The sequence below is a fragment of the Herpailurus yagouaroundi genome, unplaced genomic scaffold (genome assembly GCF_014898765.1).
Source record: "Herpailurus yagouaroundi ecotype Mexico unplaced genomic scaffold, PumYag 159, whole genome shotgun sequence".
NCBI lineage: Eukaryota > Metazoa > Chordata > Mammalia > Carnivora > Felidae > Herpailurus > Herpailurus yagouaroundi.
Window position 1 is genome coordinate 9,812,872 of NW_024412400.1, and position 72,089 is coordinate 9,884,960.

Sequence of the window (72,089 nt, forward strand, 5' to 3'; positions counted from 1 at the left end):
CTAGGAAAGAAGCTGACGACCGTCATTTATACTCCCTGGAAATAAATGGCAGTCACTTATCTTCCTAACTACGGCATCATAAGATGTTCTGTCCCTGCTGGGTCAGATCCAAGTATCAGGACAAAGAATTGGATGCCAAACAGCATAACCACTTCCATGGAGGAGAATTTGTCAACATCTAACAAAAGGACAGGTGTATTTACCCTCTGGCCCAGGAATTCCACTGCTGGGAATCTACCTAGAATATGCACATCCACAAATACAAAACAAACAAGGTTTGTCATTGTGACATTATTTACATTAGAAAAACAAAACAAAACAAAACAAAACAAAACTGGAAATAATCCAAATGCCTGTCTGGAGAAGACTTGACCGAGTGACCAACTGGTCCCAGGTTTCAAGCTGAATAGCCCCATGTTCTGGGAGCTCCCTCCATCCCAGCAAACATCGTACCCTGCAGTCTTTAAGCATTTGCTTATTTTCTGGACCAACAAGATGTTTCAGACTCTGCTCATAGCTCCCTGCCCCAGCCCTGACCCTGAGGAGCCCTGGTTCTTTTGAGCAGGAATTTTGTTTAGAATTAAAGATCTAGATGCTTGGGGTGCTCACTGCTTCTAGGCCCTTTCAATGCACAGAACTATCATATATAAATAGATATATATTTTTATATAACTGAGGGAGTTCCCAGCACACAAGTGTTTTAAAACTGAGACAGGTCATTCTGTCAGGTCCTTTATGGATTTTAGACATATTTATATACACACATACAAATCATGGGTTCATATTTACTCCAATTCAAATTTAACAATGAAGAGTTTCTATTAAACCTATTCTATTTTGTATTTGGACCTCTTTTCTTTTACCCTGAAAACGTTGGGCCCCTAATAATATTAGAATATGTTTAATTAATTGCTTTATTCTATAATATACAGAAAATAGTTTCAAGTATTTGCTTTTTTGCTTTATCTTACAACATACCTAAAACTGTCCACAAATTAAAACAGAATGCTCCTAATAAAACTACCAAGTGAAGTGGACTGTTTTCTTGCAGTTCTTTCTGCTCTTGGAATACATCTCACAAAGAACAGACTGTCAGAAAACCATGTCAAAGATGTCTGAAAACCCTTTTTCTTGGCATAGCTCTTACTAATTTATTATGCAGTTGGGTTCCTCGAGCCTAATTTGTTTTCAGTTTCAAAGTTTGCTTTTTTCTTCTCTAATTTTATTTTGTGAATATGTAAAATTTTTGTGCAGTTAAATCCAAATGATATAAAAAGCTATTTTCAGAGAAGCCTCATTTCTATTCCCATCCCCTCCATTATTTTCCCCATCCTACCTCTAACGGGCAACCATTTTGATTATCTTTCCAGTGTTTCTCTTTGTAAAACTAAGCAAATGGATATAGGTGTGTAAGTAATGCGCATTCTGTTTTCTCCTCTCTTTTACAGAAACCAACATCTTATATATATTGTTCTGTGCCTTCCCCCACCCCGCCCCACACTAACAATACATCCTGCAATCACTCCATTTTAGCACATGGAGGGCTTTTTCATTCTTTTTTATACTCACATAGTACATCTTGGGTGCATGTACCACAGAGTCCTGTGCTCCTGGTGATAACCTCCAGGATGGGGCTGGGAGAGAGAGAGTGAGAGAGAGAGAGAGACAGAGAGACAGAGAGACAGGGAGGAAGGAGAGAAGGACAGAAGAATGGGTGAAATATTTCTATATTATATTCTTTTATTCTCTATAATTATTAATTGCTCAATGTTTCATAATTTAAAATTAATGTATTTCTTTTTAAAAAAATACTTTAGAGATGTTTTAGGCCCATAGCAAAATTGAGCAGAAGGTACCGAGTTCTCCTGTAGCCCCTGCCCGTCACTCATGCACAGCCTCCCCTACTAACAACATCCCACACCAGAGTGGCACATTTGTCACAATGGATGAACCTATACTGATGTGTCATTATCTCCCAAGGTCCATAGTTTACATTGCGATTCACTTGTGGTGCACTGCTCTATTAATTAAAAGCACTGAAGTTGATGAGGGTCATGATGAGGTACACATCAAGACAGGTCATGGGAGTCAAGTTTGAAGCGCTTGCCACTGGCCAGACTTGAGATCATTGGAGCACAAAAAAAAAAAAAAAAGAATAATGACTGCAATTTATTATAAAACTTTGAATACACGAAGACACATGGGTCTATAGTAATCATTTTTAAAAGATAAAGGAAAAAAAGGAAAAGATTCAATTGTCATTACTGGAGATAACTAATATATCAAGTCCTTATTCTGAAAATTGATAATTAAAGGACAAAAAAAGATATGTAGCTTCATTTTCTTGTGTGTGTAGGAGCTTTAGTTCATCCCTAGCTGGTGAGAGAAAGCTCTTCCTTAACAGAAAAAAAAAAAGTCAGCTAATAAACAGAGAAGAAAAGCAAAGCATCATTTTGCAACACCCCATATAATTCTCGATTCATTTTAAGCCTGTATTTGTTTACGTAGTCCCTATGCAAACAATGTCTCCTTTGACACACAGAGGTAGTTATCCTTACAACCCCAACCCTGAAGTAAGTGTGACAAATGTAGGGTTCATTTCATAGACGAGGAGACAGAGACTCAGAAGTCAATGGGCTGTTAGTAAGAAGGTTAGAATCTGGATCAACTCCCAATACAGCATTCTTTCTTCTAGATGACACTAATTTCCCGAGCTCTGGAGGCCAGAGGTCTGAAATGAAGGTGTCGGGAGGGCCGTGGTCCCTCTGAAACCTGTAGGGAGGATCCTTCCATCCTTCTTCCAGCTACCTGTGGGGGCTGGCAGTCCTCAATGTTCCTTGACTTGTAGATACTTCACTGCAGTGCCCACCTCCCTTGTCGTATGGACAGACCATTATTTTTACACGCTCAACCCAAACAGTGAAAGGCAGTTGGAGAACACATACTCACGCTGTGCCAAGGTATCACCCCATAGATTACTTACTAATCACGAAGGGGAAATGTGCTTTTTACAAGGAAGAACTGTGGTCATTGCTAACCTAAATAGCCACTTAAATGCAGCACCCCTTATAGAACGACAACCTGAGGTTACGTGTCTCCTGAGAAGACGCAGTATGAAGGATGCAACATTACCTGTGGGTGCCAGAAATATTTAAGTTGGACCTCATCAAGCATTTGGACATAATTTGAATCTGAAAAAAAAATCTATGGAAATAGCAGTCAAGTGACCCATGAAGAAGCCAGTTAGATTAATACAGAATTTGAGACATTTTACAAGACAACTGGCCTAGACCCTTAAAAAAAACAATCGATGCCAGTAGCGCCTGGGTGGCTCAGTTGGTTAAGTGTCTGATTCTTGATTTCAGCCTAGGTCACGATCTCACAGTTCGTGAGCTCGAGCTCCACGTCAGGGGTTCTGTGCCTGACAGAGCAGAGCCTGCTTGGGATTCTCTCTCTCTCTCTCTCTCTCTCTCTCTCTCTCTCTCTCTCTGCCCCTCCCAGCTCTTTCTCTCTCTCAAAATAAAATAAACTTTAAAATCAAAGCCACTGGGAGAAGAGGATTGTCTAGATTAAAATAAACTAAACAAAGTCAATGTAATGCATGAAATTTGATTGGACTCTGGTTTTATTTTGTTTAAAAAAACACATAAAAGACATTTGGAGAACAATTGGGGAAACTTAAATTTGAGTCTAATGTTGAGCTATATATATTTATATGATGAATATAATACTAGAGATTAATATTAATTATCTAGGGAGTTATAAGGGCACTGTGTTTATGTAGCAAAATATCCTTGTTCTGAGGAAATGCTTGCTGAGGTAATAAGGGGTAATGATGTCTGCAATTTACTTTCAGGAAAAATAAAATATATACTCACAGAGATAAAGCAAATACAGTCAGTGTTGACAATTTTTCAATCTGAGTCATGGGTATAAGAGTGTTTGCAGTACCATTCTTTCCTTTTTTTATATCTTTGAATTTTTTTAATAATAAAAATTGGAATATGCAGTTGTAGAAATCAAGCATTAATCCCACATTTTCAGTAGGAACTTAATTTCAGAGGCTCCGGAGAGCCTCAGAGGCTGAGGGAAAGCTCACTTCCCAGAATGCCAGGTAGCAGACACAGGAGGAAGAGCAGACCACTGTCTCACTGACACTATTGAAATGGTGATTCAGGCAAGCTTTATGCGTCGCCGCTAACATCCTCGACATACGGTGGACAGGGAACTGAACATTCATGGAGTGACATAGGAGCATCACACAGATCACTTTAGTGGGAGATTCAGATCATCATCAGCACCTTCACTCAACAGGCAAACTTAGGATCGCTCGGGAAGACGTAGGAAGATGGCGCCACCAAGGGTCTTGGTGACCTTGAATGTATCCACACAGGCAAAGTCTTGAGTGGCAGCTAATCTGGTCTTGGCAGAATGTCTTGCGATTTCAGAACACGGATGAGAGGCTTGTAAGGAGCTGCCATGAGGCCATCTCCCACTGGCCTCCCTCTCTCCCCTGGGAGGCTGCCATGAAAGAGCTTCTCATCGCCACCCAGGTTCTGATGAGGAAGGTGGCCTTCTGCTCCATCCCTGACTCTCCCTGCCTTTGAATCCTGCATGCATCCCTGCTTGGCTGCGGTCTGCCCTTGGCTGGTCCACCAACAGGGTCCCACGATTCACCCGCAGTCACCTGCCTGTGCAGTTTCAGTGCGGTTCCTCTTGGGGACCATGGAAAGGATCATGGCATGCTGGCACGTTCAGCATACTTCCTTTCACTGCCTGTGTAAGTAATTCTGTCTAAATCTAAACTGGCTTGTACATTTACTGGTTGACTCAGTCGGGCCTTAGCCTCAGCCCTGCCGTATCTTGTATGTGAGATCTTCACAAAAGGGTCGTCTAGACGTTAAGGTGTCCCTAAGTGGTGTGCTCTAAAGCACACAACGTCACCGATGTTGTACTCTAGCCAAAATGTTCATCTCAACATGCCAGTGTCATCCCAAACGGGACTGTGCTAGGTTAAAAGGGATTTAAGGACATAACCACATGCAAGGTCAGAGCCTTGATTTGAAACCAGTTCGGATAAGCCAGCTGTAAAGGATATTTTCTTTGTCAACTGGAGAAATTTGAATATGGTTTCAACGTTAGCTAACATAAAAATTAAGCTAAGTACAAGAATCGAAACAAGTGGCCTACAAAACTAGAGTATAATCTCAGTTCAGTTAAAAATTGTGCAGAGGAAAAGATCTCGAAGAGTGTATGGGTCACTAGTTGCCACATATGATGCACAAAATAACCCCACAATGTCAGTGGTGTGCCATAATAAGCATTTATTCCATATTCTCTCATCTGCTGGTCATCTAGAATTACCTAGGGTGGCCATGGTGGGACTTCAGGCTGAGACCAGGTCTATACCTTACACCAACACCTACCTGAGGCATGTCCTACTCTTGGTGAAAGGCACGAGTGAGAATTGGAAAACCCAGCCACACGAGCACGCTTCAAGCCTCTAAGTTCATTATGTCTACTCACACCCCCTTGGCCAAAGCAAGTCACGAAACGAGGTCTGAAATGAAGGGCAGGGAAGTTTAGTCCACCTGCTATGAAGCCATGACAAGGTGTGGATATTTAATACAACTACAGGGGAGTGGAGGATCGGGAGAATAGTTTCATCCACCACAAAAGGTATGCTCTAGACCAAAGTTACAAAAGTAATCCTTAAGTGGTAGAAATGCAATGTTTTAATTTTTGTAGTTTACTTTTGAGAGAGAGACAACAAGTGAGACAGAGAGAGAGAGAGACAGAGAGAGAGAGACAGAGAGAGAGTGGGGGGGGGAGGGGCAGAGAGAGAGGGAGACACAGACTAGAAACAGGCTCCAGGCTCTGAGCTGTCAGCACAGATTCCGACGTGGGGCTTGAACCCACAAACCACGAGATCATGACCTGAGCTGAAGTCAGACATTTAACCAACTGAGCCACCCAGGTGCCCCAATTCTTTTATGCTTCCTTGTTGGCATTTTCTAATTTTCTATAATAAATGTGTATTAGATATTGAAATAAAGAAAAAGTTAATAAGTGCACAAACAGCTACTCAGATTCCTTATCCTTCTAATCCCTATCCCATATAAACTGGGAAGATTTCATTCTGTTTAATTAAACAGAACCATTTGTCTGGAGGCTGCTCTGCAGGAGGGGTACTGTGGGAGGTAGAATAAAGGAGCAGTAGGGGGGACATTTTTCTGTCCCTGAGACACCTAATGAGAGGCCCTGGTTGTCCACACTGGGAGTGGTGGTGGGAAGTAGAGACGCCATGCCCCTGGGATCCCGTCCTGGCGGCTTGTCTCAGGACCTCCAGGAAGTGCTTCTGGATTGGGGAGCTTCATGTGTGTCTCCCATACATCGGCACTTGGACCTGACCCTTTTGGGATCTGCCTCACTGGGTGCTGGCCCTGGAAGCCACCGCCCACTGCCCAGGACTTGGAGAGCAAAGCCGTGAGCGCTGAGTTGGCCTGAGGCCATCTTTTTCATCTTTTTCACTGGACACATCCCCTGAGAAGCGGGTGCTGGGGGGGACCCCAGGCAGAAACTGGGCAGTTGCTGCACTGGGCCCCTCCCTCCTCAACATGCCTCACACTCATGACTTTGTCCCTGCCGTTCCCCTGCCCGTGACCCTTCTCCTCCTTCTTCCCCCTCTTCTCTCCCTCTCCAGGTGGAAGAGTCTCAGCTACCCATCATGCCAAACTAGTCCCCTCCTTCCTCTAGACTCTCCCTGCCTCCTGCCTTGGTCCCCAAAGGGCTTTGTTCATGCCTCTGTCCCAGCCACCATGGCCTGACATCTTAGAGTTACCGGTGTGTGTGTCTCCCCTTCAAGATTCAAACCCTCCCTGCTAATCTTCTCGATTTTGGTGTAGGGCTGTGTCTACAGCAGGTGCTTAATCATCATTTGCTGAGTGAGCAGACAGCAACGTTTTCTGAATGGCCTGAGAGTAGACATGATGCCTTGCATCCCAGCGATCAGCCCCTTCTAGCTAGCTAGTCACTCTTAGAAATAGTCAGTGCTTCTCCAGGCCCAGGCCAAAGGCTTGGTTTCCCCAGTGATCCTATGAAGTGCCCCCACCGACATACCCCCAGGGACAGTCAGCTCCATACCCAACCCTCAAGCAGGACCCGTAAGCTTCTGGTCAAAGTTGGTTATGCCAAGAGTAACCTTGTTCCCAAGGAATGTGAATTTACAAATGTAAATCCCCGTGTGACACAGCCTCCCGCCTCCCATGAAGGGGATGAGCAGATCAATAAGCATTTGTGAAGCACCCACTGAATACCAGGCAGATGAGACTCATGCAGCTTTTGCCCCAAGGAAGTATGAAGTGCCGGGGGGAGGGGGAGATGAAGAGGCAGCAGTAGACACAGACAAGGAATATTTTAATAAAGTAGAGGTTGTCAGAGGACGGCCTCCTAGCTCATCCAAGACTCAGCAGGAGGAGCGAGTACGGATCAGAGTGTGGGAAGTGGCCAGGCAAAGGAGGTGTGAGGGTGCTCCCAGCACAGGGCACAGTTTGAGCAGAGGCAAATGCCGAACTACCTGAGGTTGGGGAGGGAGTTATGCCCTCTACCATTTGTAATTAATGAGATGCCCATGAGAAGTCCTTCTTTCCCAAGGTAGCACAGAGGGACACTCTTCATGCATAATTACCAAGGCACTACTGTTTGCAGAAGGAGAATGCCCTCAACGCCTTCCGGGTGTGTTACCTGTTCCACTCTCTGTCCTGCCTGTGCACAGCACTCAGGACAGGGGGAGCTGACGATGCTACTTTCTCTGATTTAAAAATAAAGAAAGAATAAATAAATAAAGAAGAAAGAAAGAAAGAAAGAAAGAAAGAAAGAAAGAAAGAAAGAAAGAAAAGCAATACATGTTTACTGTGTGACATTTTGAAAATGCAAAAAAAAAAAAAAGTATAAAGAAAAAATTCAAAGTCACCTGCACTCCACTTGACAGAGGAGAAAACTGAGGCACCGGGAAGATAGTCTGCACAGGGACACTCATTAGCAAGTGAGAGAGCCCATGTGGAAACACACGCAGCTTGGGATCCAGAACTGAACCACAGGTAACCTTTAGCTTTATAGCTGCTCCGTTTCCAAAGTATGTGCCAGGGCTCCGCAATAAACTCACAGGGGTGCCACAGGGTGTTTTAAGTACCTGACGGAAACATAGCAACATCTGCCCAACACCATAAAAACTACTACTGTTAAATTGTTTGGAGCTAACTACTTAATAAACTCAATTGTCGGGGTTTTATTCAGGGCAGGGAGCAGTGCCCAGGGGCTCCATGAGAGAACTTCGGAGGCACTAAAGTTTCCATGAATCAAGAATGTTTGTGAGCCCCAGCTAACAGTATTCTATATGAACATAAATAATTTTTTTTCATCTTACAGAAATGGATTCATAAAGTGCATGCGACTTTATAACCTTCTTTTTCCCTTTCCCAATCTTGAGAATATGTTTGCATGTAATTAAATGATTTCTTTTTGCTTAACTAATATCCAAGTTAGATACATATTTTTTCAAATTTCTCCCTTTTTATAAATAATGTTATGTGAACATTTTGTAAATGAGGACACCACATTGCTTGGCCAAAAGTTGTGTATATGTTTAAGACTTTCAATATGTGGCCACATTGCTTTCCAAAAAGGTCTCCTTTGACTGCATTTGAACCAACAGTGCATCAAAATAGCACATTTACTGTATATTATCATTTAAAGAATATTTGCTTAATAGATTAAAATGCTTTCTCATTATTATTTCAATGTATTTTCACAGTTGCTAAGGAGTTGGGAAATTTTTTCATTTGTTTATTGTCCATTCATGGTTCTTTTGTAAATTGTCTATTCACATTCTTTGCTCATTTTTCACTTGGAATGCTCATCTATTCCTTATTGATTTGCAAGAGGCGCCATCCAATTTTAATGAAAAGTTTAAATCCCCGATGCAGCTGTCAGAGATGCTGATGGTTGCAGTTCTCTGCAGTTCTAATTGTTTCAATAAGTTCCACTAATGACTCAGAGGCTAATGAAGGTGTAGATCTGATTGATGGAGCTTAGAAAAGCGATGTAATTAGAAGTTTCCTCTCCCAATCAAAAGAGCCAACTATATTTATCAGTCCAACTCGCTACTATTTTTTTTCCTATTTTGAAAAATACACTTAAATATATCCCACTGGTCTTGGCAGGGTAGCGGGGAGGACATGAGAGCCATGTCTGGCTGTTATATAACCCTCCAATTAAGTTAGGGTCTTATTTCCTCTTTTAGGTTTCATATTCTGTCTTCAAAGCGGAAGCTTCAAATCTCTTCAGTTCATTTCTGCCTCGGTTGCCTCCGGAACGAGGAGCCAGGATGTCACCTAGCAACCAGGGCTCTGCTTATAGAAACATGAGCCTCAGCCTGGCGAAGGGAGGAAAATCACCAGTTGGAATGAGAAGTTTGAGCTTTGAACTAGAGACCAGCCAGAGGCATAGCACCCAGTGAGATGCCATAGCCAGAAGCCCTCCCAGGGGAACCCCAGGTTTGCAGAGCCCTGATGCAGAGGTGGGTGAGGGATGGTTTCAGGTGCAACCAGGAGCTTTGCTCCCCATCCTGGGAGTGACAAGAAGCTGAGTGCTTTCTACTTGAGCCCAGAAAGGAGGCTCTAACTCCCCTATCTCTTATCCCCTGAGGGATCTGAGATAGGTAGCTTCGTCTTTTGGGATCCCTGGTGCTCCCAGTGGTCAATATTGCCCCAGGGTTCAATTCTTCACTCAAGAATTTGGGCATTGGGGTGCCTGGGTGGCTCAGTCAGTTAAGCACCCGAGTCTTGACTTTGGCTCAGGTCACGATCTCCCATTCGTGAGATCGAGCCCCGTGTCTGGCTTCGAACTGGGCATAGAGCCTGCTTGGGATTCTCTCTCTCCCTCTCCCTCTGCCCCTCCACTGCTTGCTCTCACTCTCTCCCTCTGTCTCATTCTCTCTCTCTCTCTCAAAAAAAAAAAAAAAAGAATTTGGGCATGAAGGCTGTTCCCTGGGTGGGGGTTTGGGGAGTGGTCAGCTTTATCACTTGGGTCTGAGTAAGAATGTATAAAAACCCTCAAGGGGCCTCCCATGCTGTGAGGTTAAGGGTTATATTAATACCTCCAGGGTGTTCTACTTTGGTCCTCAGAAGGAGAGGTGTGGCCAGAAGTAGGGAAAAGCGGACTCACTCAGTTTCTGAGGGAAGCAGAAACTTCTGGCCTCCAGTGTTGTAATCCTACTGGCAAACTGCCCCTATTTACTAGTATCTTGAAACAATCCATTCCCAAACACACACACACACACGCGCACACGCACACACACACACACACACACACACACAAACACTCACTCACTTACACACCCATCGCAGATTCCCAAGATTCCCATTCCTTCTTATTTTCCCTTCTCTTTCCCCACAGGACTTGCTCTGGCCAAGGGAATATTATTCAGCATTACTGAAAAGGAGCAGAGACCTTGAATGTTCTTCTGTGGTTTGGCTTGCTCTTCCACCCTCTGCTGCAGAAGGACAAGCCTCAGGTAGCCACTGGCCCAAGGAGAATGAGGAGACATGTGTTGCACAACCGAATTTACCTATAGCCTGAAAGGGAGCCAACCCAGCTGATCCTCAAACCCATGAACAAGAAAAATAAAAGGTTTGTGGTTGTCAGTCACTGAGCTTTGAGGACTATTTGTTAAGCAGCTTTACTGCAGCAAAACCTGACTATTATATTGTTTACTATTCCCTATCACTATTTCCTTCTAGATTTCCTGGTTCCTGTATTTTCTGAGGTCTGGTTGGTCAGCTTTCCCTTCAATTCTATGAGCTTTAGCGTATCCTTCTAATAAAGTCTTCTCTTTGCTAACGTTAGTTGGAATTGATTTCTGTGGCTTGGAATTCAGAACCCTGACTGCTAGGGCTCATCTACCAATTCCCTGCTGAATTGCATGCTCTTTGGTCTGAATTCAGAAGCTTTCTCATATGATCTGAACAGTCTATTCCAGTCTTTCTTCCTATATCGTTTTCTTTTCAGATAACCTCTGCTGCATCCAACTGAAACAACTTGTGCCCTGGACAATGTCTGGGGGACTGTGCATACATTTGCCTTGCCTAGAATATTCTCTTCCCATCTCCAGCCACTGAAGTCCTGTGCTCCTTTCAAGGCTCCACTCAAATATCATCTCCTCTATGAAGCTTTCCCTGGTTCTCCTGGGAGAGCCTCTCCCCTCTACAATACTGCAAGCAATGACCTCTCCTCAGATGGAGCTTACCTTCTTTGACAGAGCTGCTATGCTTTATTCCCCACCAGAGGGGGACTCACTGAGGCCATCTCTCAGGATAAGCAGAGAGAGTCCAGGTTCTTTTCCTTCACACTCATTCCTGCTAGTCGCTTTCCATGGTATTTCCTGACACTTGGGGATATGGCCTTGTATTATCTATTTTTGTACCCATGACACCAAGCTCAGGGCCTAGAACAAAGGTATGCTTGAAAGTACTGTCGATTGCTTGAATGCAGATATGAACCAATGCTCATCTTTTCTAGAATCTCACACCAGAGTAAGCACAAAATAGAAATATATTTTTGGCCAATGATGTGTTTCCTTTGATCCCAAGATGGGACCTGACTATCATCTATTTACCTTATCTGGAGCTAAAGTTGTATCTGGAGTGAGCCACGGGCCAAACATTATGGGAACACATCCAAATGGAGCACCCAACATTTAAAATTCACTCAGCCTGCTACAGTTGGTGGGACCATCATAGATTTAGTACATGTAACCCATGAGACTGAGGTCCAGTGCAAGGAAGTAAGAAACCAAACTTTACACAGACTATAAAGGGAAGCTGGAGAATTGGAAGCCAGATCCCCAGGCTGTTAGTCCTCTACTTTGCACTAGGAGTAGTAGACCAGAGAGGGTCCAAGCTGGGTTTTTCCATTTTCCATAGGTCTTCCTACACAGTCTGTTGATGGGGAGGGCATCACCATCACTGTACCAACCTCCACAGACACAAAGGCTGCTCTTCTGTGCCCGGAAGGATTCTTAAAATAATAGTGCTGCCTGCCTCTGTGGGCTGAAGCCAGCTGTCTTGGTACACTCAGTTCCTGAATTACAATTTCCTGTTCTTTACATGTGGCGATAATTGGTGTCACAGTAAGTGGTCAGCCATTCCTCCTTCTGTCTTTGTGGCCAAGGCTTGATTGCAGGAAAGAGATCCAGGATGGAAGGAGCCAGGTGAGTGTCATATGATAGGGCAGGCAGAACTTTTGGAGCCAGAAAGATCTGAGTTCAAATCCTGACTCTGCCAACTGGCTGGCTCTGTGGCCTCCATTTTCTCATTGGTAAAGTGGGGGTTAAAACAGCACCCATCTCAGGGATCTAATGTGAAATAAATATTGTGTCTGACATAATAATGTGGTTAGTGAGTAGTATTTTACTCTGTAGGATAAGAAAGAAGGCTGTCTTGGGCTAGACTGCCCCAAAGCAGATCCTGAGTCAAGTTTATTTGGGAGGTTATCCTGGAAAACGTCAGTATGAGAGCAGGAATGTGTCAGAAAAGGGATGGTAGAGATAGCGGGCGCTTTGATGTGTCAGTGACCCCTGTGAGCAATTGGAGTTCAGCCCCACCAGGGACCTCTGGGACATGGGGTGGAACACGCTTCAGAGTTGTCTCTCCTTCAGAGTATGAGGAAGTTGGAGTTTTATTCACCCCAATTCCCATCCATCATTAGTGGAGGGCTGCTGGAGGGTGAGGCTTAACCCCCTGGCATAGCTTGCTCCGGGAACCAGCTCAGTGGGCTTAAGTAGCTAGAGAAAGCCTTCTTCAGGCAGCAAGTTGCAGCTATGGGAAACTGGACATCATGGGGTCCACGTGCCAGGGAATGGTCAAGGTGAGGCCTCCACAGCATCTGCGACAAGGGCCCAAAACTCATCAGGAGAAGCCACATCTCTCACATCAGGTCTGAGCTTGGGCTAGAACGAGGATGGCAAATCTAAAGTCAGGAGCTGGTGCAGGTAGCCCTGGGGGGTGGGGAGTGAATCAGAAATGACATTAGGAGTTCTAGACTTTTGCCACCAACTGTTCTGGAGGCCCAAACCCTGCATTCCTGGGTGCTGGTTACACTGTGAGACTGTGAGGCAGGTCAGATTTCTCTCTGTTAGCATGGGCAACTAGGGACTACATTGAGAGACTTTCTCACTCTTTTCAAAACATAAGGGCCCCTGTTTCCCACATTTACCCTCCTCCACTCCCACAGTAGGACTGAAGCTTAAGACTTCGTACTGAGTGCTGGGTAAGGGTGTGTGTGTGTGTGTGCGCGTGAGTGCAAGTCCTGAAAGGGCTATCTAGAAGATGGCCACTTGGCTCATCAAATGCAGTGGTTTCAACCTGGGCTGAGCTGAATAGCACAGTAAGAGACAGGCAGCATGGAAGGGGTGGAAAACAGAATGAAGGAGCCCTATGCATGAGAAAACGGGCTGAATTCTGTGTGAATCCTCCCAAGGCACAGCCTGCTTTAAAGGCCACTGGATAGAAGTATCTGGAGATGCCTTATGCTGTTAGTCAAGTGCCAGAAATTCCCACCAGGTTTGGGTTTGAATGGATTATTTGAGTTCCCTGAATGCTTTTCTGATAGAATTACAAAAAGGCACTAGGCTTTGTGATTTCCAGTGTAACTATGTTGAAATGAGAAGGAAGCATCAAAGCGCCTTGCCAACGTTGTGGAAAAATCGCCCATGAACAAAACTTTCAGCAGCCAATTTCCACTGTAGCTTTCTCTGGAGTTTATAAATGTATGTACTGATAACAATTGTCATGATTATCGATGGTATTGATCACCATTGCTGTTTTAGTGAGAGCCTTCTATCTGCCGTCTATCTAGATTTTCATACCTTATTGCATTGAAGCCTCACAAGAATTCAGATAGAAGGAAATAGAGGCACCAAAAGGTTGATGGATCTGCTCAAGGTTGCACAGCAGGTAAGTGGTAGGGCTGGGATTCAGCACCAGATTTCTCCGGTTTCAAAGCCTCCTCTTTCAAGTCTTCACTCCATGTATGAGGTGAGGTATTTAGAAACTGATTTCCTTCTGGTGATAAAATGTTATTCTTGTGTAAGCACTGAGATCATTTCTTGACGTCTTCATCTATTCTTCGTCATAATCTGAATTTGCAGACCTCCCCACAGCCACATGGCCTCCATGGTTTTGACTCAGCTTCCAGGTTTGGTGATGGCTCCATGCCAGCTGTCAAGGCTGCAAATTTACAGACCAGATCCAGCATCCAGATTTGTTTAGACTGGCCTACGCGGTGTTGCAAAGGAATCTGAAGTTACGCTTACAACTTGGGAGATTTGATATCAAAATCAGGACTTCCAGCTCTTTTGGGAAAATCAAAATATCTATAACAGTGATGGCAGCTCCCTCTTCAGTTCACTACCATCCCCATCTGTCCCTACTGCCTCCCTGTCACGGGTATCAAGTGATAGGGCCACAATGCACCACACTTAGCACTGTTTTGTGGGCTTATTTGGAGAAAATTAGATTTTTCTAATTCCTTTACCCTGCCGATTGTTTTCTCACTTTCCTGGACTCTAAAGGCATTTGCATTTTTGACACTTGAAAATCAACTTCCCCGAAGACAGTTCTTTGGAGACCCTGGGAAATCCATCCTGCGTTTTATCCTGTCTTCTCTTCTGTTGCTCCTGTCCGGCTGAATGGCACAAAGACACCAACTCACCCTCAAACAAGCCTTTTTAAATTATGGCTCTAACATTTGGTATTGCTTCTCCAGCCTCCGCTTCCTTGTCTGGAAAATGACTCCAGGTCACTTCATCTGGATAGTCAACCAAAAGCCAAGCCAAATGGCTAGTCCCAAAACCCTGGGAGCCAGCCCACCAAATGAGTAATTCACTACATCATTTGATCCTTTGTAGTCTGTTTTCATTGGCCAGTTCATCTTGTCTCCATAACAGGATTTTATGGAATATTTAAATATTGTCTCCCCCAGCTCTCTGCTGCTGCAGCTGGAGACTGAGGTGCCAAGATGGAGTAGGGCGGGGGAGGTTGACAGGGAGAGAGGCCACAAAAGAAAGTCAGGCTGGAGGGGGTGGGGGCATGAGGAGAATACATTCATGAGACTGTGTACTTTATTATAAAGACTCATAAATACATTCTCTTTATGAATAAGAAAACATAAATGAAGAATATGCTCATAAAAATTCTCCTTATTAAAGAATATATTACACTTTCCTCTCCCTCCACTTCCCCTCTCTCCACCCTTAAGCTCCAGCAGCAGAAGAGGAAATGGAAGCAAGGACACACTGAATGTTCTATGTAAATGCTGTTACAAGGACAAAATGAAAACTGGTCAATTAAAACTAAATAATTCAACAAAAACAAGTAAATCTATCAAAGCTGCCATTCAGCCAATTGGGAAATAGAGTAGTACTTTTCTTGTAGGTACTTGGGGAGATTAAATGAGCTAATGATGCTGTTGCCTGTAGCACAGCACTCCACAAACAGCAGCTATCATCATGCTGACCCAGATGGTGCCACCACTCAGCCTGTCACCCAGATGTACCACCTGAGTCAACTTTAACTTCCCCTCCTGCCCACCTTCAAATCCAGTCAAAACCCAGATTCCATCTTGCATGGTGACTAACCGAGCCCCGGGTGTGGAAGGGAAGGAATTAAGGATGTCTTGAGAGTTAAACCAGGAACTGGTTCGTGATGGAGTGAACAGAAGTGTAGAGGCCCGAGAACAAGCTCCAGGCCCACAAAGGGATCAACCCCTCGAGGGAGAAAGGGTCCCTCGATGAAGGTTGATGAACCAGGGAAGCCTGAACAAGGAGGCGTAGAGGTTGTATACTGGCAGGGTCCGCCCACCCTTTGCCCAGGAAAGGCTGAAGCCAGTAGAAGGTCAAGTTCTGGGGGTGCGTGGGTGGCTCAGTCGGTGAAGCATCCGACTCTTGGTTTCGGCTCAGGTCATGATCTTACAGTTTGTGGGTTCAAGCCCCACGTTGGGCTCCACACTGACAGTGCCGGGCCTGCTTGGGATTCTCTCTCTCTCTCTCTCTCTCTCTTCCCCCGTTTCTCTCTCTCCCTCTGTTTCTCTCTCTCTCTGCTCCCCCTGTGTGCTCTTGCTCTCTCTCTCAAAAATAAATGAATAAACTTAAAAAAAAAGAAGGTCACATTCTGGTTTCCTGTTCACCCAGCCACCATCAGGTAACTTGGCTTCCTGAGGAGCGACGCCCCTAGGGACAGAATGTGCTCGTCCTGCTGGTGCGAACCTTCAGTCTGCTTGAAAGTAGCAAATTCTCTTTCTGGTTTGTTCTCATCTCTCATTCCTCGTTGGCAATGTTTATTCAGGCGCCTAATAACTTCTGGACTTCAAAGATTGAATTTCTGAGCTTACACGACTGAGGCAGTGATTCATTCTCCAAGATCAATGTCCCCTGGTGGGGGGCCTTTCTTCGAGGCCAGTGCCCAGACCCCATGGTAGCTGTGGGCTCTTCTCACGGGCAGCCTCAACCACCTCACCAAGACAGCAGCCTGGAGCAGAAGGGAGGATGCGGACTGCTGTGGAAGAGAGTCAGGTTTGAATGTCCTCACGAGGCGGCAGCAAATTGTGTTCTTGAGCAGGACTTATGGCCTTTCCTAATATTGCTGGAGAGGAAGGGGGAAAGTTCCTCCCCACATTAGCCTGAAAATCTAATTGAGGAGAATTCCGTTGCCTAGACAATGGCATATTAAATTGTTCAGCAAAAGCAAGAATTTATAAAAAATTGTCCCTGATCTATAGAACTAGGGAACATAATAAATCTCCCAGGAATTTTAGCCACGCTTAGGATAGATCATCCTCAGAAATTGCATTAGCATGCAGATGAGATGGGCAGAGGGCTGCAGGCTCCTGAAGCAAGAGAACTGTACTCCAGAGCAGCCTGGCCTTTTGTGGTAATGAGCGTGTGTCCAAAGTACATTCAAGAGAAGGAAAGAGGTGAAGGGAGAGGGTACTGATGACCCACTTTGTGCAGGCACAGGGCTGGTAACCTTCACTATGTATCGTCTGTTTGAACCATCGCCGTGTGCCCACAGAGCAGAGCATTTGCTGTTTTTCTGTTTTTTAAATCTCCATTCTGATGAGTGTCTTAGGGTGGCAAACGAGAGAGAAGCTTAATTAAAAAGCAGTCGCTACTAGGTAAATACTGCTGGATCCCACAGAACAAAAAAAAAAAAAAAAAAAAAAGGAAAAGCTAACCCAAGGCTGGAGGAAAGGCAGAAGCCAACAGCAGGTCTGTGGACTCGGCAGCAGGTTTGCTGACCGTCCCTCTGCATTACCATGACTCAGCAACCTAAGGTCTAGGCCCTTCAGTTCAAGGACAGAGAATGTGCTGGATGGAGCAAGATTGGGTTCTCCCCTGGACCTGTCAGAGCTAGCCAAGGGGTCAGGGACACGCAGTATAGACAAAACCAATGAGGACTCATCCATGTTCCTAGAGGTGCAGTGTTGGCAAAATGCCCAATGTCCCAGCAGAAGGTGCTAGGGTATGTGCAAAATCAGCATCCCTGCCTTCCTAGGCTTCTCCTAGGCATCTCTCATCCAGGAGCCTGCATATTCATCAGGGCACTCATTTGGGGGCAGCAGAGAACGTAGCCTCTGAGATATAGAAGGCCATGACTATTTGATCCCCAGTGGCCTCAGGGCACCAGCAACAAGTGTCTCTGTTCTGTTGTCACTCTGCTTTCAGGTGGTCAGTCCAGCTTGTCTGGAGCTTATCTCTTCCTGGAGTCATTTACTAAAGTCTGTAGATGATCTCCAACTTCTGAAATACTCTGATATTTTGCTGGTCTGCCCCTAAGTGCTTCATCACTGGTCACATGATCTGGCCCCAAGTCGACAGGGAGAGGTATTTTAACGGACTATATTTGCCCCTGAGTGTAAAAGCCCTGCCAGTATCCCCTGCTGGGATCAGGGGGTCCTCACTTCTTCCCACGCCACCTCAATTCAGCTGCTTCCACATGGGAAGCTCTGGTATGTTGCAGCCCATTCCCAAACCCCACTTCTGTATGAATCAGAATGAGAGAAGCCAGATTCAGAAATACACTAAATACTTTGCATACATAATCTCACTTAATTCTCAGAACAACCTGGTGAGAGGGGACTATTTTCTATTCCTCTCCTCATTTGACAAGTGAGAAAATTTAAGTGCAGAGAGATGTCACAACCGGCCCAAAAGTCACACCTAGCAAATGGCAAAGGCAGGACTTGGATCCAGGCAACTGGAGTCCAGATCTAAGTGCTTCATCTCTGTGCTCCTGCTTCTGGTTGTAAGGAACAGAAAAGAAAGTAGAAAAAAAAAAAAAAAAACAAGTAGAACTGTAGCTGGTTATTCCATTCATCTATTGCGGCTTAGGTAGCCATTCCAAACGGAATGGCTTACACTAATGGCAGTCATTTATTTTTCTCACAAATCTGCAATTTGGGTTCAGCAGAGATGGCTTGTCTCTGCTGCTCATGGAATCAACTGGGACAGCTGGGCTGAGGCAGGAAGCTCTACTTCCCATGTGGTTCAGTCATATTGCAAGTAGGATGGCGCTCGTTGGTGGTTTCTCTCCACACGGGCCTTTCTATGGGCAGCTTGGGCTTCCCCTCAACATGGGGGCTTGGTTACAAAAGCAAGCACCTCTTGAGAAAAGAGTGTAAGCTGCCAGTTTCTTAAGGTCTGAGGATGGAAAATGGCATAATGTAACTTCCACTTATGTTAATAGTCATGCGATAACTAATTAACAGACACCCCCTCCCCACCTCTTAAGAAGAAGGTCAAAGAATTTGGAGGCCATATTTTAAATCTACCGTATTTGCTTAAGCAGAGGGTGAAGTTTATTGGAAGTAGTCATGGTATCTCACGGATTCCAGAAGAAGGGCAGGAACCAACAAAAAACCCAGATACGTCAGCACTAAGAGCAAATTCCTTAGATGTTTCCAGAACTGTGCCATCAAAGTGACTCAGTCTACCTGTCCTCTAGCTTCTGTGCTTCTCACTGCAAAATCCCAAACTCTTCAAAAAGTAATCAGAGTATCACACTGGGGTCAGGTGCCGACCCCGGATTCATCACTTGTGGCCAAAGGCCTAAGCCTGCACTTCAGACATACTTTTCCAAAGGAGGGAAATGTTTAATGCCCTGTTTTACAGGTGGGTAAACTGGAGTTCAATGAGTGTAAGTCATTTACCTGTGAGTTGTAGTGAAGTCCCACTGAGCCCTGCTAAGCTTAAATTGGGTGGGCCCTATGACTTGCAGACATAAGAGAGAAAAATAAATACCTACTGTTAGAGTCCACTGACATCTGGATAGTTTGTCATATGGCATTATGGTGGCAAGAGATTACGACCAATGTTGGATCTTTCCAGCTCTTTAAACTATCCCTTGACCATCTTTATAAATGCCTACTTCAAGACCTAGACAAAATCTTGAATTTGTCTTTCTCAGATTTCAGTACTTCAATCCACATGAATTCATTTAAAGAAAGTTTTTTTTAATGAGTTAACTAAACCAAGAGATTATTTAAGAATTTCATAATAATGAGAAAGGGATGAGGTGGGCCCTTTTCTTTGCTGGCTGTATAGAACAATCAAAGCCAACTGTCTTAAAATTGGCGTATGATTCTGAACTTTAAAAGAAGCTGGAAAAAATGAAAGCCAACATTGAAGAAAGAATGCATCTAGAAGAAGCCAGAATTTATTGCTGGGATAATAAATTAGAAATTTCTGGAAGGAAAACCTATCTGAAATGACAAAAGTGACCCCAAATCCCAAGTATTTTAAATTCCAGAGCTCACAGGAAAGCTTAAGCGATTTACTGACTTTTTTGCCAGTTCCCATTTCATTGGGCAGAGATCACTGTAGTAGATAAAATTCTACAGAAATAAACCTGCCTTTGCCAAAAGAAATAGTAATATAAACTGTTATTTACATTTGCCCTTCAAAATACCTCCTGAAGGCTGAGTTCTGGTCACAGGCTTTCATTAGAATCCAAATGGATTACACTCAGATTTGTGCTTCTTATTCTAAGGCACATAAAGCTAACATTTGGGGCTCTCTTCCAGGGAAAAGAAACATCCTCCAGATCACAGTGTATTCTAACAAGCACTTTAAAAGTTTTAAAAATGTCAATTGTTGCAAACAGGGCTAGCCAATTACATTCCAACAAGCAGAAGGAATAGGAAAACAGATCAAACTCAGAGAATACATCTCAGTCACCTACTCTGTGCCAGGAGTGGTGCTCAATGTTGCACTTACAAAGCCTTTTACTAATAGCAATAACCAATACTTTTTGACTATGCAACATCCCAATGGCTGATCCATGTTCTTAGTTCCTTGCTCAACAAGTTTTAGAAAGGTATTCCTTCATCACTGAATGTACTAAATTTGCCCACAGCAGACAGCATACAAATTTTGTGTTTGTGTGTGTGTGTGTGTGTGTGTGTGTGTGTGTGTGTGTGTAATCTTTGTAGACAGTTTTAGTGCCAGGGAAGAGATAGCCTTGGACAAATCATCATTTACCAGGCTTTTACTCTACTCACAATTATATGTCATGCAGATATTTCATTATCAAGAAAATTATTATTGCTATAATTGAGATAATACTAGCTAGAACTTCTTGACTGTCTAACGTGTACTGTGTCCTGTGTACATCTCATATAATCCTCATATAACCCCAATTATTACATTAGTTTTCCAATTTCCCTAAAATTGTTCCAGTATTTTTTTTAGATCAGGAAACTGAGGCTCAGAAAAGTGACCACCTTTCAGGAGTTTCCATGACTAGTAAGTCGTAGGGCTGGAACTAGAGCCCAAATCTACTGAACCCAAGGTCCCTGCTCTAAACCACCTGCCTAAACTGCCCCAATTTTAGTTTAAAGGAATTTTTTTAAATATACAAACTTTCCCAGCAGAAGAGATAACTTGACAGCATATTAAAAGTGAGACAGCAGATGGGTCTATGGCAACTGACTGAGAGTGCTCCCAGAAAGCGAAACTTCCACCAGCAGCAGAGCAAATGCAGCCTGGCTTGCCCCTCAGAGGGAGGCCAGGAATGACTGCCACTGGTTACTCTGGAGGTCTGGGGAAAGAAAGGGCTACATGGCCCATAGGCTGCTTAAGAATCAGTTAAAGTCCACCTCTCCTTTCCCACTCCATGCAGCCAGTGCTTGCCCCTCCCACCTCCCAGAAAACTGTCATTCTGTTATCTGGGGAGGGCAAGGCAGGGTTTTTGGATTGAGGACATCAGACACAGTTCAGAGTGGGAGTACCATACCACAAACAGGGCGTTTCAATAAACAATTATATACTGGACAACTGAGCCCCAGCCCAGTCCTCAACTTTCCTCCCACAGTAGCTCTAAGAATGGGTAGCCAGGCCCATCCACTCTAGGTAGGAGGCTCCACAGCCTTCTCTGGGGACGACGACCAGCCTAAGAAGGCAGATTTGAAGACCTGACTTCAGTGATGCCCACAAGGAAACAGCCCAGGCAGACCACCCTGTGGTGAAGCCCATCGTCTCCAAGAACAGTCCACCCATGGCCTTCAAGCTTCCAATCAGCTCCTTGCTGTCCCACTCTTAACATGAACCAATGAGCAGGGATCAATAGACATTTGAGAAAAGACTTTAAATGAAATAAATAAATAAATAAATAAATTTTTATGGAGGAGATACTCTACTACCAAAGAAACTAACAACAAAATCCACCATAGAAAAATACATAATGCATATTCAAAACAAGAACAGGGTATTAGAAGAAAAGGAAGGAAGGAAGGAAGGAAGGAAGGAAGGAAGCAAGGAAAGAAAAAGTGAAAGGAAAGGAGGAAAAGAGAGGGAGAGCAGAAGGAAGGAAGAGAGAGAGAGAAAAGGAACATTTAGAGAACAAATAAAGTCCTTGAAAGTTAAAAAGCATGACAATATAAATGAAAAAATCAGTAGAAGTTCTGGAAGAAAGAAGGTGAGAAATATTCTAGAAAGTAAAGGAAAAAATCAAAGAGAAAAAAATGGGAAAAAATATTAAATGAATGAATGACAAATACAAGATGCACAGCATCCATATAACAGGAAGGCCAGGAAGAGAAAGCAAGGAAATCAGAAAACAAGAAATGCTCTACAAAATAATCTAAGACAATTGCCCAGAACCGAAGAACATAGATTTCCAGATTGACAGGTTCTATTATATTGGATCTTTAGGTACTTGAGGCATGTCATCATGAAACTTCAGAATACTGAGACTATCCTACAACCTCCCAAGAAGAAAATACAGGTCACATACAAAGAACCAGAATCAGAAGGGCTTCAGAGTAACCAAAAGCAATGTAATCAATATTATAAAGGAAAATTGTTTTTGATCTAGAACTCTACACCCAACCATAATATCAACCAGTGCCAGGGTGGAACAAAAACATTTTCAGACACACAAAGTCTCAAAAAATTTCAAAAAAAGTCCCATGCACTCTTTCTAAGAAAGCTTATGGAGGATGTGCTCCAATAAAACAAGCGAATAAACCAAGAAAGAGGAAGGCATGGGCTTTAGGAAACAAAGGATCTAACCCAGGAGCGAGGCAAAAGTGATGGTGGTAAAGGGAAATTTCAGAACAGTAAGTGTGCAGGAGACAAATACCGTATTGACTAGAGCAGTCAGAAGGCACCAGGGGAGAGATTTCCTTAAGAGAAACTGAAAGAAAATCTAGTGGATCTGCCCATTCTGAGAGGAGAATTGGACAACTGGGGGAATGATGGGGGCTGAACGAGTGAAGTAGACAGGAAACTAAGCAAACAAGCAAACACAGATAACAATTCACTAAAAAGGAGAGCACTTTGTTCAGGAAAGAGAAGTAATCATAGTATATTCCATGGCTCAGCTATGAAAAGCATTTTCATAGGATGATGGAGACCAAATGTTGAAAGAACCCAAATTATAATTGGATCATATTGGTAGGATGGGGGTCATGGGGACTCTGTGTGTGTGGTGGGGATAAAGGAGCAAAAGAGAATCAAACCCCAACCTCCCTAGTGCCAGGAAACCCCCAATTTCACACAAGCCAAGAAGCAAGATAATAGCATGTTCTTCAGAGAATGGGCCGTAGATACAAAACCATCAGCTGAAAGAATTAAACCTTTGCTGTTGTTGTTTTTCTTGAGGAAGGTGAGAAACACGAGGGCTGATTTTCACAGCCAGACCTATTTTGCTCTTTAAATCAGGAACTTATATAACACGATGTAAAAATGAATAATTAAAAAAAACAATTAAACTTCATTCACTTAAATGTTTTTCACTGCAACGAGTACTTAACAAATTAGCCTAATTAAGTCAGATCTCTCAGGATTTGTACAGCCCTTTTCATCTCTCTCCAAGTAAATGAATGTCTCATGCAAGAAGAGATAGTTTAACAAGCAGTACGCCCACTTCTGCGTTCTCCCCTGGGTTGCAGGAGCGAGGGGGCTGAGAGGTGGGATGCAGGTGCAACGTGGGCTTCGCCACTGAGCTACATTCACAGAGATTTCAAAGGCAGAAAGGAGGTAACAGACTCTCCTTCATCTGGAATGGTGCATGTGGGGACTCATCAGGCCAGAGTTGCTGCTGCAGCCTACATTGTCCCCTTCCAGTAGCCTCACTCAAGGCTGCATTGCTACTGGGAATTGGCTGCAAGTTGCAGACGTGTTAGTGGAGGGCAGCAAATTTCTGCCTCCTGGAACCCCAACTGCAGTGGCGGACCAGGAGGTGGCGGACTTGGGTCCATTAGCTCTTCCGGCAACTAATTCCATGAAACCTCGGGAGAGCCTTGATAGAGTCACAGCTTAGTGCCCTAGGGCTTCGAAGCAAAGCTGTGCTCTATTCCAGAAGTAACGGCTTTCCTTTTGAGAAGCAGCTTGTCCATTGCTACTAGGGCTGACTGTAGGAGACCAAGTGACCATGTAATCTGAACTGCTCATTGTGAACCAGATGCTGTCTGATTGTCCAAGCTGCAAAGGTGGCTTTGTGTGTGCAGCAGCGTATCGTCACCGAGTAAAAGCGACAGACCTGATATTGGGCTCGCTCAGGTCCTGAAAGCGTAAGAAAGCTGCTTCAGCAGGTGCTCAGTCTCAGATTCCTATGGTCCCTCCACTCCCTCCAGCCTCACCTATGGCTTTGTGGGAAGTCCTTGATGACCAGGTGATTGAGGAAGAAAAACCTGGGAGCTAGACTGGGAGTTATGGATGGGTCTACACAGGGTGCTGCACCTACTAGATGTAGACTACTATAGCATCGTACAGAGGGAAATCTCCCTGAGGGCAGAATTTTAAGCAATACGGTGAGTTGGTCCCTGAAAAGAAAGATGGATGGTCAGAGGTAGAACTCTATGGTGATTCAGGAAGTACTAAGGGTTTGGCTGGATGATCAGAGATTCAGGAGAACAAAAATGGAAGACTGGTAACAAAGAGATCCAAGAAAGAGATGTGCAGACAGACCTCTTGGAATGGGTACAGAGTGCAAGGATATCTCTGTCCTGGGTGAATGCTCATCACAGAGCACCTGTGGGAGAGGAGACTTTCAATAATCTGGTTAACAAAAAGAGATGCGGATGTCAGCAGCCTCTTTACCAGTCACACCTGATGGGCAAGCACAGTGGCTATGGTATCAGGGATGGAGTTCGTGCAGGTCCTCAACAACATGGGTTTGTGTCTCTTTCCCAAAATTGACCTTCACAACCTACCAATAGCAGAGACCACTACTGATGCCCCTGATATAACACCATTGCCCAGAAGAACCAGCTGGGCCATTGGGGGAAGGTGGATTACCCTGGACCTCTCCCAGCATGGCAGGAGCAGCTGGAATATTTTCCTGTCCTACCTGCAATGTTTCTGTCAGCTCCACCAACCGTAGGCTTAAAAAAGCCTTATTCATTGTCATGGTATTTGCATACACAGGTTAATACTAAATGATCTAGATCGCATGCCTATCTCCAGACAAATGACCCTTGCCCAGTGGTATAGAATGTACTAACGAAAGACAAGTGATTCACTTTGGAACAGGATGAATCAACCTGTCAGCATTAGTTAGTAAAATAATTAGATTGTTGGTTTGTACCTACTTCGGATAGCAGGGCAGGTTTGAATGGTTAAGGCTGATCACATAGCTAAAGCCTGCTTATATGACCAGCTTACTAGAAGATACCCTACCAGAAGCAGGCTTCCTGGTATTTGAGGTGCTTCATACTCCTGGAGACTTGTGCATCCTATGCGGCCCAGAAATTTGAGGACAAAGAAGTCTGTACCTGAGACCTCTGGGTTCCTTTGTATTCATATTTATTTTCTACTGCTGCTGTGATGTATGTACAGATGTCTATTATATAGCCAAATGGAGATGTAGAATAGGGAATTTGAAGTTTTGAGGGGAAATATTGGGAAGGAATATGCATATTTGGAAGCCATAAGCATACTGATGAATATTGATGTTATTTAACATGGGAGTAGATAAAAACAGAGAAGAGGCCTGAAGATTGAGCCTGGGTCCCACCAACACTGACCAGAGGAGAGATACCAATAAAGGAGGAGAAGAAGGAGTCACCTATGAGATGGGAGAAGCACCAACAATTTATGGTGGCCCAATGACAGTGAATTTAGTGTTTTAGGAAGGAAAGAGTGATCAACAGTGTCACACACTGCTGAGAGCAAGATGTGGTTTGAGAATCGATCATAGGGTCTGGCAATATGGAGACCCTCTATAACCACAACAGATGTGTTTCCAAGGAGTTGGATTAAGGAAAGAATAGACATTAATGCAGAGAAGATAGGGAACTTACACAATTCTTTTGAGGACCGTTTGAAGAAATGGCAGGAAATGAGAGGTCACAAGAGGGATCTTTTTTTAATGGGAGAAATTACAATATGTTTTTATGAGGATGAAAGCAATCAAGTAGGGAAGACAAAATGTGATAGTGCAGTATCACTTGTCTCTTGTACAGTCTGAGAGTAAGTGAGAGGGGGTGGTATCCAGGACCCAAATGGAGAGGTTGGCCTTAGCGGGGAGCATCAGCAGTTCATCCATGAGCACAGAAGGGAGGGAGGAGCGTGTGGGGGCAGGTGTGATGGGAGCCTGCAGATGGTCTTATCTGAAGTCTTCTATTTCCTCCGTGAAATAGGAAGCAACATCATCCATTAAGAGGGTGGATTAGGGAGGAGATGTTGGAGGTTTAACGAGAGAGGAGAAAGTGTGAAATAGATTGGAAATGCAAAGGCCCACTTGATAATGGTTGGCAAGAGTTTATTTAAAATGACACCAGTCAACATGGTGTTGTGGGGGGTTTTACCCCTCTTCCCTAAATATGTAGAACTACTTGGGCACAAATATAGAGCAGGTGAAGAGTCGAATTTACCTGAGGTTGAGTAGCCAGGTGAGTATATCAGAGAGAGGAAAGAGGAGCAAGGGAGATGAGGATTCATGCTGACATCACAATGGCGGCCCTGGAATCTAAGCAAGAGCAAGAGACAAGTGAGGACATGGGGAAGGTGAGGGGCAGAGCAGGGCTGAGAGGGTCAATCCTTCGATATCCCAGTAGAATCAAAAAATTGTCAGAGTTAGAGACCTGTTGGAGGGAACCCCATGGAAAGATATGAGGTAGTGTTCCACGAGTTTGGTGTTAAGATGAAGGCTCTATGGGGCGCCTGGGTGGCGCAGTCGGTTAAGCGTCCGACTTCAACCAGGTCACGATCTCGTGGTTCGTGAGTTCGAGCCCCGCGTCGGGCTCTGGGCTGATGGCTCAGAGCCTGGAGCCTGTTTCCGATTCTGTGTCTCCCTCTCTCTTTGCCCCTCCCCCGTTCATGCTCTGTCTCTCTCTGTCCCAAAAATAAATAAACTTTGAAAAAAAAAATTAAGATGAAGGCTCTGAAGATGGCAAAGCTACTAGTCATTACAAGGCCGAGGCATGGCCACGGGGGTCATGAAGTGAGGTCAAGACCAAGATCTTTGCAAGCAACGCCCTTGAGGAGCTGACATGTTGGGGTGCTGGTGGCTTATCTACAAAAACACTAAGGCCACTGAGAATGACGATCTTAGCTGTGGTGGGAAACAGTGAGGCAGGAGCCAAAACCTTCAGTGAATGATGGGCAGGGACAAGAAAATGGAGCAGCAGACTTGCTTCAAAAGAGCTAAAGAAGTCTTCCTCCCTAGGAAGGAGGAAACAGCAATGACGAACAGGGGCTGCCTGGTTCACTGCTAACCCCAGACGTAGGTAGGCTTCAGATTCAAAAAGAAAACCAACCACCACTTAAGGGGAATTCTAGAAAGTAGTGTCCTGAGGGTGAGCAAGATACAATCTTCTCAACTCCAGTAACTGACGTGGCCAAGCTATGCTGCGGGACAAATATGGCACCAGACAATGAGGGGACACACACACATACATACACACACATACACACACACCATCCCAGACCCTCCTGATGGCAGATCTTCAGCAGCATCATTGCTCCTTAATATTAAGGAGCCTATGTCCCAACATGGCACTGGGAAGTGGGAAAAGGGCCCAGGAATCAGAAGACCCATCACTTCACAGCTGTCCCTCAATGTCACCACTGTGGGGCTAGCCCAGCCGTGTTCACTCACTTCAGTCTACAGGTTGGAAAAATGAGGCTCAGAGAGTGAAGTGACTCAAAAGTCAGGGCAGAGCCAGGAATGACCCTATATCTTTTGAATCTTCCCAACCCCTGCTCTTGCCACTAACCAGTCTCTCCCATTTCCCAAAGATCAGATATACCTAGAGACTTAAAAAAAATACACATTCATGGGCCCCATACCTGGAGATAGGGCTCAGTGGATATGGGGCTTGGACCAGGAATGAGCATTTTAACAGCCACCCTAGGTCATTTTTATCATGACAGAAGTTTGGAAACACAGCAGGCCCCCACACTGCCTTCCCTATTGATTTATCTTGTGTAGCTGAGACTGTTACTTTATTTCTCAGGACTTCAATTGCCCAGACTTTGAACTGTGCACCGCAACATGATTCACTGTTCTGTGCTAGTTGCCTGAAACCTCTTCAGTACAAAGTCCTAATTGAAAAGCTGGAGACTGGGGCTTGGTCAGTTAAGCGTCCAACTCTTGGTTTCATCTCAAGTCTGGATCCCATGGTTAGTGAGTTCCAGCCCCACATTGGGCTTGTTGCTGTCAGTGCAGAGCTCACTTTGGATCCTCTGTCCACTCCTCTCTTCCCATCCCCTGCTCATGCTCTCTCTCAAAAATAAATAAACATTAAAAAGAAAGAAAGAAAAAAGAAAGAAAGAAAGAAAGAAAGAAAGAAAGAAAGAAAGAAAGAAAGAAAGATGGCGAAACAGCATGGAAGCTTTTTGGTGTCTTTCATCCCCGAAATACAGCCAGATCAATACTAAACCATCCTGCACACCTAGAAAATTGATTTGGGGATTAACACAACAATCTGCACAACCTGAACCACAGAACTCAGCAGGTATGTGGCGTGGAGAAGTGAACTGGGGGAGAAAGAAGCCATGGAGGGCAGGGAGCTGTTTTGCTTATGGAGAGAGGACTGAGACAGGGGTGGGGGGCGGGGTACGGGAAAACCACCCTGCCAAAAGCAGCTGCAGAGAAAGTGGAAAAGTGGAAACAGCCGCAGGGACAGAACTAAAAAGGGAGAAAGGAGAGGGTTTAAATTCCACTAAGACTCTATAAACAGGGGGAGCGCAGATGAAACTCCGCAGCTCGATACCTGGCGGTGCTCTGGTGGGAAGGGCGAATCCCCAGGGACAGAGTCGAGTCCAGGGGTCTTCGGGCCACATGGGGAGTGGCGGTTCCCTTGCTGGCAGAATTCCCCACAGGCAAAGGCCACAGTGGACCCAAGAGAACAACCACATTCACTGGTGCTGGAACAAGATCGTTGGGGGTGAAGCCTGGTGCCAAATGTGTGCTGTCATTTTCCATAATCCCCGAAACGCTGCTGCTGCACCATCGCGTGAACTTTTTCTGGGGCGGGCTGCCACCCAGCCGCTGTCTCTGGACATCGGCAGCAGCAAGGTCCGTGAACGTTCCTGGGTGTCACCGGCACCCCGCCATTGCTCGGTGAGAGCCCCCTGCAGAGGGCTGAATGGGTCAAAGCCGCAGTCCCTCAGAAGTAAGGGGTTGGGAAAAACAGCCGCATCTGAGATAAAATTCAGGAGGGAGGTGCTGCCTGGGGCTTGGTCACGGACAGCGTAAAAGCGGGGAGTGGACGAAAGCTGAACAGAGGACAGGCGCGCGATCGCTGATCCGGGAGAACAGAATGGGTGGCTGGGTGGCGCCATTTTAACCGCGCCCGCGCATGTGCATAGGCACCTACGAGCGCTGCAACACTCCGCCCCGGTAGTCTAGCAGCGCCATCTAGTGGAGAGCGGAGCCGTTACACTAAGCCCCGCCCAACTGGGCCAACCTTGTTCTTCAAGAACGCAAGTCTCACCGCCTGCTTAGTTTATGGACTATAAAGTGCTTCATAGTTTGACCTCTAGGGCAAAACAAAGTAATTGCAATCATATTTCAGTCTGTTCACTGGTCCATCTATTCAATTTTTTTTCATTTCTTTTCTTGAATACAGAAAGAAAAGTTTTTCTTATTTTCAATTGTTCTTTAAGAACAATATTTTAAGAAAATATTTTTTAAAATTTTTTCTACTATACTTTTGTGTAAATTTTTTCACATAATATTTTACTTCAATCATTTCATTTTATTCTATTTCAATATATTCATTTTTTCAAATTTTCAAATAATTTCCTTTTTTTTTCTTTTTTTTCTTTCCCTTTTTCTCTAATCTATCAAGCCCCTTTCAAAACCCAGACCAAAACACACCTAGGACCTAGCATCATTTATTTGATTTGTGTGTGTGTGTGGGTGTGTGTGTGTTGTTTTTAATTTGTTAATTTTAATTTTTTTTAATTTTAATTTTTTTCCTCGTACTTCATTTTCTCCCTTCAAAATGATGAAGCGAAGGAATTCACCCCAAAAGAAGGAGCAGGAAGAAATGACAGCCACAGACTTAACCAACACAGATACAAGGAAGATGTCTGAACCAGAATTTAGAATCTTGATAGTAAGAATACTAGCTGGAGCCAAAAATAGATTAGAATCCCTTTCTGCGGAGATTTTCTTTCTTTTTTTTTTTTAACATTTTTTTAAATGTTTATTTATTTTTGAGACAGAGAGACAGAGCATGAATGGGGGAGGGTCAGAGAGAGGGAGACACAGAATCTGAAGCAGGCTCCAGGCTCTGAGCTGTCAGCACAGAGCCCGATGCGGGGCTTGAACTCATGGACCGTGAGATCATGACCTGAGCTGAAGTCAGACGCTTGACCGACTGAGCCACCCAGGCGCCCCTCTGCGGAGATTTTCAAAAGAAGTAAAAGCTAGTCAGAATGAAAAATTTTAAAAATGCTATAACTGGGTTGCAATTTCTATTGGATGCCATGGCGGCAAGGATGTATGAGGCAGAGCAGAGAATCAGCGATATAGAGCACAAACTTATGGAGATTAATGAAGCAGAAAAAAAAAGAGGGAGACTGAGGCAAAAGAACATGATTTAAGAACTAGAGAAATCAGTGACTCATTAAAAAAAGAACATCAGAATCATAGGGGTCCCAGGAGATAAAGAGAGAGAAAAAGGGGTAGAAAGGTTATGTGAGCAAATCGTAGCAGGAAACTTTCTTAACCTGGGAAGAGACACAGACATCAAAATCCAGGAAGCACAGACGACTCCATTAGATTCAACAAAAACTGATCATCAACAAGGCATATCATAGTCAAATTCACAAAATACTCGGGCAACAAAAGAATCAAGAAACAGCAAGGGGAAAAAAGTCCTTAACCTACAAGGGAAGACAGATCAGGTTTGCAGGAGATCTATCCACAGGCCAGAAAGGAATGGCAGGATATATTCAATGTGCTGAATCAGAAAAATATGCAGCCAAGAATTCTTGATCCAGCAAGGCTGTCATTCAAAATAGGAGAGATTAAGTTTCCCAGACAAACAAAAAATAAAGGAGTTCATGACCCCTAAAGCAGCCCTGCAAGTAATTTTAAGGGGGACTCTCTGAGGGGAGAAAAGATGACAAAAAATAAACAAATAAATAAAGACCAAAAACAACGAAGACTAGAAAGGACCAGACAACACCACCAAAAACTCCAACTCTACAAGCAACATAATGGCAATATCTATCTTTCAGTTACTCACTCTAAACGTCAGTGGATTAATGCTCCAATCAAAAGACATAGGGTAACAGAATGGATAAGAACACAAGACCCATCTATATGCTGTTTACAAGAGACCTACTTTAGATCTAAAGACACCTTCAAATTGAAAGTAAGGGGATGGAAATCCATCTATCATGCTAATGTTCGACAAAAGAAAGCTGGAGTAGCCATACTTATATCAGGCAATCTAGACTTTAAAATAAAGACTGTAACAAGAGATGAAGAAGGGCATTATATCATAATTAAGGGGTCTATCCACCAAGAAGACCCAACAATTGTAAACATTTACACTCCAAATGTGAAAGCACCCAAATATATAAATCAATCACAAACATAAAGAATTGGTAATAATTGGTAATAATACCATAGTAGTAGGGGGCTTCAACACCCCACTTACAACAATGGAGGGATCATCTAAACAGAAAATCAATAAGGAAACATTGGCTTTGAATGACACACTGGATCAGATGGACTTAACAGATATATTCAGAACATTTCATCCTAAAGCAGTGGAATACACATTCTTCTCCAGTGCACATGGAACATTCTCCAGAATAGACCACATACTGGGACATACATCAGCCCTAAGTACAAAAAGATTGAGATCATACCGTGCATATTTTCAGACCACAATGCTATGAAACTCGAAATCAACCACAAGAAAATTTGGAAACGTAACAAATACTTGGAGACTAAAGAACATCCTACTAAAGAATGAATGGGCTAACCAAGAAGTTAAAGAGGAAATTATAAAGTATATGGAAGCCAATGAAAATGATACCACCACAGCCCAAACCTCTGGGATGCAGCAAAGGCGGTCATAAGAGGGAAGTATATAGCAATCCAGGACTTCCTAAAGAAGGAAGAAAGGTCTCAGATACACAACCTAACCTTACATCTTGAAGAACTGGAAAAAGAACAGCAAATAAAACCCAAAACCAGCAGAAGACAAGAAATAATAAAGATTAGAGCAGATATTAATGCTATCAAGACCAAAAAACAGAACAATGAAACCAAAAGCTGGTTCTTTGAAAGAATTAACAAAATTGATAAACCCCTAGACAGTTTGATCAAAAAGAAAAAGGAAAGGACCCAAATAAACAAAATCAAGAATGAAAGAGCAGAGATCACAACCAACACAACAGAAATAAAAACAATAATAAGACAATATTATACGCCAATAATTGGCAATTATACGCCAATAAAATGGGCAATCGAGAAGAAATGGCCAAATTCCTAGAAACAAAAACACTACCAAAACTGAAACAGGAAGAAATAGAAAATTTGAACAGATCCATAACCGTAAGGAAATCTAATTAGTAATAAAAAATCTGCCAAAAAACAAGAGTCCAGGGCCAGATGGCTTTCCCGGGGAATTCTACCAAACATTTAAGGAAGCGTTGACACCTATTATCTTGAAACTGTTCCAAAAAATAGAAATGGAAGGAAAACTTCCAAACTCTTTCTATGAAGCCAACACTACCTTGATTCCAAAACCAGACAGAGACCCCACTAAAAAGGAGAACTAGAGACCAATTTCCCTGATGAACATGGATGCAAAAATCCTCAACAAGATATTAGCCAACCAGATCCAACAATACATTAAAAAAATTATTCACCACGACTAAGTGGGATTTATACCTGGGATGCAAGGCTGGTTCAATATCTGAAAACAATTAATGTGATTCATCACATCAATAAAAGAAAGGACAAGAACCACATGATCCTCTCAATAGATGCAGAGAAAACATTTGACAAAATACAGCAATTAAAAACCCTCAAGAGGGGCGCCTGGGTGGCGCAGTCGGTTAAGCGTCCGACTTCAACCAGGTCACGATCTCGCGGTCTGTGAGTTCGAGCCCCGCGTCAGGCTCTGGGCTGATGGCTCGGAGCCTGGAGCCTGTTTCCGATTCTGTGTCTCCCTCTCTCTCTGCCCCTCCCCCGTTCATGTTCTGTCTCTCTCTGTCCCAAAAATAAATAAACGTTGAAAAAAAAATTAAAAAAAAAAAACCCTCAAGAAAGTAGGGATAGAAGGATCATACCTCGAGATCATGAAAGCCATATATGAACGACCCAATGCTAATATCATCCTCAATGGAGAAAAACTGAGAGCCTTCCCCCTAAGATCAGGAACAAGACAGGGATGTCCACTCTCGCCACTGTTATTCAACATAGTATTGGAAGTCTTAGCCTCAGCAATCAGCACAAAGAAATAAAAGGCATCCAAATCGGCCAGGGGGAAGTCAAACTTTCACTCTTCACAGATGACATGATACTCTATATGGAAAACCCAAAGATTCCATGAAAAAAACTGCTAAAACTGTTTCATGAATTCAGCAAAGTCGCAGGATATAAAATCAATGCACAGAAATCAGTTGCATTCCTATACACCATGAAACAATAGAAAGAGAAGTCAAGGAATCGATCCCATTTACAATTGCACCAAAACCTATAAAATACCTAGGAATAAATCTAACCAAAGAGGTGAAAAATCTATACACTGACAACTATGGAAAGCTTACGAAAGAAATTGAAAAAGACACCAAAAAATGGAAAAAGATTCCATGCTCCTGGATAGGAAGAACAAATATTGTTAAAATGTCAATACTACCCAAAACAACCTACATATTCAATGCAATCCCTATTAAAATAACACCAGGCATTGTTTACAGAGCTAGAACAAACAATCCTAAAATTTGTATAGAACCAGAAACGACCCCCGAATAGCCAAAGCAATCTTGGAAATGAAAACCAAAGTTGGAGGCATCACAATCTCGAACTGTATTGTGTATTACAAGCTGTATAGTGTAATATAAGCTGTATTACAAAGCTGCAATCATCAAGGCAGTATGGTACTGGCACAAAAACAGACACTCAGATCAATGGAACAGAATAGAGAACCCAGAAATGGACTCACAAACGTATGGCCAACTAACCTTTGACAAAGCAGGAAAGAATACCCAGTGGAATAAAGACAGTCTCTTCAGCAAGTGGTGCTGGGAAAACTGGACAGCAACACGCAGAAGAATGAACCTGGACGACTTTCTTACACCATACACAAAAATAAACTCAAAATGGATGAAAGACCTAAATGTAAGACAGGAAACCATCAAAATCCTCGAGGAGAAAGCAGGCAAAAACGTCTTTGATCTTGGCCGCAACAACTTCTTAACACGTCTCCAGAGGCAAGGGAAACAAAAGCCAAAATGAACTACTGGAACCTCATCAAAATAAAAAGCTTCTGCAAAGTGAAGGAAACAATCAGCAAAACTAAACAGCAACCAACAAAATGGGAGAAGATATTTGCAAAATATCAGATAAAGGGTTAGTATCCAAAATCTATAAAGAACTTATCAGACTCAACACCCAAAAAAACAAATAATCCAGTGAAGAAATGGTCAAAAGACATGAATAGACACTTCTTCAAAGAAGACATCCAGATGGCCAACAGACACATGAAAAAATGCTCAACATTGCTCATTCTCAGGAAACTACAAATCAAAACCACAATGAGATACCACCTCACACCTGTCAGAATGGCTAACATTAACAACTCAGGCAACAACAGGTATTGGCGAGGATGCGGAGAAAGAGGATCTCTTTTGCACTGCTGGTGGGAATGCAAACTGGTGCAGCCACTCTGGAAAACGTATGGAAGTTCCTCAAAAAATTAAAAATATAACTACCCTATGAACGAGCAATTGCACTACTAGGTATTTATTCAAGGAATACAGGTATGTTGTTTTGAAATGGCACATGCGGCCCAATGTTTATAGCAGCACTATCAACAGTAGCCAAGGTATGGAAAGAGCCCAAATGTCCATTGATGGATGAATGGGTAAAGAAGATGTGGTACACACACACACACACACACACACACACAATGGAGTATTACTCGGCAATCAAAAAGAATGAAATCTTGCCATTTGCAACTACACGGATGGAACTAGATGGAATTATGCTAAGCAAAATTTGTCAATCATAGAAAGACAAATATCATATGAATTCATTCATATAAGGACTTTAAGACACAGAACAGATGAACACAAGGGAAGGGAAGCAAAAATAATATAAGAACAGGGAGGGGGACAAAACAGAAGAGACTGTTAAATATAAAGAACAGAGTGTTGCTGGAGGGGTTGTGGGGGGGATGGGCTAAATGGGTAAGGAACTTAAGGAATCTACTCCTGAAATCATTGTTGCACCATGTGCTAACTAACTTGGATGTAAATTATAAAAAAATAAAAATAAATTTTTTAAAAGCCACTATTATTGTAAAAAAAAAAAAATCTGGAGACCAATTTTCTAGCTAATGGATGGAGAGAAAAACTAACACCAATACAGAACTAGAGTGTGGAGTGGGCTGTGTGGGGGAGCTATGGCTTTTGGGGAGATACTCATTCCATCTCCATCACTTACAAGGCTGGAGTAAAGTCGTTTAGCCCCTCCAAGCCTCAGTTTTCCCCCCTGGGACAAGATTATAATTCATACCTACCTTGTAAGGTTTTGCAAGTTTTGGAAAATCGTGTGTTAAATGCCTACGTATAATATTTGTAAAGTTGGGTCCATATGGTAGCTGCTGGTGCTAGAAGTGATAGTAATGGGGGTTGTCATTGAGATTTTTATTTTATTTTTTTTTAATTTTTTAACGTTTGTTTTATTTATTTATTTATTTTTAATATATGAAATTTATTGTCAAATTGTTTTCCATACAACACCCAGTGCTCATCCCACAAGATGCCCTCTTCAATACCCATGTCATTGAGATTTTTAAATGAAGCTTTCATCATTCCCTAAACCAGACAAGGGAGATCTGGCCCCAGAACAAGTGCTCTTTGTAATGCCCACTCTCAGTGGGTTTGAGAGCATCAAGCCAGGAGCTGACTTTGGGAAACCCCAGAGAGACTGTTCCAATCGATACACTAACATTTGCTTTGTCCTCAAGTCTCACGCCCATGTTGACACAGTGTCCATTAGAGGCCGATGATGAGCCGTGGCAGGGTAATGGGCTGGAAGGAGGCGGCAGCACGCTGGATTTGGCACTTGAGGAGATAGTGTTTTAATCAATTGCAGGTTGTCGTGAATGTCTGGGTGAAGGCTGGGTTGAGGTCAGATGCATTATCATGCTTGCGCCCACCCTCACAAACAGCATGGGCCTCCCAGCTCAATAAGGAAGCGGCTCTCAGGGTCTCATTAGCTTCTCAGTGCCTCAACCCCAAGTGTGGCCACCAGCAGGAATTTTACTCTGTGGTTGGGAACTATGGAATATCCTTCTCTCTAGACCGGGATAAACCACGCAAAGCCAACTGATTAAGCTGTTCAATCATTACTGAACTTGAGTCAAAGTTCTGCCCCTGAAATTCAAACTTATAGGTATTTCTCCTTCCCCTTGGAAAGCAAACAAGATGCAAACAAAAAAGAAGGGTTGATTTGCTTTCAGTCCTGCCTGCCTCGTGGTGACCTTGATTCCCTTAGGTCATTTACTTTGTGTCTGGATGGAACAGAGTAACAATAGAAAGTTATGTATGTTACAGTCTGTCCACATACAGGAATGCTGTGAGATTGTTAAAAACAGTGCTAGGCTTCCTATCATAAACCTGGAAATATCAGGCCACAAAATATTACAAACTGTATAGACAGTGGTAGCCCATGTTTGTAAGGAAAAAAATTTGTGCACGTGCTCACACTGAAATAGTGAAAGGTACACACACACAAAAAGACTGATTCCATCCCTATGTCAGGACTCTCAATTGTGACTGCGTATAAATGAGGCAAATTTCTGTTTCCAGTGGGGAATGGTGGGTATTTTTAATGTCCTTCATTATGACTATCTGTCCTCTCCACACGGTCTTCATTAAGTACATGTGGCTTGTGTAATTTTTAAAAAGGGTAAGTAATGAAGAGAGGGGCAACCACAAACAGGCACTACAGGATTCTTTGTAATGGTTAAAAAAATGACAAGTTCTAAAAATCTAACAGCTGGGGGAAAGTTAAATCAAATACGGTGCATTCATACAGTGGAATATCAACCAGCACTAAGATTTCATTTTGGAAAATCTCTGACACGCGTGGGGAAGCTGGTGATGCCAGTGGCCTCCCCCGATGTCACTCCGGTCTTTTCCCTCCTATGTGAGGGCTGCAAGTTTAGGGACCATGCTCTCCAAGTCCGGGCTCCAGGAAGTGCCCTGGCTTCTGATGAACACATAGTTCTGCTCGCATGGCTGGGGCAGGGGCACCCGGGAAGCCCTAGCAGTCACCTGCTGATCCATCCTGGGCAAGAATTCTGTAAAGCTTGAAGTTTCAGAAATAAATCCCTTTCTGTTTAAAATTGCAATGCATATAGGGACAAAGATTTACTGCCATGTTCTTTCTTTGGTACATGAGGTACAAAACTCTATAACATTATCAAAGCATTGGGTTTTTTTAAAAAGTTTTTAGTGATTTATTTTGGGAGAGAGAGAAAACAAGGCAGAGAGAGAGAGAGAGAGAGAGAGAGAATCCCAGATTCTCTAGGGACATGGGGCTAAATCCCACAAACCGTGAATTCATGACCTGAGCCGAAATCAAGAGTTGGACAATTAAGTGACTGAACCGTCCAGGTGCCCCACAGCATTGTTGATAAAGAAGAAAAATCCCTAAACGAAAAAAAAAAAAAGTTGCAACCAAAGCATGCCAGCAATTGCCTTTGGGAGCTAAGATCACAGGAATATATATATATATATATATATATATATTTCTGTATTTTTTTCCAGTTTCTCTAATGAGAGTATGTGTTTCTGATAATTTTTTCTAAAACTTAACTTTTTAGGGGCGCCTGGGTGGCCCAGTTGGTTAAGCATCCGACTTCAGCTCAGGTCATGATCTCAGAGTTTGTGGGTTCCAGCCCTGCATTAGGCTCTGTGGTGACAGCCTGGAGCCTGCTTCTGATTCTGTGTCTCCCTCTCTCTGCCCCTCCCCCACTCACCCTCTGTCTCAAAAATAAATAAGCATTAAAAAAATTAAAATTTAAAAAAACACTTGAACTTTTTATAAGAAAGGGCAACTGTCACTTGATTCTCTCCACAGAAGTACAAGGAGGATTTTGTAGTGTCACTTCCACCTGGGGTCCCAATGTGGACACGGGTTGGGATTGGTGGCCCTGCTTGCCCTTGACCCCTCTTCTCTTCTCCTGTATCTTTTCTTCCCTTCCCTATTTAATATTGACATTCATGGACACACCTTGTTTTCTAGATAGTTTCCTTCCTCTAAGTCCTCCATCTAAGATTAAATAATAATAAATCATGATGACGGTAAATAATGGTTATCCGAGTAGCAATCACAGGATAATAATACAAGTGGAGACCTTTGGTCCAGGTTGAGTAAGCAGCTGGTTTATTCTACATCCCGCATCCCTGGAGGAAGCAAACTTTCGTCCTTTTCCATCTGATGGAGCTGTCAAGCTGAGAGATAATCAACAGGATTGCGTTAAGGCAGCAAACAGCAAAGCATCTTCATTTGGAAGGTACCACCAGAGAATGGCGTCAGGGCCGCCCCTGCGGCTACAGCCTGCATCCATCCAACCACCGTTCCAGAGTGTCTGAGTACTGGCAGTTCAGGGACCAGGAGGGCCTACAGAAAGGAAAGCGTGGAGTGTACAGGCAGGGGCTCCCCAGTGTCCGAGCTCAGGATCTGCAGGTCCAACAACCCCCTGCTGGCCCACTTACAGCCCAGCCTGGCCTCTGCAGGCACATTTCCTACGGCCGTTGTGCCTCTCGAGTATGACCCTCTTGCTAACTCCAGTGCATCCTGGCACAAATGCTGGTGCCGCCTGCGCCCGCAGCATACTCACGCTGCCCTCCACTTCTTTCCGTAAGTCCCACACCAAGAGCGGGAAGCCCCTCCCCCAGCCTTCAAGAGAAGTATCCTTGACTTCTCTGAAGTGAGCATCAGAGGAGTTCTGTGACTTGCCCAGGGTCAGAGGGCGAGTCCTTGATCCAAAATGGGAACCCTTGACCTTGAGCCAGGGCCTCTTTCACCTTTCCATGCACGTGTTTCCCCCCTCACCTTTCAAACTCCCTTTCAGCTCCTCAACCCTCAACCCAGCTCCTCAAACTCCCTTCTAGCTGGTCCTAGGCCAGCTAGACCGAGTTTTTCAAAACTTTTCTCCTGAAAAGTGATCCCTCTATTCCCAGCCCCCATGCCAGTACCCAGACCCCAGGTCCTCTGCTCCCAACCTGGAAGTTGTGGGGGTCACCAGACCAGATGCAGACCATTAGAAACCCTGTTTTGTTAGGCCATCCCTCAGCCAGGCAGGCCTCCATGAATTTTCCAGAGTAGGGGTTCCACAGTTAAAGAAAGGGCTGTGAGCCCCTGCCCCCCACAACTATAAAGCCTCGGGGGGAACACACACATACGTATTTTCAGAAATTGCAAGGCTCTACATAGCCCAGGGCAGGCACTGCACTACATAGCCCAGGGCATGCAGGCCCTCGGTCTTCTCCCTTCCTGTCTGCCTCAACCCTGCAAAGCTGCTTGATCTGAGCTTTGAAAAGACATGGCTGCTTATTACTTTAATAAGAGCTCACTTTGCTGGAGTCCTGAGCAAGTGGGAAGGCCTTACTCAGCCTGGCCCAGCATATCTCTACTAAGTGCTATACAATAATGATGACTTTAGCTCATTAGTGCTTGCCCTAGAGGGCCAGCCATGCTTCTAATTAACTGGGAGAATAAAAAGACAGTATGAAAGATGCTTTAAACACTTGGAAGACACATTAAGGGGACTCCCACTTTAAAATACAGTCTATTAAATTAGTGAGGAAAAGGGATTAATGAATAAGTAGTATTGAGAACACCGACTAACCATGTGAAAAATATAAAGCTGGATCCCTACCTCACGAAAATAAATTCCAAGAAGACCAAAAATTAAGTATAAAAACATAAAACCATGAAAATTTTATTTTCTAATATTAATAAAAACTTAATATAGGGCTTATTTTGTACCAGGCACTGTTCTATATATCATTTTTTTTAATGTTTTTTAAAAATTATTTATTTTTGAGAGAGAGAGAAAGCGGGGGAGAGGCAGAGAGAGTCAGGGACAGAGATATGAAGCAGGCTCCAGGCTCTGTGTTGAAAACAGAGAGCCCAATGAGGGGCTCAAACCAACGAACCATGAGATCATGACCTGAGCCGAAGTCAGACGCTTAACTGACTGAGCCACCCAGGCGCCCAGCACTGTTCTAATATAGAAGAAAACATGGCTTGATTTCTTTACAAACCTGGAGTACAGTTTTGTATAAATTCAGGAGCCACAAAACAAAATATTGAGGGATTTGGCTCTGTGAAAATGTAAAACTCCTATATGATGAATACACCATAAATGAAGTCAAAATACAAATCGCAAACCTGAAACAAATAGTTCACATAGATATCATGAACGAAGTTCTAATAACCCTAATTTATAAAAGAGACATATAAAATCAATAAAAATGAAAGAAAACATTATCATCTCAAAAGAAAGACAGGCTAAGAATATGAGTAACCAGTTCAGAGAAAAATGGCCAACAAATACACGAAAAGATACTCAGCTTCTTTGTTTAAAAATGCCAGGCAAAATAGAATGGCATCATTTTATAAGTGTCAATTTCCAAAAACTACACAAATTTTATTGCTCTAGGTCAATGAACTGAGGGAACAGGCCTTCTCACGCAGTATATCTGGGGGTGCTCCCTCTCTGAATGCCAATTTAGCAATCTCTCTACCAACGTTTATTTCTTTTGAAGTTTATTTATTTATTTTGAGAGAGAGAGAGAAAGACAGAGAGAGAGAGAGCTGAAGGGGCAAAGAGAGAGGGAGAGGGAGAGAATCCCACGCAGGCTCCATGCACTGTCAGCACAGAGCCCAATGTGGGACTCAAACTCATGAACCACAAGATCATGACCCTCTGAGCCAAAATGAAAAGTCAGATGCTTAACTGACTGAGCCACCCAGGCTCCCCTCTCTACCAACATTTAAATGCACCTAGTGGTCCTAGCAAATGGAAACAATCTACCTGTTCATCAGTAAGGGACTGGCAGATAATTACCTGCAGCATCCAGAGGGCAGATATTCTAGGTAGCACTATGCCAAGATTTGCAAGCTCTTTAATAAGTGAAAAAAAAGTTAGGTGCAGGTCAGTGTGCATGTTGGGATTTCATGTGTGTTTTAAGATATTTTTCTTATTCTCAATATTTACACATTTTTCTCTGATTTACAAGACATATTAACAGCAGTGACCCTCAGGAGGCTGCTGCTAAGAGCAAGATGTTTATTTTTTTATTTTCATTTTTTTTTTTCATTTTTTTTTTCAACGTTTATTTATTTTTGGGACAGAGAGAGACAGAGCATGAACGGGGGAGGGGCAGAGAGAGAGGGAGACACAGAATCGGAAACAGGCTCCAGGCTCTGAGCCATCAGCCCAGAGCCCGACGCGGGGCTTGAACTCACGGACCACGAGATCGTGACCTGGCTGAAGTCGGACGCCTAACCGACTGCGCCACCCAGGCGCCCCTTTATTTTCATTTTTAAACACATATGTCTTATTTTTATTTTGAGAAATGATAAATAATAAATTTCTAAAAATGTTAATGGCTTCTAGGTAACAGCCCAAATGCGGACTTGATCTTCCAACAAACATTTAGGGAAGACTTATAATATGCCAGGCACAGAGCCAGATGCTGGAGGCAAGTAAAACAGACAAAAATCTCTGGCTGAAGTTAGCACCAAAAGGCACAGAAAATGACAAAAAAGCAACAATGAAAAGCTGACCTCTGAGACTGACACACGTTCTGTTGCCAGATTCTGAACAAGGTCTCACTGCCTATAGGGCCCTGAGGTCACTATAAGAAACACTACTCAAGACTTCCGCTGGTAAGATGGGTCCGCCTACAGTTCTGTCCCTCCTCACTCACTGACTGTTCAAAACCCTGCCCCCACAGAAGAACCGTGCAGAGAGAGTCCTTTGGTTGCCTTCCACATGACCAGAGCACAGATTTCCTGGGCCAACCATCCACTCTTTGAGCAGACTGGTAAAAGCTGAGGCTTGGAATTGCACAGATCTAGAATTAGTTCCACCACTGTGGCCATGGGTAACTTGTACCTCTCATTTCACAAGGAATAAGAATACTCACTGCACAAGGATTGTGATGTTCATATAGACATGCAAAGCCTACATACCGGCAAAGGGAAGAAATTGTAGCTATCATTAAAGGATTTCCTCTATTGTAAGATATGTTAATGATTTATTAACAACTTTTGTTAAAATTTGGGAGGACACATCAATTACAAGATAAACCCTAATAGCAAAAAATATTAAGATGCACAATCTGGCACTGAAAAAATATTTATATTGTTTCTAGATCTAATGGGTGACTATAATGCCCCAAATCAATCAGGACATCAATTATGAAATACGGGACAGAGAGAAGGTGGAAAAGGCAAAAGAAGGTGGAAATTGGTGGTGAGACAGTGTCTAGTGGATAGCATAGGCCCTTCATGATAAATGGTATCGGTGGAGGTGGTGGAGGTGCATGCTGGGAATGGAGGGTTTTTACATACTCCACCGACTCAGACTAGGAGAGAGAATTAGACACACATATCAGGAAAATCTCCAGGTTGGAAACTGGGCCAGGAGACTTACACACTGTTCTATAACCATTAGCCAATTAACAGTGAGCAGAAACAAGAAAAAGCCACATGACCTGTCTATGTGGCAAATACTGAATAAGAGGGAAAATCTGTCCTTATTCAAAGAAAAAAAGAAACTAACATGGTACTTATGGGAAAATAGTAGTAGAAGAAAAGGGAGCTCATCATGAAATTCAGAGGAACATTCCTCTGAGAATAATATACTACAGAATCCAGAAGTAAATTTATATAACTGATGTCTTCAATAAGATGTCACCAGGCACAAGCTCTGGAGAAAGCCATGGAAGAGAAGAGAGATTAAAAAGGCAAGAGCTTAAAAAAAAAAAAAAAAAAAAGATGGATAGGCTAACACAGAACTTCAAAGATACTAAAAGTGTAATAAACAAAATTCAACACCCATTCATGATTTTAAAAACCTTTAACAAACTAGAAATGGAAAAGATGGAAAAGAACACTCAATCTGATTAAGACTATCTCAGAAATTTTAAAGAAAATAAAACAGTTAATGATAAAATATCCAATGTCTTACCTGTGAAATTGGGAATAAGACAAGGATGCCACTATCATCACTTCTACTCAACATTTACTGGAGTTTCTAGCCAATGCAATAAAGCAAGAAAAAGAAAGCAAAATGTATTGAGAGTCAAATGTGAGAGATTAAATAAAGTCTTTTAGAAAAAAAATTAAGAAGACTATCCTCATGACCTAGGAATAGGCAAATATTCCTCAAAAAAAACACAAAAATAATCATAAAAGAAAATTAATAATAAATCAGACTGCATTAAGACTAAGAATTTCATTTTATCAAGACTTTTTTAAGAAAGTGAAAAGGTAACTGACAAAATGAAAGATGTTTGTAATACTTGTATCCAACAGAAAATTTTACCCAGGGCATATAAATAATTCCCAATGAATTAATAAGAAAAAAGACAAACGTAATAGAAAAACTGACAAAACTATTGAACAGGCACTTCACATAAAAGGATATCTAAATGGCCAATAAAATTTGAAAAAGTGCTCAATCTCATTATTTGACAAGGAAACACAAGGTAAAACCCAATGCAATACTACTACACAGTCACAAGAAAAACCTAAAAAATATCAAGCACTGATAATAACTTGGAGCCACCAAAACCTACAATAGCTGGTGACAGTGTAAATTGAATCCCTCTAGAAAACTGTTTGGCAGAATATACCAAATCTGAAAATATGCATATCTATGACTAACAATTTTATTCCTCGGTATAATCAATGGAAATCCATTTATACATTCACCAAAAGTATACACTGTTCATGGCAGCACTAAAAAAATGAAAACTATTCAAATGCCCACCAATGGAATAATGGATATATAAACTGATATATCCATCCATATAATGGAATACTATATAGCAACGAAAACAAATTAGAACTATACACAATAATATGAACAAATATTGAGTGAAAGAAGTCAAATACAGGCCCAACCACTTATAAATTTTGAAAGTCTTTACTAAGCAAATACATGGTTATAGAAGAAATCAGAGTTGCAGTGATTTTTGGTAACAAATATATAACTATCCGTTAATACATCTAATACAACACCTAATATATAAAGAGTTATTTCAAACAAATATGATCTGAATTTTAAAAATAAGCAAAGGAGAGGGGCAGGGGAAAAATCACAAAAGAATATAAATATGTAACAAACATAATGGGAAAACACCCCTAATGGGATATCATAAAATGCAAAAGAAGATAAAATTATTATATACCTTTCAAATGGCAAAGATTTTATACTTGATCAAAGTTCACTAAATAGGCATCTTACCAAGCTCTTAATACTGATATTGGTACAAATTTGCTGGAGAGTCATTTTACAACATTAAGAACCTTACAAGAATTTAGATGAAAGAAATAATCAGAGATATAAACAGAGATTTATTTCAAGGATGCTCACCCTAGCCTCCTGTATAACTCTAAACAAGATTTGAGAAAGAAAAAAATACATTCAACTTAAGGCAATTTGTCTGATAATTATGTCCTTCCTCCTTAGAGCTTGGGGTTGCAGAACTCAGTGGTGTTCTACCGCTTATCTTGGGGAGTAGGATCCCACTAGTTTGAGACTACAGATATGCAGAGACCAAGATTAGGCCAAGATTAGGATTAAAGATAATTGGTGGGGGCGCCTGGGTGGCTCAGTGGCTTGAGCATCCTACTCTTGGTTTCGACTTAGGTCATGGTCTCATGGTTTCATAGATTCAAGCCTCGCGTTGGGCTCCATGCTGCCAGCATGGAGCCTGCTTGGGATTCTCTGTCTCTTCTCTCTCTCTGCTCCTCTCAAATAAATAAATAAACTTAACAAAAAATTTTTAATAAAAAATATAATGGGTGATGGTCATTAATACAGACTATTAGAAAAGGTACCACTTACCATGCTCCCAACCCTTCCTTATCTTTTACGATTTTCTTAACACATTCAATTGTCTTCTTCAAATCTGGATTCAGTAAAGCTGTGGAAAAAACACAGTGGAAAAATACGACTCCACAACTTGGCAGCTAAGTCAGAGTGATGTCAGGGAAGCTACAGGGTACTCATGTTTAGAGAGGCTTCCATATGATTCCAAGGATAAATCTATCCCTAGATTTTTCTCAAGACAACCCTAGGAGGTAGTAGCATGTGGTCCTCTTTTACTAAATCTATTGATTTTTTTCTTGTAATTCTTATCATAATATTTTCATTAAAAATATTTATGTATAGTGAATATGCTGTGCTAAGCAATCTAAGAAGCAGTGGACACAAAATGGTGAACACAATAAATCTGTCCCTGTCCTCCTAGAGTCTGCAGTCTGATAGAGGGAGATAAAGATCAGAGATAAGTATAATACCAAAGATACCTGGCAGGATGGGGGAATGCAGCTTGACATGGGAGCTGATGAGTGGGGGCACCCCATTCAGACTTTCAGGGTCAGGGAGGGGTTATTGGGCCACGTGACATCTAAAAGAGTAGGTAAGGAAAAGGGGTGGAAGGATCACAGAAGGAAAACTGTTCCAGGCAGAAGAAACAGCATGTGAGATGGCCTAGAGGTGCCTCTGGGGAACCAACATGACTAGGCATTCATCACCCCATTCTCTCCTTTGAATGTGGAAGCCAAGACCTCCCACCTGGGTTACTGCAATACCTTCCTTCTTGACTACACTTTGCCTCCTCCTTTCCCTAATCCAGTCTGATCGCTTTTCCTTAAAACAGTACTTCGGGGGCGCCTGGGTGGCTCAGTCGGTTAAGCGTCCGACTTCAGCTCAGGTCACGATCTCACGTTCCGGGAGTTCGAGCCCCGCGTCGGGCTCTGGGCTGATGGCTCAGAACCTGGAACCTGCTTCCGGTTCTGTGTCTCCCTCTCTCTCTGCCCCTCCCCCGTTCATGCTCTGTCTCTCTCTGCCTCAAAATAAATAAACGTTAAAAAAAAAAAATTAAAAAAAAAAACAAAACAGTACTTCGGTGCCCCCTGGTTGCCTGTAAAACAAAACTCCACGTCCTTGGCAGAGTCCAACTTTGCCCCAACATACCTTTCCACTTCCACAACCTTACCCTTCCATTGCCTTCCTCCATGGCCCCACCATTAGAGACCTACCAAGGGGCAGGAGACAAAGCTAGTGCCCACCCTGAAAGTGGGTGCTCTACCCCTGATACCCACAGCGAGGTAATCATACACAGTTCCTCTTCCTGGACTTTATTCATGCTCATCTCCCAATCGGGATCAGCTCAACTAAACAGGATGGCCCTTAAAAGTCTGCCACTGACCACCAACCAAGCTCACTGCGCCCTCTTCCCGCTTCTGAATAAAATGCCACTTTGATGCAGCACTTACCTGTTAAATCCATACATATGTGTATACATACCTACGTGCATACATAGGTACACATGTGCATGCATGCTTACACACACATGTGTGTGTGTGCGCGCGTCCTAAACCCCAGCTGCTTTGTAAATTCTTTGAATGAAGTTGTATTCATCACACACACCAGGCAGTATACCAGACGCCGTGCTTAGCTCTTAATGTACACTATTGCACATTAAAAACTCAACAAAAGCCCTGGGAGGTAGGTCCTCTTATTACCAATTTACAGATAAGATAACTAAGGCTCAGCTCACATAAATAGTAAGAGGTGGAGCCAAGATTATCTCTGCTCCTCACCCTGCTGGACAAGGACAGGATATAATTCCCTGAACTGCTCCCAGGACTTAGCACAGGGCCTAGTAGTTCTTGATGGTGCCTTGCTTCCTTGTGGCTCAAGGAAGACCTGCTGGCTTGTGGTTACAAATTCCCAAGGAGACTGTTTCCCCTCTTTTTAGAATGTCGTTGCTTTCAGGATATTCTAGCTCATCTCTTCTAGCTGACAGTGCTGCTCTCAATGTGTCTCCAATGTACCTCCTTGCTTTGCTCAGGCCCCATCTACACGGTGACCTCAAACCTTTGCCTTAGGCCACAGGGAATCAGCTGATGCCCCCTGGGTCACCATCAGCTTCAATCTTCCTTTATCTGTCTGGATTCTTGCTCCTCATTTTAGCCTTTAGGGATTTTCCTTTCTTGCCAGGCCAGCCAGGTACTATAGAAGATATTTCTTTTTTAAGTAGGTTCCATGCCCAATAAGGAGCTTGAACTCACGACCCTGAGATCAAGAGTCACATGCTCTATCAACTGAGTCAGCCAGGCATTCCAGATTTAATTTTTTACATTTTATCTAGTGGGAGGGTTTTTCAAAGATATCGACTCCACCATATTTTCATCACAGCACTCAGTACCACCTCTATTACAGATAATTAGTTGTTTCTCTGGTCAGATTTTGGCAATCAATCAATCAATCTTCTTATCAGATATAAATCACGGGCCTATTGGGTTTCTCTTCTTGTCTTGGCTACCAGGAAGCTTAGGATGACACTGAATGATCTATCACAGTAATTATGTTCTTAATGTGTAGATTTCCCCTAGACTTTGATCACTGTGATTTTGGGCCCTGCACAGTGTTTTACATACATTATCCCACTGAATGTTCACAGCAACCTTAAGAAGTAGTTAATGTTATCCCCACTTCACAGATGAGGAAGCTCTAGGAAGTGAATTGCACAAGCTCATGTAAGTCACTTTGTAATGGGAGTGGCTGGGAATCCCACTGGGTTCCTGTGTGTTTTCTGCACCTTTCCCTCCTACTTTGCAATTCTGTGTCATCTTGAATCTGGGAACTGTCTTACTTCTCTTTGAGTCCCAAGGCCAAGCATGGGGCCCAACACCAAGCAGGTTTCTCCTGGCCCATATAAGAAGTCTTTACCATGACCTCCCCACTCTGTCTCCTAAAGACCCAGCTCAGCAGCTACAGGTTCTAGAACGTTTCTCATTCATCATGGGGGAAGGAGGTTTGCTCATTAGGGAGACCCTAAGAATGCTGGGCTCTTAGACCCTCCTAAGGCAGAATAACAGCCTCAAGTTTCAGAGAGAGCTCTGGCCTGGTGCTGCACCCTATTGGTTTAGTCCTGACTCAGGAGTCACACTGCTTGGGTTTGCCTCTCAACGATACCACCTACCAGCTGTGTGGCTTTGGGCCACTAACCCTCTCTGGACCTCAGTTTTCCCATTTATAGAATGGGGATAATAATGATGCCCATGTCATGGGTGCCTTTGAGAATATTAGACGAATTCATATCCATGAAGAGCTTACTGGAGTACCTGGCAGTTTGCCAGCATTAGAATGGCAACTCCAGTAGACCTGGCACTTAGTGGGTCCTCAGTAAGTGCTAGGATGATGGGACCCTGGGCAAGTGCAACCTCTTGACTACAGGTAGTTGGAACCCCTGAGAGCGGCAGCAAAGCTCCCTTTGTAAGAGCCTACTCCTGTATCCTCCCAGCGACCACTTCTGCCTGTCCAAGTGGCAGCAACCATTCCCCTTGAAGTAGAGTGTTGTGCCCAGGTGTGGGCAAAATGAAGCCCCCACAGAGCCCTCTGCTCCAACCCTTCAGGCCCAGAGGCTCTGATGCTCGAAGCCTCTCCCCCGCCTCCTCTCAACATTCTGACACCTTCTCTGCCTATCCGGATAGGCATCTCCATTCCTCTCTGGACAGCCCAGCCGCCTCTCTCCGCAGCCCTTTCACCGCACTCAGCCTCCCAGGCCCTGCCCCTACCAGCCCCGCCTCCTCCCTGCTCCAAGCCTGCAAACTCTGGCCACCCTGAAGGCAGGCCTCGGGAGCTCTGTGCTGCAGCCCCCAGTGCCCCGGTGTGGAATGGAGGGAGGTGACCTACCAGAGCAGGACATGTGGCAGCGGTTCTTGCCCGTGTCACACCAGTCACGGTTGGGGATCTGAAAGAGGCCGTAGCCAGTGTAGTCACGTTGGAGGTTCTCGTAGACCGCCGTGGGGTTGAACTTGCTCTCAAAATAAGCCAGGCACACCCCTAAGATGGAAAAGGAGGTGGGTGGCTAGGGGGAAGGCGAATTGGGGATGCCTGGGCAGAGGCCAGAGGAAAAGGAGGTGAGGAGAGAAGGGGCTTAGAGGGACCTACTCACAGTTTGCAAGGCTGTAGCCCTCGAAATGATCCAGGCCTCCATCTTTGAGCTTCTTAGCCACCACGCAGCGCCCCATGATAGCAGCGCCACTTGGAACCACTAGGTAGCCAAGGAGGGAAAGAACCATGGATGCCTTCATCTTCTCAGGTTCCTGGCAGTTCAGGGCAATAGTGGCCAGGTGAGCCTGGTTTCTCTAAAGGAAAAGAAGGGTGGGGGTCTGCGATTCAGTGTGTTCAGATAAAGGGGAGTCTCCCCTGGCTTAACCATGATACTTCTTCCCACTCTAATCCTCTGCTTTGTGTCACTGCAAATCCGGGACGCCCGAAACCCTGCCTCTCCTCCTCTGCTTGACGCCCTATTTCCTAAGGAAATTGGTCTTGTGAAGGTCACACCCTCACATTCTTTCCCTCCAGCAAAACCCAAAGGCATCAAATCCTCTCTTCCCCTTTATTATGCAAGTAGAACTTATTCTTTAGGTACAAGTTAGAAAACAGGAAGAGAAGGAAAAACTTCAATGTGGTCCCACTACTCAAGCATTATTATTACGTTGAATTATTTCCACCACTGCATTTTATCCTAGAATATATTCAGAGTTGTGGTCTCACCCTTTCCACAGTTTGTCCCCAGACTGTCTACAAATCAAACTCTGCTGAGCTTTTCTCCAGCTGTCCACACAAGGAGACAAACCCCGGTCCAGCCCAGACCTGCCACATAGCAGGGGTGTCATCACTGACAAAAGCAGACAAGTCCCTGAGCCTCGCAATGCCTGTGCTTTCGCATCTGTGAGAACGGGGGTCATGTGTGGGGTGCTCAGAGAATTGACTCCTGAGTTTCTCCTTCTCCATTTCTGTTGTCACCACCTAAACCCCCTCATCACCATCCCCTAAACCACCCTCATCATTATCCCCTGACCCACCTCATCACCAAACCTTAACCACCACCCCCCCAACCGATCACCATTCCCTGAGCCTCCTTCTGTACCTTCACCTAAACCCCCCTCATCACTGCAAGCTGAATGGTAACCCAGCCTCTTGGTCTCCACCCCTCCCAACTCTTCTAGATGGTGTTCTTTCCCTAAATTTATTTATTTATTTTGAGAGAGAGAGAGAAAAGGAGAGAGATTAAATCTCAAGCAGGCTCCGCATTGTCATCAGGAAGCCCAACCAGGGGCTCGAACCCACAAACTGAGAGATCGTGATCTGAGCCAAACTCAAGAGTCGGAGGCCGCTTAGCTGGCAGTCACCCAAGCACCCCAAGGTGGTGGTTTCTAACATGAGTGACGAATGTCCCCAAAGCATATACAAAATGTTACTCTTGTAATGCTTCTAGTTCCCTAGTCCTTATCAGAGCAAACCCACCCTTGGCTTTCTAAGTCCTCCATAATCTGGCCTTACCCTGCCCTGCCTCCGTCAGGAGGAATCATTCAGTCAACTCTGAATTCCCATGTTGCTCCTTCTCTGTTCTCTGCACCTCCCTACCCCACTCCCCACTGCCCATGCCCCTTTCCTTAGCATCTCCATGCATGGCTCTTCCCAATCCACAGGGCCCTACCATGCCTTTCCCCACCCAAACATTTCTCCATCTTCAGGTGTCCACTACAGGTGCCACCTCCTTGAAGCCTGATGCAATCCTGCATAAACGTTCCCCCTCTAAGCCCCTACTGCCTTCAGAATCACCTCCAGAACCTAGCAGGTGATTGTCCTGTTCTGTGCTATGTCCTATCCCTCAGACTAGAATGTGCAATTGGAAATTACAACATAACTTCTACCTGGCATGCCCTACAGCCCCAACACTGCGTAAATATATGTTAATTAGGCAACTAATTGCATCCACCTGTTTGTTATCATTCACAGGTGTGTGCCTGTTCTCCAACCTACATTTACTGGCACAAGGGGTTCTTGACCTTGGCACTTGGGCTGGAAAATCCTTCTTCCTGGGGGCTGGTCTATGCATTGGAGTTTATTTGGGAGCACACCTGTCTCCAGGTGCCAGAAGCTCCTCCCCTTCAGTTGTGACAAACAAAAAATGTCTGCACCCACTGCCAAACGTCTCCTGGTGGACAAAACTGTCCTCTGTCGAGAACTAATGACGCAAATGTCTAACTTGGGAAAAAGTTAGAAATAAACGAGTATAGTCCTGAATTAGAAGAATTTCACTTTTAAACATTTGTTTAAACTCTCAACTCACATGATTAGTTACAGACATCACTATTACACGACATACCCTATTGAGGAGGGCCTGGCATTTAAAGTGCTCAGACTTGGGAATCAGATTGCCTGGGTTCATATTCTGACTTTACCCTATAATAGCTGGGATTTTAGGAATCCCAGGAATAATGGAAGACAGTTACTCAGCCTCTCTGTACCTCATCTAAATAATGATAAAAAATAATGCTTACCTAATTGTGTTGATTTAAAAGGTGAAAGAGTTAAATATGCAAAGTATTCAATCCCCAGAAGACACCTGTCTTTCTGAACTGTGGTCATACTCCTTGCCCTTAGCTTAATAACCAAATTCCAATGCATATTGGAAGAGAAGTCCATGTTTACATTTTCCAGCAGAGCAAAGGATATTTTCAGCAAAGGATATCCGTCTCCCAGACAGACTCATAAAAGGCATACTTAGTCCTCCCTCCTTCCTTCTTCCCTTGCAGTGAATTCACTGGGAGTCCCATCTCCTGTTCTACCAAAGCCTATCCACCTCCCACCATCTCCTCTGCCTCATGGCAGTTCAGAAATCACCATCAACTCTGACTTCTATAGAGGTTCCTAGATATACTCTGAAACCCTACAATCCTCTCCTGTTCCCCTATCCCTATTATCCACACAACAGCTAGAAAGTCCTCTTTAAAAACATATATCCAGGGGCACTTGGGTGGCTCAGTTGGTTAAGGGTCTGGCTTCAGCTCAGGTCATGATCTCACAGTTCGTAAGTTCAGGCCGCACGTCGGGCTCTGTGCTGACAGCCCAGAGCCTGAATTCTGCTACGAATTCTGTGTCTCCCTCTCTCTCTCTGCCCTTCCCCCATTCACACTCTCTCTCTCAAAACTGAATAAACGTTAAAAAAAATTTTTTTAAACATATATCCAGTCACATCACTCACCTCCTGTGGGTTCCCCTGGCACTTTAACTGAAATCCCAACTCCTCAGCCCAGCCAACAAGACCCTTCCTGCTCTAGCCCCTGAGTACCTCTCTAGTCTGATTTCACACCTCTCTCCCCACCACACTCACCTTGCATATCTCTTTTCCTTAAACATGCCAATCTCATTCCCACCACGGGTTCTTTGCATCTGCTGTTTTTTTTTTTTTTAAGTTTATTTATTTTAAGAGAGCAAGAGAAGGGCAGAGAGAGAGAGAGGGAGAGAGAGAGAATTCCAAGCAGACAAGCACAGAGCCCACCGCAGGTCCCAATCCCACAAATCACGAGATCATGGCCGGAGCCAAAATCAAGAGTCAGACACTTAACCAACTGAGCCACCCAGTCACCCCTTCGTCTGCTGTTTCTTCTGGCTGGAACAGGACTCCCCCAACCACCACAGAGCCTGCTCTTTGTGGTCATGGTCTCAGCTCAAAAATGATCTCAATATCTCCTCTGATCACTGCTCCATCACAGAAAATCATTTCTATTTTCTTCATAATATAAGTCAATTTCAGAAATTACCTTGTTCATTTATTTGTTCCTCTATCTCTCATACAAGAGAGTAAGCACCAGAAATGCAGAAACCTGGTCTGTTTTGTTCTCTGCTTTATCCCCAGAGGGGTGGGGGGAGGGAGTTAGAGAGGGAGGGAACCAAACCATGAGAGACTCTTAAAAACTGAGAGTAAACTGACAGTTGATGGGGGGTGGGAGGGAGGGGAAAGTGGGTGATGGGCATTGAGGAGGGCACCTGTTGGGATGAGCACTAGGTGTTGTATGGAAACCAATTTGACAATAAATTTCATATATTAAAAAAAAGAACTTAGAACAGAGCCTAGTATATAGTAGGTGCTCTGAATCTCTGTTGAATGAATGAATGAATGAATGCCAACCCTTCCCAACAGAATTGTCATCGTAAAAGCAATAAGTGGATTTTCTGAGTGTCTCTTGCACCTGGGTGTCATCATAACTGTCCTGGTTCCTGCCCATCCTATACCAGCTTACCAGTTCACCAGTCCTTCTGCAGGCCTTGGTGCCTTCTCACGGGAGGGAAGAAGCAGCCACTGTGGCAGCTTTGACCTTTATTGCAGAAAAGTTGCTCTACCTGCACTCGGTTCCCTGGGCTTTTCAGATTCCACTTCCTTGATAACCCGCTTACCTCCACCCAAGAGCTTCTAAACCCAAGTGCTTCCCCATAGTGTGCTCTTCTAGAATCTTTTCTATGACATCAGTAGCTATGCACCAGAATATTCTGAAGCAGGGAGGGGTCTGTCACCAACACGGTGTATTAGTTTTCTATTGTTGCTGTACCAAGCTATGTCAAACTTAGCAGCTTAAGCTATACAAATTTATTATCTTAAAGTTCTATAGAGGAGAACCCATTCCATTGCTCATTCAGGTTGTTGGCAGAATAAAGATCCTTGTAGCTGTAGGACCAAGACCCCGTTTCCTTGCTGGCTGTCAGCTGAGGGCCATTCCCAGCTTCTAGGGGCCATCTGCATGCCTTGACTTTACGTCCCTTCCCCTATCTTCAAAACCAGCAATGATGGGTCAAAACCCTCTCATGCTTTGACTCCTTCCTTCCTTCCTCTTCTTATGTTGTTGTATCTCTGACTCACATTTCTTTTAATTTTTTTTAATGTTTATTTATTTTTGAGAGAGAGAGAGGAGAACAAGAGGGCAAGCAGGGAAGGGGCGGGGCGGGGACAGAGAATCTGAAGCAGGTTCCAGGCTCTGAGGTGTCAGCATAGAGCCCGATGCAGGGCTCAAACCCGTGAACCACAAGATCATGACCTGAGCCAAAGTCTGATGCTTAACCAACTGAACCACCCAGCTGTCCCTCTGACTCACCTTTCTGCCTCTTCTCTTACTTATAAAGACTCATGTGATTAGACTGGCTCACCCAGACATCCAAGATAATCTACACATCTCAGGGTTCTTTACCTTAATCACATCTGTAAAGTCCTTGCCATGTAATTAACATGTTCAGAGGTTTCAGGTGTAAGGGAGTGACTATCTTTGGAGGACCATTATTCTGCCTATCATAGCATTCTTCCAGGCCTGCACAAAACTGCCTTCTAGTAGGGAGCAGTGGGAGAAGCCATTAGTTTGCTCATCTACTCACTATGGGGTCATGGTCAAGGACATCCTCTCTGGAAGCTGGGCAACCTCATTTGTGAGATAAGGGCACAAGATTGGCTTATCTTAAAAAAATCCCTTCTAGCTCCAAAGAGTCAAAACATGCTGAAATGATTGAGGATAATGCTAGCCTTTTGAAAACACTGAAGTTCTTATGGCTGACTCAGTTATGACTGGTAATTAGTTGATTAATTAAAAGTGATAAAATAGAGAATCATAAAAGAAACAGGCCATAAACACCAAGACTTAAACTCATAAATCCACATTGGCTCAATAATCTTTATTGATGGCCATTTCTTAGATATGAGTTATGGACTGGAGCACTGCTTAAGATTTTTGTGTAAATCATACTGTACCATATTCCATTTCTAATTTCTATAACTTTAAAGTAAATCAAAAGCTTGAAAACATAAAAGCAAAGAAAGAATTTAACGACATAAAGCAAAGCAATGTCACCTGGATTTCCCTTCTAGATTTTCAAGATTTTTTCTAGACTTTCTTAGTTATATTACCCAAAATTATCCTTTTAGTAGAATGATTTGCCTTTCTCAAGTCTTTCAAAGCACTCATCTTGAAGTTTAGATAATTAACTTAAGCTGGAATGACCAATTTGTCCTGGATTGGTTGGACACAGCCTTATACTCACATAATTGACAGATCAGTACTAATGGCATATCTCTATTTCCTTTTAACTCTTCAACTTAATTTGCAAAAGCCACCACTACTACTCATCAGTAGAGTATTTTGCAACTTTATGTACTTTTCAGCAGTTTTTCAAACGTAATCTTGAATTCTTATGCTTTCCAGAAAACCTGTAGTCAAGAGAGATTATGTCTCTTCTCCCAGAGTTGGGAGAGGGGAGCAGAGGTCTTTTAGAGCGAGACTAGTAATAGCCCTCCTCTCCCACCTCCACACTTCCACTGCTGTTTGACCAGAGCTCCATTCCTGTGCAAGACTTTAGTGCATTTACTAGAGTGCCTTGGAAGACATAAAGCATCTTCCATTATTATTATTGGGGTTAGTGCAAAGATTTCATGGAACAGTTTAGGGCAGGGCCTGGCAAACTACAACTCACAGACCAAACCTGGCCAGCAGACTATTCTCATAAATAGTTTTGTTGGAAAACAGCCACCCCCAATCATTCATGTATTTGGTTAAAATGAGGAACTATTGGAAACAACTTATATTTTCATCAACAGAGGTTGATTACACAAGTTACGAAGTGATTTCATTCAGTGGAATTCTTTGCAGCCTTGGAATCAAGCAGGCAACTCTCCACATACTAATATGGGAAGATATTTATGAAATAATATTAAATGAGAAGGAGTCTCAAATCAGTATCTCAGCGTGCAAAACGAAGTAATATTAATGTATATTTGCTTGTTCTATATATGGAAAGATATGCAAGAAATTTATTACATTTGACCACTATTTCTTTTAAATTTTTTTTAATGTTTATTTATTTTTGAGACAGAGAGAGACAGAGCATGAATGGGGGAGGGTCAGAGAGAGAGGGAGACACAGAATCTGAAGCAGGCTCCAGGCTCTGAGCTGTCAGCACAGAGCCCGACGCGGGGCTCGAACTCACGGACCATTAGATCATGACCTGAGCCGAAGTCGGACGCTTAACCGACTGAGCCACTCAGGTGCCCTATTTGACCACTATTTCCAAACAAGTAAATAAATTACCTATTAAAAATAAACAAAATATTTAAAAGGTTTTAAAGGCAGAGAAGAAAGTAGGCTGAATAATTGCTCTCATGCAGGGAGCTTCACACACTCATACACACACACAAACATGCCCTACCAAACATGTTTTGAGCAACTTGGTCACATGAATGGAATTAGAACTTTCTATAACTGATTTGTTTTAAAAATGAGGAAAAAGGGCTTACACCTGTGCAACTAACAAAATTGACCTGCCAAGTTAGACAACGACTATAGCCAGACACTCTTCCCCCACCCTATCAGACCAAAGCATCCTACTCCCCAGTCTTTCCTTATTCATTCGATCGTTAGAAGAGCAGTTATTAAGCACAGACTGTGTACTGGGTCTAGGGTAGGCTCAGTGAGGAACCAGACACATTCTCTGCTCTTAAACTTGAAGGAACTGCCAGGATAGTGGGAGGACATACATGAAAATTAAAATGTAGTGAGCTGAGAAGTGAAAGCTTAGTGCACACAGAAGATGGACTGAACCAGCTTCAAGGCAGCCCAAACTGTAATATTAAGGGATGAGATTCTGCCACTTGTTCTGAGATAAACTTACATCTCTTGGCGACAAGTCTGCCTCTGTCATTCCCAAGAGTGCTCCCAACCTCTGTAAGGTGGATTCATACTTTGCCTCCGAAGTGTGAACACACTAAATTCTCTACCTGGACACACCCATCCCTCACTCACCCATCATCTGCAGATGGCTGCATCCATGGCTCCAGAGTGGAGCACATGACCAGGCCTAAGCCATTCAGCATATCACATTCTTTTGGGCATAGCGATTGGTTCAGGAATGATTAAGTGACCTAAGCTGCACCAATCATAGAGAAGATTAAGATTTTGATCTAAAACCTCTAGAAAAGAGGTGCACCCCAGTGTCTGTGAATCTTCCAGGGGAAGAGAGGAGCTTCTGAAATGATTGCATCACCATAAGGGTTGACCTGGCCACCATAAGGAGCCAGAGAATGAAGCCAACTCCACAGCCAGCAGAGCCAAGAGACAAAGATAAACTAAGTCCTGGTGACGTTGTTTGAATTCTGGATCAGGCTGTACCTGAAGCCAGTCCACCTCAGGACTTTTCCATTCCTCTTGGTTTCATCCAATTTGAGTTGTGTGTTGAGTAGCCCTGACCCACTCATTCTTTGAGAAAAGCTCAGGGCTCTCCAGCTTGGCAGGTAGCAGAGCCCATCAGAACTATCCCTTCCTTCCTGAATTCTCTCATGAGAGACAAGGACTTTCTCTGTGTTTATCTTTATGTAAAAATTCATTGTTCTGTGTGTCAGTAATTGGATTTCATTCCTCTTTCAGCTGACATTTAGGGAATTCACAATACCCTTGGTTGCCTTTTTAAAAAACAACTTTAGGGGCGCCTGGGTGGCTCAGTTGGTTGACCGTCTGACTTTGGCTCAGGTCATGATCTCACGGTTTGTGGGTTTGAGCCCCACATCGGGCTCTGTGCTGACAGCTCAGGGCCTGGAGCCTGCTTCAGATTCTGTGTTTCTCTCTCTCTCTGTTCCTCCCCTGCTCACACTCTGTCTCTCTCTCAAAAATAAAGATTAAAAAAAAAAAAACAACTTTATTGGGGCACCTGGATGGTGTAATCACTTGGGCCTCCCACCCTTGGTCTCGGCTCAGGTCATGATCTCCCAGTTGGTGAGTTTTAGCCCCACATGGGGCTCTGTGCTGATGGTGCAAAGTCTGCTTGGGATTCAGTCTTTCTTTCTCTCTGCCCCTCCCCCACTTGTGTGCATGCTCTCTATCTCTCTCAAAATAAATAAACTTAAAAAAATAAAATAAAAAATAACTTTACTGAAATATAATTTAATCCATACAATTAACCTATTCAGAATATATATTTGGATGGTTTAAGAATATTATGCTATTTTTTTAAGTTGTGGTAAAATACATGAAACATAAATTTTGTTATATTAACCATTTACTAGTGAAAATTCAGTAGCATTAATTACACCCACAGTGTTATGCAACCATCACTGCTATTTCCAAAAATTCTTCATCACCCAATCAGAAACTCTGCACCCATTAAGCAATAACTCTCCATTGCTGCCTCCCTCCTGCCCCTTTATCTCTCTGTCTCTGTGAATTTGCTTACTGTAGGTATTTCATATAAGTGGAAGCATACACTATTTACCCTTTGTTTTTGGCCTTTTTCACCTTGTTTGGCTTCTTACCTTATTCTAAAAATAGAAAGTAATTGGATCACTATTGATTTACCTGATGCTCCTCACACGCAGAATTCATCTCAAGGCCCGACTGACATTTATGTCCTTCAGAATTATCCAAACAAGCCTCTGTCAGTGCACCAGTTCATTTTTATTATGGAACACCCACATTCCTGGTGTTCTCTGGTTTTCCAGGGGAGGGGCCTTGGTACGTTCCTGTGATCTCCAGAAGCTCTGATGTCATCTGCCCTCTCCCAGGAATGGGAGGCATGCATTCCTCAATGGCCATGATGTAACCCGAATTTGCATGAGGAGAGAAAGTTGTGGCCTTGGGAATGGACATTATATGGTTCTGGGATTAGAAGGGAATGTGCTTCTACTAGGAATCTATCCAAAGGATACAGGAGTGCTGATTCATAGGGGCACATGTACCCCAATGTTTATAGCAGTGCTATCGACAATAGCCAAATTATGGAAAGAGCCTAAATGTCCATCCACTGATGAATGGATAAAGAAGATGTGGTTTATATACACAATGGAATACTACTTGGCAATGAGAAAGAATGAAATTCTGCTATTTGCAGCCACATGGATGGAACTGGGTATAATGGGTAAGTGAGGGTATTATGCTAAGTGAAATAAGTCAGAGAAAGACCGATATCAAATGTTTTCTCTCATATGTGGAACTCGGAAAACTTAACAGAAGACCAGGGGGGAAGGGAAGGGGTAAAAATAGTTGCAAACAGAGAGGGAGGGAGGCAAACCACAAGAGACTCTTAAATACAGAGAACAAACTAAGGGTTGATGGGGAGGGGCGGGAGAGAGGGGAAAAGTGCACTTGTTGGGATGAGCACTGGGTGTTGTATGTAAGTGATGAATCATGGGAACCTACCCCAAAAGCCAAGAGAACACTGTATACACTGTATGTTTGCCAACTTGACAATAGATTATATTTAAAAAAGAAGAAGGGAATGTGCTTGTTCTGAAGAATGTGCACTGCTGAGAGAGATTCTCTCCTGCAGTCCTAGAATCATGTCCCGTTTTTAGGGTCTCTAGCCTGCCAGGCTCCTCTCCCTTAAGCTGGTCCTTGAGAGAGAGCACTAAACACCACTTTTTGTCTTTTCAGCTTTCTGGGCAGCCATAAAATGTGCTACTGTGGCTCCAGTCTGCCTCTCGCACCTGTGCAGCCATCAGTCAATAGCTGACATGATGAGGGGCATCTCCTTGGCTTATTGTGAAAGAGTCCTTTCCTTTCCTTTTTCAGGAGTCTGTGAGAGCCTGGGCTGGGGCTCATTTCTGACAAGATCCAACACCTTTTGCCTTGAAGACCTTTCAGAGAACTCAGATATAGGTGAAATACAAGAGGAGGGGCAGTTCAAAGTGCTCCAGGGCCTGGAGACTGGTTGACCAAGGACCAAAGTACTTTTCACAAATATAGGTTAATCAATAAATATCCCATCTGCAAAAACAACTACCTCTGAAAATGCATATTATCAGAAAAGAAACGTTCCCCCTCATCCACTGTGGTAGAATGTTTGCCAAAAGAGAAAGGCCACACTTCCACTCTTCTCTGTATCCATGCCTCTTTGTTATGTCAGTTGGCCTGTGTCTTGCTTTGACCAACAGAATGCAGTGGACGTGATGCAGTGCCAGCATTGATCCCAGGCCTGAGGAAGCTTTGCAGCTTCTGCTCACTCTGAATCCTACCACCACCACGTAAACAAGCCTGGCCTCATCTTTTGAGAGATGAATGGCACCCGTCACCCCTGTTGTCCCAGCAGGCAGCCAATTAGTTAGCTAAGAATGTGAATAAGATCACCTAGACTAGCCAGCCTCTAGCAGCCCAAAGATGCTTGGACGATGATGGCCCAAACCAACCAAATCCTGTCAAGATAGGCAGGACTGTCCTGTTGACCCATAGATGAATGACTCTAGTTCTAAGCCACTAAGTTTGTGTTTGGGGAGGGGAGAGGTTGTTACACAGCAGTAGAGAACTGACACATCCCAACTCTGTGCTCTTGCCCTGGCTCAAGGCTCTAGGCAACCATCTATCTGGCCCTTTAACATATTGGCCACCTGCTCTGGCTCCCTATTAACAAGTCACCCTACTGATTGTACAGGATCAGCGGGTCAGGCTGATACTGCAATCACACAACCTCCAACAGAGGCATAATTTCCACAGGGAAGAGTATTTCCTTTTCTTCTTCATCTGACCACGTTTACCTTTGCCAGAAAAATTGACCAAGAACCTGCCCTGACGAAAGGCTACTTCCGGCACAGACACCAGAGTTTGCTGCCCCACCATTTGCCCTTCGTGAATCATGAGTGCAACTGGATGAAATGGGTTTTGTGTTGCCAATGGGATTTAATACACTGGGTACCCTGGAGCGGGGGCGGGGGGGGGATCTTCTCTTTCTTAGACCAACAGCTTATGGCTCTGAGCAATGTTTATTCACCTAAAATATTTATGAGATCCCAATATGTGATAGAAACTGTGCCAAGTGCTGCAGATGCCAAGAAGAGCTCACAGCATGGTGGGGTACCTTAAGCAGGTTAAAAAAATTATAGCAGCATTTTAATAAATGCCATAATAGAAGTCCATTCACGCTTCTGTGTGAGAGCCCTGACCTGCCTGGGGTAGGGTAGGATGGGGACAAGGAAGGCTGCACTGAGGAAGAGATGTGGAAACTGAGTCTCAGACGATGTGCCAGAAGGTCACCAGCAAGATGAAAGTGGGGTGTGCTTGAGCTATGCTTCTGATCCCCTTTCATTGTCTCCAACCCCTACCCACCAGCACCATCTTGCTCAAGTGCCTTCGGAAAGATAGAAACCACCCCGCTCCTCAAAAAGAGCAGCTGGCCTTTCTTGAGTCCTGCTCATATGTTAGGCACTGGGCTGAGCATAATATTAATTAGAGCATTTAGATCATTTAATCATTGCAACCTTCCCAACAGTTAATATTATTGTGGTTATTATGCCCATTTTATGAGGAAAAAGCCGCTGCTTAGGGATGACCTGTCCAAGGCCACCAGCAGGTAAGTGGGTGGGTAAGGGCTCCATTCCAGAGCCATGCCCTCAGCATGCTGCTGTCCTGCTACCCAGGGCAGTACTCTGCACATTCTGCTTCTCTCTCTCTGTCCTTTGGGTTCACTCCATTGTGTCCAAATGTAGATTGATTCTAATTTGTTTATCCCACTTAAAATCTGTTGAGCCCCCTGAACCTGTTGATAATGGATAACTTTCATTATTCCCAAAAAGTTTTCAGGCATTATCACTTGGTCCCACCTTTAGTGTTTCTGCATCTCTCCTTCTTCCATGTCTGCACCTCTGGGGCTGCATTTTGGGTAACTTCTTCAGGTCTATTTTCTAGCTCACTAATTCTCCCTTCAGGTATGTTGAATATGCTGTTAAATCCAAGAATTGAGTTTTTCATTTCACTAATTCAACATTCCATGTATAGAAGTTCTATTTGATTTTGTTTTCAAATCTGTGTTGTTGTTTTTTTTTTCTTTAGTCATGTTTTTAACCTCACCTTTGTTTTCTTGAAACCATATGAAGCACACTTATTTTACATCCTGTAAAACCCTGGGACTTATTATTCCAAAGAGATCTGGGAAGGTATGATCCTATTATCTTTACTTTCCAGCTGACTAGTGGTAAAGATTTCTCAGAGAAAGTAGAAGCTCTTTCTACCCACTTCACTCCATGCCCAGCTTTAAGACAAGCAAGTTTCCTTGCAGTCTCCAGGTCAGAATGACTAGTTCACTGCATTGGGTGTGGAGCTCTTTGGAGCCCCAGCCTTATAGGGGCTCTTCTCTGAGACCCCACCTCTCCTCCCCACCAAAGCCCCCCAAGGCTGTGCCCTCAAGGCGAAAGCTGGCTACAGTATTCCACTTACCTATCTGGATCTCACCCCCACTGAATTTTAAACAGGAGTATTTTTGTGTGTATGCTGTTTTGGTTTGGCTTCTCATGGATGTATTTAATTAATTTTTTATTCAGTATTTTTAGTTTTGTTTAGCAGAAGTTTCAATCTGCTTACCCAGCTCACCATACTCCCCAAGAGGTAGCATCTTACTATCCTGTACAAAATAAACAGCAGACAAAAAATGATAACCAGCATCTATTGAACACTTACTGTATGCTAGACTTTAGGATGAGCCTTTTATATACTTTATCTTATTTAATATTCACAGCGACCTTCTCAGGAGAGAGCTGAGACTCACAGGTTATTAGGTGCCCAGTCTTCAGGTAAGGAAACTGGGACCCAGGGAGATGCTTGCCTGAGGTCACAGAGCTCCAAGAAACCAGAGGTTGTATATCCAACCACCCTGCTGCCTTGCTTGATTAATGCTTTGCATATAATGCTTTGCAGAAAAGTTGTCTCTCTTAGACCATTGGAAATATTTGAAATAATTGGAGTGAGGGAGTTCTGGGAACACACTGATGACAAGATTGTGCCCTGGCTGTCAGTATGGAATGAGTGTCTCATGGGCCTGAAACACCTTTACATTTTTTATGTTTACAGAGTGTCCATGATATCTTTGGATGCTTACAACAGAGGACCTGAATAAAAGCACAACACATGCCTCTTCTCCTTTTATAGATGAGGAAACATGGCACATACAGAGGCCACAGGGCCATGTACCTGGGGAGTCAGGCCTAGAACCTCCCAGCCCCCACCCTGCCTTCCACAGTTATGGGGTCCATCTCCTCTGTCATGGAGCCCACCACCTTTGCACTCCCCTTGCTTCCACCTCACACACATACACCCCACCGGGCCTGGTGCCCTGAGCTCCAGGTCAGCGGGTGTCTGTGCCAGCACTGCTCATGGCAAGGATGTCTCAGGGGCAGGGGTCTCCCTGGGGCTCTTCATGACAAGATGTCAAGCCACATAGGCAACTGTCTTTATTGATACTCCTACCTTCTCCAAGATGAGGCACAAAGAAGACAGAAAAATGGGCTACCGATGCTGACTCTGGATCCAAGGGTGGGAGGTGATGCAGGCCTGGCCAATCAGTGACCGAAGTGGGAGAAGGTTCCAGCCAAGCCAGTGAGGCTCAGCTCAGGGCCTCTGGCTGGAACCATTTGTGAGGGGGGATCTCTCTCCCCGGCATGGCTAACTACAAAGGTTTGTGAGCCTGCAGCTGCAACCACTTTCGCCATCCTGGGAAAAGCCAAACAAGGAAAACAGAGCAAGAGATGGAAGAAGGAGACTGACCGCTGATGACATGACCCCAGCAAACCTAAAGCAAGAAAACTCTGGACTTACTACTCATTGGAGACAATAAACTCCTGTGACATGTTTAAGCCAATGTGAACTGCTTTTCTGTCACTTACAACCAAAAACTCCAGACTGACATTTTCCTTCCCTCCCTGGCCTTCGTTAGCTACAGAGGAGGAAATGTGCTTAATGGAGAGAAATCTGGAGGACACCATTCTAACCAAAGGGTCAGGCTTGGTGCTGAAAGTAGTGGGATGGCCTGACATTATGTGCTCCTGTTGTCATGCAAGGGAAGCCACACAAGATTACCTTGGGGGCGGGGTGGGGGGGGCAGGTCTTACCAGAAACAATTTGACATAAAAGATCATGAAGAAACAGACAAATCCCTGAACATGGATGTTCTGAAGACTAATGAAGGAATCAGGCTATTGCACTTCACTGGAGGAGACTAAAGTTTCATTATCACCGAAGGCAGGCTATAAACCTTGACTGAATTCTGGATTGAGGGGGAAAAAATAGGTATAGAGGTCATCTGTGGGACCTCGGAGGCCATTCGAGCATGGAGTCAGCACTGGATGGTGTCATCGAAATACGGTTGATTTCCTTAGAGGTGGTAATGCTTTTGAGGGCAGGAAGCAGCTGCCCTCATTCTTGGGAGACTCAAGCTGAAATACTTAGGGGGTAAAATGCCATTATGTCTGCAGTCAACTTCCACATGCTTTGGCACACACACACACACACACACACACACACACGAGTGTGTATATTCTGAGAGACACGTGACTAGGAGTGGCAGGATGTTCATAGCCAGAAAGCCTGGCAAGGGGCATACTGGTGCTCATCATACTTATAAATAGAAAAATAAGTCTAGTTTATTAAGAGGCTAAAAAAAAAAACAACAAAAACTGGGACTCTAAAGTCAGATAATCCTGGCCCTGCCACTTCCTGGCTTTGTGACCTTGAACACGTAATTTATTTTCTTTTGCTTCAATTCTTTGCCTGTAAATCAAAGGTAATATAAAATCTAGCTCATAGCCTTGTTGGGGGATTAATGAAATAAATATATGTAAAATGCTTAACGCAGTACCTGGCACATAGTAGTGCCCAACAAGTAGTCTCTTTAACATTAACATGAGAAGAAGCAGGAGAAGGGGAAAAGTAGAGGAGGAAGAAAAAAAGGAGAAAGAGGAGGAGGAAGGACAGGAGGAAATGAAGGGAGGGAAGGAGAAGGAGGAAAAGGGGAAGGGAACAGATTGCTTTCCTTGTCCTTCACCGATCATTGGTGTTCCAACACAGCAAATCCATGGGACATAATTTGACCAGGAAAGAACAAAAGGAGAGGAGCATGCTCACCACCCAGAGAGGGGGGCAGAGTTTCCCCTAGGCAGGACAATCTAGATTTGGGGAAAGGTTTTGCCTACGGCTCTCAGGATAAGTTGACTAATATCCTATGTTATAAACAAAGCCATAAATAATGAATCCCGCTTAATTACCACCACACTGACTGCCCAACTCCAAGCTTTTCTTTAAAAATATCAGAGAGAGGGGCACCTGGGTGGCTCAGTTGGTTGGGCATCCAACTTCAGCTCAGGTCATGATCTCGTGGTCCGTGATTTCGAGCCCCACGTCGGGCTCTGTGCTGACAGCTGGGAGCTTGGAGCCTGCTTCGGATTCTGTGTCTCCCTCTCTCTCTACCCCTCCCCCACTCATGCTCTGTCTCTCTCCATCTCTCAAAAATGAATAAACGTTAAAAAAAATTTTTTTAAATATCAGAGACAGACTAGTGTCAGCTGTAGAGCTACTGGCTACTCATCTTCCATCCCCCAGGCCTGGTGCCCCAGGGAAAGACATCAGTCATTAACCTCCTTGGTCTCAAGTCTTCCAGCAAAGCTGCTGGGATATCTCCTTCCACAAGTGGAGAACACCTGAACATACATGCACCCTGCCTTTGGCTCCAAAATGCAGAGATGTGTGAGCATCAGGGGGACCCTGCCAGGTGTTCTGTTATGGCTTTGGTTTTTCAAAGGATGGTTTGTCAACTCTAATCCAACAATGAGATCAGTTTGTCTGCTTCAAACCCCACATCCCTTATAGGGAGCCCTGAATTGGGGCCTGACTCAGCCACTTCTCACTCAGAGATGGGGGGCCAGCCCCGGATCCCTGAGTCTCGCTTACTCTCTTGGGGCTGAGGCCCCTCCATTTGCCCTGGCTGGACTTCAGAGCCTTCCCCAACAGATGGGTCTCCATCTGCTCTGCAGACACCAGCAGATAACACAATCTATAATTATATTTGTATCTGTCAATATCTGCATCTATATCTGTAGCATCCACAAAAAAAAAAAAAAAAAAAAATGCCTGTAGACAAGATGCTGGCCAGCCAGTCCTGCAGACACTCAGAAACATCAAGGAAGAAGTTCCTTTTGAAATGATCTAGTTTATCTGTTTTCAAGATTGTGTCTTGCCATGGAGCCACTGGTAAAGTGTTAGCTTGCCTTCCCTGCCTTCTTTGCAAGCGGCACATAGGGGCTCTATCAGGGCTTGAGGAAGGTGCATCCGGTTCACCACATTATTCACATCTAAGCAAGATGGAAACAGAATGGTGGCCAGAGCCCAGGGCTTCAGAGACCCAAGAGAGAAGGCCGAGGATACATTTTTGGTCATCTAGCCAAAGCCACCCATCCCTAAAAGAACCCCAATAGTGTTTCATGCATTGGGCAGAGCCCCCTGAACCGCAAAGAAGATGGAACCTGCTCCTGGCCAATGGGTGGATGTATGACCCAGGCTGGCCAGTAGGATGTGAGGGGAAGTGTGCCAGGGAGAGGGGGCCTGGGGAGAGGAGCTTCTGGGAATTACTTCCCCCAAGGAGAGGGAGGCAGGAAAGGAGAGAGTCCCTGTTCTTGGCCACCCTACTTCCTCTTTTTCTTAATTTTTTGAGAGAGAGACAGAGAACATGTCTGCACGTGCATCCGTGCGAGCGGTGGAGGGGCCGAGGGAGAGGGAGAGACAGAAACCCAGCAGGCTCCACAGCCAGCTCGGAGCCTGATGCAGGGCTCAGTCTCACGACGGTGAGATCGTGACCTGAGCTGAAATCAAGCTGAGGCTTCACCGACTGAACCACCCAGGTGCCTCCACTCCACTGTCTCTTTGAGCTCAGCTGCCACGGCATGATGTTTGGATTTGCTGCTGCCACTTTTTGACATGAGGGGACCAAGACAATGGCATTGGTACCAAATCGGAACCTGACATCACTGATCCCTAAATCAATATCAGCAACTGCCCACCTCCAGCCTTCTTCTCACACGGGAAAATCAAGCTCTGCTGCGTGAGCCCCCTTTAATCACGTAGTGGACTTGCTGCTGAAACCCTCTCGGAGTCAAGGGATTGGTGTAAATCTGCCACACGTTTATTTTCAAACCCAAGCATTTTTAGCCGTGGTGTTGCTTGCTTCAGTTTAAAAATATTCAGCGTCATCTGAAATGGCGTTAGAAAGAAAACAGCCCCAATTTCGTGTACTCATTGAGCTCTTGCCTGAGCAAAGAGTGCTCCCAGCCCTGAGAAAGGAGGGAGGTGGAGGTTTTTGCTTTTATAAACACTCCGCTCGTGACCATGTCAAGACAAAGACTCCCTGGCTACCCACAATGCCCTGAAATGGAAGGAGAAAGACGCCAGGCTGTGCAGGGAGAAATGCTAAGCAGGGAGCAGGCAGGGAACCTATCACGACCCCAAGTCCAGGCATGTTGGGAGTCAGCAACACTGGTCCAGACTCCAGGGCTTGTGGGCCCACATCACAAAAGGGGTTAGAGAAGCCAGCAGGAAGCACCTCACACCAAAGAGCCCTCTCTGAAGAAAAGGCTGAAGGGCACGCGCTGTCAGGTGTGGGAAAGGCAAGGACATGGCCCCGGACCCGTATGGTTGCGGTGGGGTGAACTGTCATCCCTGTTTGCCCGGGGCTGAAGGGTTTCCAGGAAAGTGGGACTTTCAGTGTTAAAACTGGGAAGGTCCTGGGGCACTTGGGTGGCTCAGCTGGTTAAGCTTTCGACTCTCGGTTTCAGCTCAGGTCATGATCTCTTGGTTTGTGAGTTTGAGTCCCGCCTCTGGCTCTGCACTGACAGCAGAGGGATTCTGTCTCTCCTTCTCTCTGCCTCTCTCTCTCTCAAAATAAATATAAATAAACTTAAAAAAACCACAAAACTCCTTGGTATGGAGCCTGTTAAAAGCAGTTTCTTGAATGCAGGACATACACATGAGATTGAGCCCCCCACCTCCTCGACTGTCCCTCCTGCACCACAGGGGACAGAGCAGCAGAGCCAGCCCAGTTTGGGTGATTCAGGATGAGATGTGTTCAGTCACTCCATAGGGTCTGATTGAACAGAAGGCAATGAATGAATGGCTGGCTGGCTGAATGAATGAATGAATGAATGACCCCATCAGGGTATGATTATTTATACTTATATGACAGTTTCTGTTTCAATATGATTATCTTCCATTGACCAACATATAAATTCCACCAAGTGACAAACACTGGTAAATCTGTTGCCTCCCACCATTAGGCCCCATGGGGCAAAGGACACCCATTTGAGGTCATGAATCAAAAAGGCCACATTCACACATTTTATGCTTGTACTTTTTCTGTCTTGAAGGAACTTACTTTCTATTCGAAGAGTCGGTGTGAGAACAGAAGAGTTATAGTCCAGGAGCCTGTACCCAGTGCCAAAGAAGAGGGGCTCACAGCAAGTGCTGTGGAGATAGCATGTGGCATTTCCTGTGGCTCAGGCTTTAGGGGCATAACTTATAAGAGACATCTCCAAGGCACCTGGGTGGCTCAGTCTGTTAAGCATCCGATTCTCGGTTTTGGCTCAAATCTCACGATCTCATGGTTTTGTGAGTTCAAGCCCTGCATTGGGCTCTGCATTGACAGTGCAGAGCCTGCTTGGGATTCTCTCTTTCCCCCTCTCTCTGGCCCTCCCTCCCTCAAAATAAATACATAAAGTTAAAAAAAAAAACAACAGTCATCTCCATTTCTGTTGCTCACAGTCCTGAGAAGTGGGTGTTCTTATCACCCCCATTTTGGAGTGGGGACCTACCACTGGCAGGATGTAGGCAACCTGCCTAAGGTCACACTGATATTAAGTGGTGGGTCCCATGTCTTTCTGGCTCCAGAGACCATCCCCCGAACCCACACTCTGCTACTTTTGTGCCCCAGAGACAGAAGACCTGAGTGGGTCCTGCCACTGCTGAATTGCTGTGTCACCTGGGACAAGACACCTCACTCTCCACACCTCAGTTTCTCTGCCTGCAAAATGGGGATAGAAGCAGTGTTGACCTCATCAGGTTGTGTGGAAAGTTCTAGTCCACAATACGCTTTTTGTGAATGCCAAGGACAAGGGAGGGAAGTGCCCAGGAGCACAGTGAGAGGTGGTGTGAGAGGCCAGACTGGTGGTGAGGAGGAGCTAACAGACAGAGGCTGAAGGCTGAGGGCTCAGCCAGCGGTGGTCAACCAACCCCGGCTGCACATCAGAATCACCTGGAGAGTCGCACGCAAGCCAGGTAAATCCGAACATCTGAGAGGAGGACCAGGCATGAGAATTTCAACAGCTGCCCCGGTGACTCCAATGTGCGGTCAGGGTTGAAAGCCATTGGCCTAGCCCTTTGCTCTTAGACGTGTGGACCTTGAAGGGGCATGGGCATCACTGGATGCCTGTTAGGAATGCAGAATCTCAGGCCCCCGCCCCAGATCTGCTAATGGGACTCTCTCTGCCTTTGAACAAGATCCCTGGTGATTCGTGTGCACATTAAAGTCTAAGCATCCCGGGGCTAGCCTGGAAGTCGTACAGATGAGGAAAATAAGCCAAGTGCAAGGCAGGTTTTTGAATCTGATTAAAATCCAAAGTGCAAGTTGGAGGGGGAAGTGAGGGGTGGCTATTTACAACAATCACCCACGGATAACCTCATCTCCTGGCAAACGCAAAGGGCAAGGGTGATAGGTCTCTGTGTGTTTAAACGTCAATGAATTCGCGATTGTGGACGCTCAGGAAGTCGGGGATTCTGCCAGCCGCCCGATGTTTGCTCATCCGCCTCTGGTATCAGCCAGAGAACTAACATTATCTGGTGTCAACAATGCATGCTCTGGGCGCTGGTCTGGGGTTAGCAGAAAAATATCATCCTGCATGAGGCCTTGGAATCATTACCGGGAAATAATTCCCAAAGAGCTTTTCCTCACCCAGAATGAACAGGCCTCCATCCCTGGGTGGACCAGCTTGAGGAGGGCAGGTGGTGGCTGGGGCTTACCCTCTGTGACAGAGCTTGGGGCCACTCTGCTGTGGGTCCAGACATAGGGTTTTCTTGGGAGGGAAAAGGGGTCATAACATCTAGAACCTAAAGAAATGATAGAGACTAAATTCTGATCAGTATTTACTCTCTCTGGTAATCCCAACAGGCTCACCATCACTTGATAAAGGGCAGCTAAAAAGTGGAGTCTACACCTTATATTGAAAACATTCAAAAAGACAGTACAGATATGAAGTCTCAGTGGTAAAACAAACAAACAAAAGCAGTTCAGTCTGGTTCAATATCTAACATTATCTCAGAAGAGCCAACTCTTTGGGTTGGCCTTTGATAATCTAATCAAAGCTGTGGACCATCTCCCTGCAAAAAGGACATAAACATGAACTTTACCCACAACTTTACCTACAACCTACCCCATTTTCCTGACTACAGTGATTGATTCAGGGACAGACACACAGACCCGTCTAGGACCAGTGAGACTCAATGAGAATTATATTCTGGATTAGACCCTGCCCCTAGATGAAGCCCGGATTCCCCTCACTGTGCTGTGTTCCAAGCCAATATTTTCCCTTTCTTAAGTCAATTTGAGCAAGGTATTTCTGTTATTTGTAACAGGAAGTATCCTATGATTATACATTCATTTTAATGTCTTAGATAAATTCAGTTTTTCAATTCTATGGAAATGATAAATGGGAGAGTTTAAAAAAAAAAAAGACTCAGTGAAAATTAAAGGAAGGCCCTCTCCTCTTTCCTACTGATGTGCAACAAAGAAGGCTGTACCACAAGAGCAAGAAACTGACAGTTGCCATCTTGGGACCACAGGGGAGAGTCTCTGTGAGAATGGCCTCAGCACAAAGGAAGCAGAACCCAGAAATGAAGAAAAACCTGGTCCTGGCATCTGAGCCCTGAAGTCCTGTCAGATCTATCCCTGGATGGTTCAGCAAATACTGTAAGCTCATGCTTAACCCACTTTACACCCCATGCAACTGAAAGTCCTCTGATGGATAATCTTCATTAATTCGTTGGTTATTTTGATGATTCTTCACATAGCTACCAATTAAACGTTAAATAATGTCACAATACAAATGCTTTTTATGACCTAATGTTGCACTTCAGTTTCAGTAAATCTCTTTACTCCTACAGTTAATCCTCAGCTTTTCCCAGACTCTTTTATAAATAAACCCCTTCTAATACAAGGTTTCTTCACTTTCATGCACCAATGATGTTATCATGTACCACAGAATTGCAAATCATGATATCACATAAATATATAAATCTGATTTTTAAAAAATTTTTAATTTTTTTAAATTTATTTTTGAGAGAGAGAGAGAGAGAGAGAGAGCACACAAGCAGAGGAGGGGCAGAGAGGAGACAGAGTCTGAAGCAGGCTCCAGGCTCTGAGCTGTCAGCACAGGGCCTAGTGCAGGGCTTGAACTCATGAACCACGAGTGGCTGATGCTCCACTGAGAGCCACCCAGGCACCCCAATATGTAAATGTGATTAAAGCAGCCTAGCCTGGGATCCAACTTTTGGGAAACTACTTAACAATGCAAGTATTCTGAAATCAAACAATTCAATGTTATAACTATGAGTAAATACAACTTTAAGGAAGACTATGCTTAGGTCTCAAGGATACACATGTCATTGTTCAGACTAGAATTAATAAAGAGAAAGAATCAAGCATGTGTCAGGCTTCTCCTGCACACACTATAACTCAGAGAAACCAAACAGTTTAGCAGGAATTTTCCTTTATAGAAGAGTGTTAGCTAATAAATGAAGAAGGAATGATGGAATTAGAACATCAACAGTTTACAACCCTCAATGAACTAATGGATGTGGATTTGGGCATCAGTGACTGCTCACGCCTCGAAAACAGAGAGCACCATATACGATATGCTTCCTGAAAGAAAAATCACCACCTGTGAAGTGGTC

The 72,089-nt window shown here is 44.0% G+C and overlaps 1 protein-coding gene and 1 long non-coding RNA gene across 3 annotated transcripts; both read right to left on the bottom strand.

The window, feature by feature from the left end:
- Positions 1-18,470: 18,470 nt before the first annotated feature.
- LOC121033308 (uncharacterized) lies at positions 18,471-26,492 on the bottom strand. The gene is made up of 2 exons (XR_005791818.1): positions 26,431-26,492; positions 18,471-18,754 (listed from the first exon to the last, which is right to left on the bottom strand). It is a non-coding gene; the product is annotated as an uncharacterized LOC121033308 (long non-coding RNA).
- A 12,136-nt stretch (positions 26,493-38,628) lies between these two features.
- On the bottom strand, positions 38,629-53,852 carry LYZL4 (lysozyme like 4). 2 transcript variants are annotated; one of them, XM_040479528.1, is made up of 5 exons: positions 53,776-53,852; positions 49,481-49,673; positions 49,219-49,368; positions 45,358-45,436; positions 38,629-38,888 (listed from the first exon to the last, which is right to left on the bottom strand). In XM_040479528.1, the coding sequence occupies exons 2-5, from the start codon at positions 49,617-49,619 to the stop codon at positions 38,819-38,821; spliced, it is 438 nt and encodes a 145-aa protein (XP_040335462.1). In that variant the 5' UTR covers positions 49,620-49,673; positions 53,776-53,852; the 3' UTR covers positions 38,629-38,818. The 2 variants fall into 2 exon arrangements, with proteins under 2 accessions (XP_040335462.1, XP_040335463.1); XM_040479529.1 differs by lacking the exon at positions 53,776-53,852 and adding an exon at positions 53,622-53,769.
- Between the last annotated feature and the right edge of the window lie 18,237 nt (positions 53,853-72,089).

Excerpts from the sequence above, each read along its gene's own strand:
- LYZL4 (XM_040479528.1), bottom strand. The coding sequence starts at position 49,619 with ATGAAGGCATCCATGGTTCTTTCCCTCCTTGGCTACCTAGTGGTTCCA. Across the intron at positions 45,437-49,218 it reads CTGCCACATGTCCTGCTCTG|CTTTACTGAATCCAGATTTG; the intron begins GTAGGTCACCTC and ends TTTTTTCCACAG. Across the intron at positions 38,889-45,357 it reads AAGGAAGGGTTGGGAGCATG|GCCCTCCTGGTCCCTGAACT; the intron begins GTAAGTGGTACC and ends TCCTTTCTGTAG.